The sequence below is a fragment of the Trachurus japonicus genome, chromosome 13, assembly GCF_045865225.1.
Source record: "Trachurus japonicus isolate A0001 chromosome 13, Traja_1.0".
In the NCBI taxonomy this organism is placed as follows: domain Eukaryota; kingdom Metazoa; phylum Chordata; class Actinopteri; order Carangiformes; family Carangidae; genus Trachurus; species Trachurus japonicus.
In genome coordinates, this window is record NC_140919.1 from 20,976,085 (window position 1) to 21,048,173 (window position 72,089).

Sequence of the window (72,089 nt, forward strand, 5' to 3'; positions counted from 1 at the left end):
CCCCCCCCATCCCCTTCCCTGAAATGAGTGATAACGACACAGATTGCTAATCTTTCTTGCGCACAGAAACTAAGACTGTAGCACAGTGCTGAGCAGCACAAATGACTGCAACTTTTCCCAAACTTGCAGTATTTTCAGACAAGAGAGGGAGAGGGCCACGTTCTCAGGGGACCCAGAATTCACTAGGCAAACGATACGAATGCAGAGCTTTACAGCGCATACGGCAGCAGAAGTAGCATAGGGGTTGAGAATCACCCACTCTCTCTTTCTCTCTCTTTCTCTTTCGTTTTCGCACAGTCTCACAAGAGTCTCACCCTCTTTTTTCTCTCCTTGTCTCTCTCTCACTCTGTCTCTCCCTCACACACTCTCTCTCGTTCAACATAGTGGGTCAGTTGAGCTCCTGCACTGCAGCACAGTTGAGTGATGTGTTAACAGGGTTTTTTTTCTATCATGATTTCGAGAAGAAGGAAATTGGGTTCCCTTTTCTTTCTTAACTCATCTCTTGTTGTAAACATTTCTAAACATATAATATACAACAACTTATTTGTAGTAACAGCGAGGTCATTGTCTGGGAAAGTCATCAAATTGGTGCAGTGGGCAGTAAAGCACCAGTAGTAAATGTAGTGCATACAATATGTAGAATCTCCTTTCACAACAGTATAGCCATGGCCATTGCACTCAGGTTAGACATTATGACACCAAAAAGAAAACTAGGAGTAAGTAGAGTCATCAGCATAATCAGAGAAAACTCAAATAGGCTACTTGACAAATACACACACACACAGGCAAGCAAGCTTTCTCTCCCTCTCCCGCAAGCTTTCTCTCCCTCTCCCACCACGGACAAACACACACACACGCATAAAAAGTAGAACATGCTTTTTTGTATGCAGCACCTGCAGTATACTGCAACTTCAGCACCATGGACAGAGACAGATTGGCTTTTTCAGCAAACTCGAGATAATTCCCCATTTCCCAAATGGAGAAAGCATACCACACACACACACACACACACACACACACACACACACACACACATACACATAAGGTGTATGCAGTTACAACCTTCTCCCAGTCCCTCCATAACATACTCTCTCGACATTGGACTCTCCGTTTGGTTAATTGAACAATTACAGCTTATTTCAGGGACAAAAGAGCAAAAAGAATTCCCACTTTCTCTAAGTGGCACGTTCATCCACAATCCTCTAATGACAACTCCCATGTTTTCTCATCCTTTCCTAAGCCACTTTTCTGTTCTTTTCTCTCCTTTCAATTTTTTCTTTTCCTTGCTGTTCATTCTCTGTCGCCATTCCACATCGTGTCTGGGCTAATTAAGACTCTGAAATATCCATCAACAAACAAACATGGAGAGCACAGAAAAACAAGAGCATAGAGAGGCATAGCAGATGTCTGCTAACCACAAATCTATCTGTCTGTCTTTCTTCTGTCTGTCTGTCTTGCACACACTGCACTGACAACTGCCAGCAAACTTCTTTCACTATGTGGTGCAGGCACTCAAATATATACTGAGCAAAAATGCCAGAGGAGAGGAGGGAAGTATAGCACACATGAAACCACGTCTCCAGGGACCACCTAAAGAAAAGTGTGCTTGCAAACCACACAGTCATATCCAGGTGACTACCTCCAATCAACACAAATAAATACCCACTTATTTGATAGCAAATGGCTCCTGTGAATTCTTAGCTGGTGTGAAAGCTTACAGAAGCTTCTCTAATTAACTTATGTTATCTCATATCTCCTAATAACTCTAATAACTCTAATCTAATCTAATTTGAAACAGCTATGTCATGGTTAAGGTTTAAATCAGCTGATTGATACAGAAATATGTGTCATTACGTGTGTCTCAATAAGCATGCATTTCTGCATTATATTCACCATTATGTTCTAATAAGAGTTTTAGATAAAACGCCTGAAGGAAAGTGTGCCCAGCATTCTTACAATTAAACTCAACCACACAGAGCAAAACCTAATCCAGAGAGGAGCCTGAGCATTTACAACACAAGAAGTTAATATCAGCATAGCTTGAGCAGTGTAACTGCCCCAATACTCAATCCACCAGTCATTCCAGCACAAGATATACCTTAACAAGGTATGGGAGATGCATGACAAAGCTATTTGAAGTGTGTCAGTTTCATTCAGTAATGTAAAGATAGTAAAGGGGTTTCTTTTTGTCTCCATGGAGGTTCTAGGACATCTGGATGATTAGAAATTGAGAAAAAAAAGTGGGAGCACAAAGACAGAAAATGTCTACAAGGAAATTGGTTAAAATGGTTAGAATCAAGGCCTCTGAAGCTGAACTGGCCTATGCATAAGATATTCTATAACACCAGCAAAAGACCTGTGCAACAATAGAGAAACATGAGTTGTCACAATGCAAAATCATCATTTGGCAACAGGGACAGTGAAACTGCAAGTAGACAACAGAAAGAGAGAAATGTAACAAAAAAACAAAGAAAACCTTGGAGGGACAGAGACAGAGAAAACCATGAGGACAGAAAGAAAGACACACGCTGCATTTACCGTGCTGAAGTCTTGCCAACGTACAAACCTCAAGAGAGATGTTGTAGGAAAGGTTAACTCCACTGTGAAATTCAAATATCACTGGCACAACAGAGACGGATTCAAACAAGCGATGCATGTTTACATATTCATACAAAAACAAAACATTTAGCCAACCTTCAGTCCCTTCAGTTGCCTGTATCTAACATTTCACCCAAAGTATGAAATCACTTGGAGATATTAGTGCAGGATAACAAGAGGATTTATTTGGATAAAACCACTCAGCATGGTAGAACGGGACAAAGCCCAGCACTCATTTGTGAAAATATTATCGTGGCTGGGTGACGGGGGGTAGAGGATAGAAAGTTGCCAAGATATGGCACTATAGCAAAATCATCAATGATCCCAAAACTTTATTTATTTGTTCATTTGGGGAGTTGGGGTTGATGGTGGGGGTTGGGGTTAACAGAGTAATGCATTATGGTTTTAATCAAACTGAGTGCACACTGAAAGTGCTGACCATATAGTCTAACCTTTTGGTCAGGGAAAGAGAAGCTTTATATATGTGAGTGTGTGTGTGCATGTCTGTGGGAGAAAGTGAGGAAGTTAAAGCAAAGTAGAGCAGACAAATGAGGCGGGACAGCAGAACATAGGGTTACAGCAGTGTGAAACTTTCTGTGAGTAGAAAACAAAGAGCCATGTTGTAATGCTACCATGCTTACAAAGGCTTTATATGAAGGTGAACTCCACTCATTTGAGAAACAGTAACCGTCAAGAAAAAAAAACAAAAAAACAATGAATACAACACAAGGTAATATGTTCTGTATTATAAGCTTATAGACCGGATCATTGATGATCTATACTGGAGATGACTTGCTCTAGACTAGCTAAGGGTCTTCCTATTTAAAAAGGGAAGTATGTGGTTTGCTACATATTGTTCACTTGGTGTACATTGACACATATGAGAAACTATAACACTCAATTTCAACTGAGGATCACCACTCCTAGTAAACCTATGGAGATCAAAGCAAATTTGCATATCATGCCCATTTTAAAAACAAAACAGAAATGCACCCTCCTTTCCATAGATAATCACAAATTTATAGACATCAAGATCCCATCATACTTTTCCCAAAAATTAAAAATTGCACCTTGTGAGGATGATGTTTAACTGTGAATACCACATTTACTCCACATCTGCTTCAACCTTGTTTTTTTCTTTTCTTTTTTCTTGTTTTTTTTTATTAGTTTTATTTATTTATTTTTTTTGTACTATTTGGTCCCAAAACAGAGTCAGGCTAGGATAGGGAAAGATGAAATATGAAAAATGCCACAGCAAAGAGATTAGCAAATGATTGTTGCTGTGGAGGAGACAATTGAGGATTAAGTTACCACTGGGAATTGCAATGCACAAACATGTCAATAATCAACAGTCCTGAACAAAAATAAGAAATACCAGTATGTAAAAGCTCTGATATGCTAAGATTGTTCTCTTTTTTCTACAATTAACTGCTTTATTCTGCCATTTTCAAGATGAGGAATGGAAATCAGGACAGAACGTATAAAATTGCACTGAAATGAATAAAATGATCTTATACCACTAGTAGTTTATATATATATATATATATATTTCTCAAAGTAATTCATACTGAATATGAGACTTGGTGACCTCTTAGCATAAACAATTTGTGCATTGTATCCAGTCTGCTACATGCCTAATGGATCTGAGAACCTTTTTTATCGCCCCCCAGTGGCGTGAGCTAACACTGCTGCATTACAGGGAGTCAGAAATTAGATGCGCAAATGCAAAGAGCTACTTCCAATCACGTTTTCACTCGCTGTGAATTAGCCTAAATCAGCAGTACGTTTAAATAATGAAAATCACAGCGTGCCTCACTGATTTGGTATATCCTCTCTTATCATCAGCTTCAGAACCAGCAGCATTCAATTGACTTGTGCTGGTATTGCATTTTCTTTGTCTTTTACCTTCAGATGACACCAATAATGTAGTGGTAGATACAAATTGCATGCTGACATCCAGCAGCTGGAGATCATAGGACAAACTACTAATAGACAGAAAAAAAAATCCTATTTTCCAGAAAAGAAAAGAAAAAAAACATTCTGTTTGCCCTATCATCACTCTGTTCTCTGTTTGATTTGGTGCTGATCTGAAAATAATGAGGAGCTGAAGTAAATTTCAATGTTATTGCCCTCCACTACTTTTCTGCCTAGCACTCTATTGGTTCATTAGCTATTCTTCCATCTCCAGGAACATTATCGCATCATGGTTGGCCACATCCTCAACAAGCCATTTTTAACAAGACAGCAAATACACAGCCTGTCAGCAGCGCTCCACACACAGGTTCCCGTGGCATCAACCCTTTCATCATTTGATTGAAGACTTTGTTTTTATTAAGAAGGCTATACCAGACGCATAATCACCATACATTGATTTAACATTACCTTTACAATTAAATTCTTCACTGAAATTACAGAATAAATATATGCACATTTTTCTTCAAATCTTTGTGAGAGAGAAAACATTAAAAGTGCCTCCTACAAAGCCGTTAGTGGGTGACAATGGGGAATCCAGAAGCAATGGAGGGGGGAGGGGTGGGAGGGGAGTGGGAAGGGGGGGCTTAACAAAGTGCGTGGAAATATCCAGAAAACTTGAGTATTGTCTTATAATAATATTCACAAATGTTTTACCATCCGTGCGTTGGCGCGTCCTTTTTACGAGAAGCACCCTGATATAGACAGAAGTCCTCATTAATAGTAATAACCATATTAATAAGATATAAAAATTAAATAGAACACTGAACTGTAAATGCGTTGCAGTATCTCTGTTCATAATGTGATGTGATAGTTCTGAGTAAATCCCCTCGCTTCCTGCACTGAAGCGAGTGCATGCAGCAAACTGCAGTTCATTTTAATATATGTTTTTTTTTTCCTCTCTCTCGATCATTTCCTGCAAAATTTATGTGCACGGCCTCCGGGTGTTTGTACATCCTAGTCAGGGGTAAAAGAGACAGAAAGAAAACCACCAAGTCAGGGAGACGTCCAGCTCCCGTGTATCTTGCACGTCATGGTAACTCCGTAAAAAGGGGTTTAAGTGACAGATGTATTTTAGGATGTTTTGTATGTTTTATTCCCCGGTGCCCCTCTTGTTCCTCTTTTGCTCTTGCTTGGGCATATAGAGATATTTATATATTATAAAAATAACGGCTGTTGACTTTGCTGGCTACTCTGAAAAAAAGGCACTTCATTGAAATATCTGAGAATGGCCTCTCCTCCAAAGTGATTTGGGGGGAAACGTTGTAACTGTAATATAATATTTTATTCTATATCATGCTCTTTTTCAAGTTTATTTTTCACTATTGATTTGGGGTGATTTTGTTTTGAAGGTGGCAAAGTGAATGTGTTGACTTTTTTTCTTTTTCTGTTGTTGTTGTGTTTTCTCCGTGGGCTAAAGATGTTAAAACCGGTAAGATTTTTCCAAGACTTCGAGGTAATCCGGCTTGGTTTGAAGTTTGGCCCTTAACTCGAGGTAATCGCTTTGGGACGGGTCGGGGTAGCAGCCTTTCCCCGCCGTGAAAAGCAATGTCTCCTTCAGCCGTGCATCTTGTTGTAAGTCGGGGTACTGCATGCCTGGTGGGTGCGCATGCGCTACATGCATGTCCTTTAGTTTGGGTACTGTCCCGTACAAACAGTCTACAAAGCCCACTGTCGGCGTGGGCCTCTGACTGTCAATCACTGTAGGGCAGAGCCCCCCATTCTCGTGAAATCCTGCCATGTCGGCTGTGGTGTGGTTGACCGTAACGATGGTGTTGAGTTGAGAGTTAGAGACGGCCAGAGTCCACTCTCTCTCTTTCTCTAACAAGGTTCTGTAGTTACTGTTGCTACTGCTGCCATTGTCTTTCTTCTCTGAAAACTGTGCTCTGTCTTCCTCCGCTATCTCCCCCTCTCTAGGCTTATAGATGGGGTTGTTACACATCTGAGTCACAGGGTGAGGGATGTAATCATAAACGTGACCATGGGCATGTGTGTGATTGGTGTGAGTGTGTGTGTGCATACTGGGTGTTGGTTTCTCTGGTGTGCCGGTGTTGCCAGCACTACTTTGCCTTGGTGGATCCTCAAAAATCCTGCACTGCATCTGGATCCCTGTCAGATCTACTTCAGAACGTTTCCGGAATGGCAGCTTCTTCCTGCGACGGAGAACAAAAGCGAAAAGCCCGGCAGCCACAAACACAGCAGCTATGAAGAGGATAAGTAGGCTCAAGATGAGAACAGATAGTGGAACAGCTCCTCTCCCACCTGCCTCTCCCATCTCAGAGCTGCCTGTGGTGAGATCATCCCCACCAGGCAGGGCTGGCGAGGGAGAATACTTAAGCTCAGGACAGATGACCTCAACCTCCAGAGAACGCAAGTCCTTCCCAAAAGCAAACTCAGGTGTCTTGCAGATGACGTCTCCAACCACGATGACCGAGGAGAGCTTTTCCAGCCACTGTTTGAGGGGGATGATATCACAGGAGCAGTCCCAGGGGTTCTGATGGAGGTCAATCTGGACAATGGAAGTCAGGTGCTCTAGAACACCGCGTACAGGCAGGGAAAAGAAGTAGTTGTTGCGGAGGTTGAGGCGTGCAAGGTTGGTGCCAGCAAAGGCGTCAGTGGGAAGGGAGCGTAAAAGATTGTCATTGAGGAAAACTAGCTGGAGATTTGGCATTAGGGAGAATGAGTTGGGTTGTATCTCACGTATGACATTGTACTCAAAGTAAAGATAACTCAACATCTGAAGCCCCCGGAACATCCCAGGTGTGAGCCTCTCAATGTCATTTCCATTGAGATATAAACTTTTTAAGTTTGGCAGGTTAATGAAGGCGCCCTCTTGGACGTAGGATATCCGATTGTTTCCTAAATGCAGTAAATCCAAACTTGAGAAATTCCAGAAATCAGAACGGTAGATTTTCTGTATTAGGTTCCCACTGAGATACAATTTCTTGGCATTGAGGGGCCGAGGCAGGAGATCAGAGATGTTGTGAAAGCCTTTTTCTTTACAGTTCACTGTTAGCCCCAAGTCATTGATGTGTAGGTTGCAAATACATCCAACTGGGCAAATTATGGGAATGGGAGGCCGTGTTTGGTAGCCAGCAATAGGGGGTTGGTTGATGCCTGGGTAGATGCTACGAGGGGTTGGGGGATTTTTTGTGGGCCGAGGTCGTTTGGTAGGCTTCACAACTCTTTCCTTGTATTCCACAGAAGATGCTGTGTTGTGAAAGGAGGAGAGCATTGAGGAAGGTTTAGTGGGCCATGTGTTCTCATTGCTAAATGGGATCCGGGGAATTCCCAGCTTGGTCTCAATCTCTGCATCGGAGAGTAGCGGACAGAGCTCACTGCGCTTGATTTCCCTTAAGTCTTTCCCATGTAAGTGGAATGGGTACTCACATGTGATCTCACCCACCAAAGCTGTGTAAGGGATTCTCTCCAGCCACGTTTTTAGCTGGACAATTTCACACACACAGTTCCAGGGGTTCTCCTCCAGCTGGATTTCCATTAAGCTCCTCCCAATATACTCCAGCATGCCCTTATAAGGCAATGTCTTTAGTCTGTTTCCTCTCAGGTCCAGATGTGTGAGTGACACAGACCGGAAAAGATAATTTGGGAGCACAGGGATCAGATTGTCATTCAGTATGAGCACTCTCAATTTGTGAAGGTGCCTGAATGCACCACTTTCAATCCTTTTGATAACATTGTAGTCCGCTTGGAGATACTCTAAACTCTCCAACCCCAGAAAAGTGTCATTCCGGAAAACCTCTAGTTTGTTTTCATGTAGGAAGAGCCGTTTGAGTATTCCTAAGCCATTGAACGCCCCTGCATGGATATCTTGCAAGGCGTTATTACCCAAATTAATGGATATGGCATTGTTGAGATGGAGGAAGCTGTTAAAGTAAAGCTTCCTCATGGAGTTTCTCTGCAGGTTGAGCTTGAAGGGCCGGCTCCATATCTGCAGGATCTGGCTGACATTTGTAAATCCTTTACTGTCACAGTGGACGTGGAAGATGCCCTCTTTGACTTCGCAGTAGCAGGGCTCGAAGCAGGGCTCGTCGATCTCCTCTGAGTCCTCTAGTAGTGGGATCGGGGTGGTCCATCCTAAGGCTATGGTGCTCAGCAAGGTAACCCACAGCATCCTCGCTGACACCAAGGGGATGAAGTCTTGGCTCCAGGGACAGAGCCACTTCACAGCACTGCAACAGAGAGGAGAGAGGGGGAGAATGGGAGAATGAGAAAGGAGGGAGGGGATGGGATGGGTGTAGTGATTACACACACATGTAGGTACACACACAAACACAAACACACACACACACACACACACCCTCACAAGGGGGAAGTATGAGGTGAGAGAGGCAAGCAGAGAGGGGAAAAGGGTGCATTAGTTCCATTATAATGGAGGAAAGCTTTGAAATAAATACCAATTAATGGTAAGATCATAATAGGAACTACTTTAGATATTGCAGTTTTGCTGGGTATTTCAAACAAAATCTAAAATTGACACTCTCAGATGGGTAATGATACCCAGCAACACAAACAAATCTCTGCTCTCAGACATGTTCTGTCACTATAAAGGTGGAAATGTAATTTATTATTCAGGAGAAGCGATGGTAAGGTCGCAATAAATCACCCCACAGAGGCTTATGGCCATGAATGAACGAAGGAAACAGCAGGTGGGTGAGGTTACTGGTAAGGAGACAGTCCTTCTGCTGTATTTATTACATAACAGGGACCTCAATCCCTCTGTCGGTAGAGTCCAGAAAAGTGCGGTGGGAATTAGAGTAGGTGCATGATGGTCTAAGGCAGGAAGAGGACAAGCACAGAATAGGTATCAGCTTGGCGACCATTAGTGGGACGAGAGGAGGACTGTTGGGGGACTTGCTGAACATCCATCTCGTTAAATTGAATCTCAGCACATTTTTTCCATTCTCAGCATCTCTCAGGAGTAATGGAAATCTGATTTTAAAAAAATAGGTAAATATTATGTAAACATCACCACTGAGACTGTAGAAAACGGAATGATTTAATTTAGTAGTGTGCGGGTGTCAGAAACATAAAGGGAAAAAAATCCAATAGTTCCACTGATTCTGACACGCAGAGTACGCTACCGCAGATCTTGCCCTCGGCGTTTTATGGGGTTAAATCCCAACAAATAAACAAAGAGGACAGGAGAACCTGTGGACGTATTTATTGTAACTGAACCCGTAATTTCCCCCCGAAGAAAAACAACAACAACAGAAAAAACGTTCAGCACAATTTATGCTGGCTTTCCCAGTTGTTGAAGCCATTTGAGGATTAAACGAGCAACGGCGCAAGAAAAAGCGCAGTGAGCGAACCTCAGTCTTAAAAATTCATAATTATAAAGGGCGGATTTCAAAAAGTAGAGACCATAATTATCACAATAATAGAGTTTAAAATGTGTAAAAAAAAAAAAAAAAAGATAGGCCGAAAAGGTTCCTTTCAGTATCTCCATGGTGTTAAGTGGGCAAAAGTCAGACTCATGCACACACGCACACGCGTGCACGCAGCTTCTGAATCTGTTCTGTAGGCTGTGACTTTTCACACACGCGCTCAAAAACACACCACACACACAGCATTTCAAACTGGGTGCTGGAAATCCAGAGGAGACGCGCTGGGACAGTCTGCCGAAGCAGAGTCGCTGTCCACGGTGCTGAAACCAAAAGCCAGGCGGTAGGGAAAAAAACAGGAGGAAAAAATTGAAACGAATTGTAATTCCCCCAAAAAAGACGTGACAGGAAAAACGCACCAGGGGAAAAAAGATCCTTGAACACGATCTCCTCGCTCCGAAATTGATTGTTTTCATTTCGCTCTCCACGCGTAATCCTTCAGGGTTTATTGATTCCGCTTCCACTTTAGAGATCAAAAAGGCGCAGATGCAAGGTAAAAAAAAAAAAAAAAAAAGGGAAAAAGTAATAACGACATTTAAATCAATTTTAAAAAGCAATTCGTGCCTTATTGTATTCCCTTGGGATGTATCAGATCTGGCGGTATACGTACTTAGTTTAGTGGGATTCCAACTTCACATATCCTCCTGCGGCGTGTCCTGTTGTTGCCCGGTGCGTCCCGCTCACCGTCCGATCCCGGGCTGCGAGGAAGAGAACGAGAGATGAGGAGGTGGGAAGAGGGAGGGGGGATGACCGAGCCGTTAGAGAGAAACAGGAGCAAACGGAGAGAGAGAGGGGTTGGAAAAAAGAGAGAGCAGGGCACTGAGGAGGGAGAGAGGCGAGAGATGCGCATGTGAATGAGCCACGGATTAAAAAAAACGGAGCTGGGGAGTAGATTCTCCACAGCCCTATATACTTACATTAATTAAAAGTGAATATCTTTTTGAATATCTCAAGCCTGAATTTATATCAAAGTTAAGTTAGGATGACATGTAACAAGCTCCAATTTGACCAAAACGGTGAGGATCCTGCTGTTATCTACTGAAATGCCCACCAAAATAACATCGCTGTCAATACAGCATAGAGCAGAGCGTTTATTGAAATACATGCCAAGCATAATGCAGTAGCCTCTCGTCGTGACATTGGCAGGAAAACGGTGGATTTAAAACAAAAACAACAAACGACTATTGATCAGTCGACTGCATGCCTACGATCCCTCGTCCTCGATACATGAAGAGAGCTTGTTGTTCCCTTTTGAAGTCCATGGCTATGCAGACAGCAGTAAGCGTATTATCACACACACACGCACACACTCATGCGCCCATCTGCATACATCCCCCTTAAGATCTACTCAGGCGCAGGCAAACAGCCACTCACCTTAGTTTCGTTCTGCGATTGGAAAGCATCGGAGAAAAAAAGGACCACTAGTTTGAATCTTGTTAGATCTCTCTCTTGCTCGTTCTCTCTTTCTTCTCCCCCTCTCTCTCTATCCCTCCCTCTCTCCCCCTCTCTCTCAGTGGTTGAAGCAAAAGAGAGGAGAGGGGAGAAATGAAGACGTGATAGGAATGCAATCTCTCCCACTCTCGCTCTCCGATGACTCTGACTCTCTCTCTATCCCCCCTCTCTCTCTCCTTCTTTCTCGTCTCCCCCCTTTTCTAAGCAGTTTGCTTAAAATGCAAGTCCTCGACTTGTGCCCGTCCGCTTCCTCTGCCTCCGCTCTTCTCCTCCTCCTCCTCCTCCTCCGCCCCCGCCGCCTCCCAGGCGAGCGCTCAGCAGCAGTGTAGCCGGGTGAGAGTGTTCTCCTCTCGGCTTCAGGACCGTGCCTCTGGCCGGTGCAGCGATAGCAAGAATCTGTGGATCATATCAGCGCCCGGGTCAGCTGCTGATTCTCTTTTCTTTTTCTTTTCTTTCGCTCTTTCTCTCTTTGGGTCCGTTTCTCTTCCGTGCGTCAGAGGAGTGAGGGACTGAGCCGGAGAGAGAGAGATGGAGTGGGGGTGAGGCGAGGGGGGGGGGCGAAGGGGTGAGAGACGCAGAGGAGAGAGATCTGGCGGTGAGAAAAGAGGAGGAGGAGGGGAGGAAAAAAGAGTGATGGGGTCGGTTGCGCTATAGTTCTGGATGCTGTCGAGAGGAGGAGAGGAAACGAAGTGAGGAGAGGAGAGAGCGAGGTGCGCTCTGGCTCTTGCACAGGGGGCGCGCATCACGGGGAAATAAATAAATAAGAGTCAGGGAGCGCGCCGCGCCGTGTGGGTGAGACTTCCAGACCTGTGGATGACAGTCAGGACGTAAGACGACTCTCTCTCACACACACGCACACACTCAACATGATACACATGATTTTTTATATTTCTACTGAACCATGCAATAACGACCATAATGATGCTCAAGCCTTTTATTGCGGGCTATTTACTGCAGTTGGGCTAGCAAAACGTGGGTTTGTCACCCCCCCTCTCAGCCTGCCGATACCTCCTCTCTCTGCTGAGACGAAGAGGGTGGCCGCGACTATCTACAGCGAGCGGGGGAGAGACAGGAAAATAGGGAGCGCTTCATCTTTCCCTTCCGTTTTGCGTGCCTTCCCCCGCCTCGCCTCCAGCGGGCAACACAAGCCCGTGTTGTGAACAGAGAGCCGAGCCATGAGCTCACTAGCAACTGAGAGACACCATCACGATTTCCAGTTCACGCAGCTCTGCAAGGAGGGGGGCTGATTGCAGTGGGAAGTTGAAATCTGCCTGATTAGAACACACAACCTGTGATGTTGCCATTTTCAGCCACCATTACAATAAAGCTCTGATATTAAGCTGCTGGAATACTTGTTGTACAGTCGGGGGAAGTTTATAGGAAGGACTGAACATTGTGGAAAGTGTGGAAAGGAGCTGTTGTCTAACTGCCTGAGGCTTGTTTCACATTTCTCAGGAGGTTCTACAACACTTGAGCATCAAGGAGCAACTGAAACCAATGACGGTTAACTAAAGTCAGGCATTATTAGACCATTTACCTAGAATTTAAGATATTTGGTAGCATACGGGTGTGTAATGTTGTCTCTGTGACAGTTTGTGGGAAATAAATCTTTCTGTAGTGGCACCCATGCATGGGAGCAGCTCAAGGCCTTTGGTGGTCCTCTAATCTCCCCCCTCACACATACACACACACACACACACACACACACACACACACACACACACACACCAACAGGATTATTTCTAAAATGTTCCTCTTGTAACATTACACTGATAAAGTTTTATCGCCTCATGATGGATGAAAATAGGCCAGGCCTAAGTGATGAGCTCAGGGGAGGCTCTCATCATCTGGGCATATAGAAAATAAATGAATCTGTCATTGTTGCCGTCCTACATGTTGTTTTATGAGGGTCAGGAGACCTTTCTATTAATATTTTAAATTCATTTCAGTGCAGAATCAGAGACTGCATGTGTCCCAGATCTCCTACAGTCAAATTGGATGTTTGCATTTCTACAGTAATAATTCATACAATCATGATTACTGTTGAGGTTTTTTTTTTGTGTGTAATTTGATGGTAACACAGACAGCCAAGTCTATGTTCATACACCCAAGAATAAAGTGCACATGCCACACATAAGCAGCGGATAGGAGGTTAGAGAAGAGTGTTTAGGAGCAGCTGGTGGCCTGTAAAGCTGCCATTCTTCTGCATGAAAAGCCATCATTCACCCCTTCAGCCTGTCAGCTAATGTCAGGCAGAGTGACACAAGGCCGCGACAAACCCTTCATTCAACTCACAGGACACAGATTGGCCAGAGTTTGTCACAATGAAGCAGTAGAAACCCGAACATTGTGAAATCTGAGATAATGCAAAAACAAAAGGCCTCAGAGGGAGTGACACAAAAAAAAATATTAGTATAAAACCAATGGATCAAGTCCTGAGGCGTTCAGTTGCACAGTCGCAGGGCTTTGAATCACTGTCGCTGTTGAATAATTATTGTGGTAAAAATCAGAACATAATGCAGCCAGTTACCTATCAAAGGTCAACTTCTTTGTTTAACCACAATCTTATCACAACCATAACAATTTTCTCATCAGCCAAAGGGGGGCCCAGCAGAAAAAGTTTGGGAACAACTGGTCTAGACGATAATCACTGGACAAGTATCTACATTTCATTAGTTAGATTCAAGAAGCTACTGTAAAGATAAAGATGAAAATGTGAAATTCAGTGGAACAAGATAAACATAAAAAAACTGATCCAAAGGACTGAAAGGCCAGATGGAATATGTTCTCCTCTGAGATTGGATGTTCAGATTTATCACTTGATTGTTGTATTGATAAGATTAAAAAATAACAAGAAAAGTACAGTAAAAATAGCAAATATATATAAAAAAAAGTTGAACTGAGATGTCTGGACCTGTGCAACTTGCATTAAAGCCAACTCAGTCATCAGTGACATTTTAAGGTCATCACTGAATGATGAAGGGACACCAGTGACAACTCTGACATCATGGACAGCAAATAGCACATCAGGCCAACAAGGGAGGAAGTGGCTGTCAATACTGCTCAACCACAGCTGCACTCTGACGTGAAAAGACGCAGGAGGTGCTCATATATTCAGCAGAGAACAGACAGATGTCCACAGTTCATATGATCCCACAGTAAAAGGGACAAACTACCACAGTTTAGGCTGTTTCACATGTTAGTTCATAGAGTGACATGTCACACCTTCCAGTGGAGAGGTTAATGTGCAGAATAACTGAGGACGGTGCTATAAAAATAAATAACACAAGCCCATAGGTGCAAGCAAGCTCATTACAACCCACAGTTATGTCTTATTGTTCGTCGACCTTTAGCGGCTGTAGTAATTATGACTTGACAGTCGTTGAACAGAAATGGCCAGGAGAGAGGAACATCACTACTTTTAATTAAAAGGTCCAATCTTTTACCACATAAATTACAGGAACAGTCACAAGTTTTTTTTTATTTATTTATTTATTTATTCAAAGTTTAAGATGCAAGTGAAAAGTAACAATTTTTCAGTCAAATATGAGGGGATGGCTTACGCCTAATGGAAAAATTTAAGGGTAAAAAGAAAAAGGAAGGGAAGTCTCGATAAAAAACTTTTTTTTTTTAAATGTCACCTTTTGAAACATCTCATTACCTCTTCCCTGTTTGTCATCAGGGTTTGCAGTGGCACACCTCATGCCACCTGCCTTGGTCCCTTCTTGACCAGGAAGGTCCAGTCAAATAATTTCCCGTCTATCTGTCTGTCTATCTATCTGTCTCCCCCGCCTGTCAGTCTGCTTGACTTCCTGGGAGTCAATATGTCTGAATGCTGGTCTGCCTTACCTGCCGTCCACTTACATCCCCAGCCTGGCTGCCTGCCGACTGCCAGTCTCCCCTCGCTGATGGCCTGCCTTGTTGGCTGCCTGGTTGCCTGCTTTCATGTCTGTCTGTCTCTGCGGTGACAGACCTACCTGCCTGCATGTGACAGCCTGTCTGACAGAGCCCCGTTATTTAGGCATGAGAATTTTACTTGGTGACAAAGGTCTTATATTCCACACAGTCCTGACGGATGGAAAGTTTCTCCTACTGTATTCCTAAAAACACAGGAGATGCTGTGAATGACGTACATCTTCTTCGTGGAAATAATTTGTACTGTAATGAACATATCCTATCACTGAAGGAGATGCTACTTTTAGCTTGACATCTAGTTTTTTTTGTTTTTTTTGTTTATTGAAAAAGCACATCTTAAAGGGATAGTTCAACATTTTGGCAAATTGGCCCATTGCCATAATCCCTATAGTTTTAGGAGTAGGTTTGTTACCTTTAATTGTCGGTGCAAGTTATTTTTAGAACAGCGGAGCGGAGCCACCAGCTGCTCAGAGCTACGCTACAGAGGCTCATGGGATTTCTTGGTTTCCCTCATCAAACTCATCAATACACAGTCCAACAACTCCAAAATGCTCTGGTGGACAAGTTGTGACCAGCACATTCACCACGCTATGAGATAATAATGGAACGTTACGAGACCGAGTTGTTTTCAAGGTGAAAATTCATGCAAAACCGCTGATGCACATTCCCGTTGGGGGCGGTTTTTCGGCAAGCAGTCTCTGCATTTAAATATTAGAACCCGTGATCTCAAACTAATGACAAAATATGCTTGATAACAACAACGGCAAAAAAACTAAATGCAAAAATTATCTGCTAATGCTAAATGCTAGCAAAAATCATTATTTCATGAGGCTTAAATTTTTAATTAGAGTAGCAAAATTGCAAAGGAAAGTGGTCTAATCACTGCATTGTGGATTCCAGTTTAATTGAGATGAATGTATAATGTTAACTGACAGCCAAGAAGCTATAGACAACGAGTATTGTGTGAGTATATGGAATCTGCAACTGCATTCACTTTGAAAGTTTTCTTTGTAGTTCAGGGCCTGGCCTTGAAAATTCAATGTGTTTCCAGAGTGAGAATAGAGTCTGGCCTGGGCTTTACGAATCAGCAGCTGGGGAAAACTTTGACTTGGAAAACAGAACAATTTGAACAATGCTCTCATTTTTTAGAACCACTGAAGATATTTATTTATTTAATTTCCCCATTGATGTCTAGAGAAAATTCTTAGCCGAAATTAAGCTAAAGCCCAGTGTGCTCCTTTTAATATGAATTCAGGCATTATAAGATTCTATTGTGGAAGCAGATTCTCACAGGATCAGTTGCTGCAAATACACTGGGCCACAGAATAAGTTAAATGTCACACTGGGGTTTGCCTCTGTGAATTTTTCCCAAGTTTATGAACTCGGTGTGTGTGCATGTCTGTGTGTGTTGGCCGCTGAGCAGCACTTTAATGTGGTCACATCTGAGTGATTGGCCCAGCAGTGCGAATGAAGTTCAGGACAAAAGAGCATCCAAATATAAAATGCAGGCAAGCTCTCTCTCTCTCTCTCTCTCTCTCTCTCTCTCTCTCTCTCTCTCTCTCTCTCTCTCTCTCTCTCTCTCTCTCTCTCTCTCTCTCTCTCTCACACACACACAAAGTAAGTGTCGTCATTGTCTCATAATATTGCAGCGTACAGACGGCCTCATAGTGTCTATTCTGACCTGAGACACCGTCATCAACCTTCTCATTGAAAAATCAAGAAACTATCTTCCTTTTGTCATGGGGTTGGGAGGGGGGTGGGGTGGGGGGTTATTGCTCTGTAGAATGCAGCACTGATTTGGACCTGTGTTCCTGTAACAATGAATCCCATTGTTCTCATCAAGTGAAAGCATGTGCCAATTATTCCTAACAAGTGTAGATAAATACCCACGAATCCCCATAGGAGGGCGTGGGACTGCAAGATTGTGCACAGCAGATAGAAGTCAAAAATGCCCAAATGAAAATGAGAAGATGGTGGAGCATCAAACTTCGAACATAAGAAAAACTTCAAAGAGAAGGTACTGCTGCAGGGTGGTAGTAGTAGTAGTAGTAGTTGCACCAGTATAGAATGTCAAAAAGAGAGTCACTCATTCATTGATTGTTGTATCCAGAAGAATAGTACACAACCAGTTATTTTTGTGCATCAGAGTTCTTTTGTACAACATGTCTGTGGGTTTTAAATTTTGCCTCGGTAATTAGGTTTAAATTCAAAATTTAAACATTTGCTTTTGCAGTATAGACATAACCTTGAATAATTTAAACCCTTAAAAAGGTCACTATGCTGGACTGGTTTGATTTTTATTATTTATTTATAGATTAACTCCCGCTCATGCAGAACTTGGCACCTCGCAGCTGGTAACTTCCAGCAGCAGTACCTCCATGCCTAGCCAAGTTACGATTCATGATTGATGAATTATGAATTATGAATTTGGCTGTTACAGCCTCTGCGATCTTTTTTGCAAGAATAAAACATTATTTCTACGCGGCTTGCCACCAACTGTGTCCAAACACATTCACTGTCCTTTTAAGGTTTGCAAGTGTTGCTCACTGAAGGACACCTCCTGTTGAGTCCGAGCTTGGCTGATTGGTGTCACTAACCAGGGGGCCAGTGCATATCTTCTACTCCCCTGATAAAACAAGTCATTATAAGGATAGAAGCCCACAGTGGAATTTATAATTGCTTAAAGGCGCACAGCAGTGAGCCAAGAATCTCCAGCAGCTCCTTGGGTGAAGCACATACACTTACAATTTTCTTGTAAAATGTAGCCTGACTCTCAGAGTCACAGGTTAGTTGTACAATGATAAAGTAGTATGAGAATGTATTTGCAAAGGGACCTCAATGCTCATATGGATGCAGTATATTGAGCTGGTGGTGTTGGATAGATCAGCAATAGAATGAACTGCTCTCTTGGCTGAAACCTGTTTCTCTGCTGTGTATGGGAATTTTTATACATTCAGACCAGTTGATCTGCTACATCTATGACTCGTGGAAGGATGCCTCCCAAAGATGCATGTCGCCATCTCCCTCTGAAACGTTACAGTGTCCAAGGTGGGAATTAACTGCAAGTATGATGGGGCCAGACAGTCATGGCTCCGCATTGCTGGCTCTGAAGCTATTGCAAAGCTCAATGAGAATGGCTCTTGGCAGACTCAAGTGCCCCAAGAGGTACTCGTCACTCTCTGCAAATAGATCCACATGGTCTTGGAAGATGCATCCCCCTGGGGGCACGATCCGTAATATCTTGAAGCAGCAGTAAATATGCCAGTGTGAGAGTTGGCCTATGGTGCAGAAATAGGTGTATTTTTTGCATGTTAATGACCTGATCAATCACTGATTATTAGATGGCATGGCTCCCAGTTGACATATTTGATGCGAACTGAGGCATTCGTGTAGTGACTGTGACTGGTAAATGAGGCCTTGCACTGTCACTGTAAAGTGAAGTTTGTGACACTGTTACAAGACAAGGAGAAACAAGAGCAGTGTACCTGTGGCGATCCAGTCTTTTTTTTTTGGGTGGCTTCTTGCCTAAATAGAAAATTAAATATAGGAGGTCTAATTTAATGGGACACACTCAGTCCTGCCTGCCCCTGTCAATGCATTTCATCTGTTTCTTCCACCGCATCTTCCATCACACACACACACACAGACACACACACACTCTTACAACCTATTTAGGTAGTTCTTTAACACAGGTCACACAGAAGGCTCAAATGAGGACAAGTCGTTATTAGGGCAAGTTACATAAGGAAATTCAAAAGGAGATCACTGTGGTTTTGTACTCCTAGCACCTATTGTTGTATGGTGTTTTAACTTGGCAATATAACATAAAAATAAAATGGCAACATGTGTGACGAATAAGCTCAGTTAAAGGGATAGTTCAACATTTTGGCAAATTGGCCCATTGCCATAATCGCTATAGTCATAGCAGTAGGTTTGTCACCTTTAATTGTCGGTGTAAGCTATTTTTAGAACAGCGGAGCGGAGCAGCAGGCTGCTCAGGGCTACGCTATGGAGGCTAAGGGAATTTCTTGGTTTTCCTCATCAAATACACAACCCAACAACTCCAAAAAGCTGTCGTGGACAAGTTGTGAGCTGCACAATCACCACGCTATGAAATAATAATGAAACGTTACGAGACGGAGCTGTTTTAGAGGGAAATTCATGCAAAACCGCTGATGCGCGTTGCGTTCAGGGACAGTTTTTCAGCAAGCAGACTCTGTATTTACCCTGTATTTACCTCGAAAACGGCTCCGTTTCGTAACGTTCCATTATTATCTCATAGCATGGTGATTGTGCAGGTCACAACTTGTCCACGAAAGCGTTTTGGAGTTTTGGGATTTTGGGATTTTGTATTTGATGAGTTTGATGAGGGAAACCAAGAAATTCCTTTAGCCTCCATAGCATAGCCCTGAGCAGCCTGCCGCTCCGCTCCTCATAGCTTACACCGACAATTAAAGGTAACGAACCTACTGCTATGACTATAGCGATTATGGCAATGGACCAATTTGCCAAAATGTTGAACTATCCCTTTAAAAAGTGAATACATTTACTTATATGCTGAATTTGGGAACTTTGGGTACACATCCTGTTATAAGTTCTCAAAAAGAGAGAAGTGTACAGAAAACATATTATATGGTGATTAGTCTGGCCTGACGGAAGTCCGTTGCTGCAATTAGCCTCTGATTGGTCGGAACAAGCCACCTGGCGGAAGTCCCGCCTCCGTGCTGCAGCTTTCACAGTCCGCCCGGCAAAGGGAAACATCAACAAACAACAACAGGAACCGAACCATGGATCTATTATACATCCGTGTCATGAACCAAACAGAAGAAGAAATGTCCGTCAGCGGTTGCCAACCGCCGTTAAACCGAACAAAAAAAGCGCACCGTTGCTACGGCACCGACCACAGCGATTGTGACTGGTTGAAAGAATTCCAAACGGCCGGAGCGTTTTTTTCTCTGATTGCAGAATCATAGGCGGACCAGCCAGACCCTTCTTCTCTGGAGGAGGGTCTGGCGAGCGAGACTATATGGTGATCAACTTCCTGGCAGGGTTGTGTGCCCATAGCTAAAAGCATTAGAAATTATGAATGGTAATATTAGTAAAACAACTGATCTCCTGTTTAAAAACAACGTACAAATAGAGAGAAGAAGAGAAATGTGGCACTGAGCAGTTTGTGTATAGGATTTTGCAGGTCAGTGGCGACTTGTTTTATATCCACTGCCAACATTCAGAGAAAGGTTGTATGTGTTGGAAAACCAACATTGTGGGTATTACAAACGTGAATTGCACGTCTTTGACAGGAGGTGAACTTTGATCTCCTGCATGAATGTTCGAGTTGCTCTGTGCCAATTTGCCAGAATGAACTCACACCCTGTTTTCCCCCCTCGTGACATGAAGGGCTCACTACTTCCCTCTCTAGCATGGAACATAGACACGGGCCATAAATCATGAAGTGCAGAATGGTTCAATTCAATTACCAAGCATACTGAGCTGCTGTACTAGGGATCAATCCATTTTATAATGTGCCTTAAATCGTGCCTTTTCACTTGCTTCAAAGTATTGAGGGAATTTTGTTTTGCAGATACTTGAATTGAATAATATTTCATGTTTAACAATCCTAGACTAACTAGACACATTGGTTTTAAAAGTTTATTTTATTATTTTATGTTTCTATAAAGACCTCATGAACTGGTCTTTCACATCAGAGCATTTTCCACCAACCTAAAATCACCCCAATCAGATCACTGACCTCAGAGACAAGAACCACTGATTATCGCATGAGTGTGTATGTGTGTTTGTGTGCATGCGTGTCTGTGTATGCACCTTCCATGCTTGCATGTTTTGTTTATCTTGGAGCAGTCATGCTGGATGAGTTTTTGAGCCCGTGGCCAGATGGTGTCCTCGCCAAAAGCCTGCTTTCTCTCTCTCTCTCCATCTCTCTATCTCTCTCCCTGTCTTCCACACACAAACACACACATGCATGCATAGCATCTACAAGCCAACCATCCCATCTACTATTTCTCTGTGCTCGCTGTAGCCCCAAACTGTCGGAGCAAAAATACCCACAACACGTCTGCTGAGACCTAATTCTCACACACTGCTCTCCCTGGAGAGCTACGGAGGGGGAGAGAAAGGCTGCGAACATTAGTTGCTGCCTCAATGAGTTTTTTGGGGGTAAATTGCAATGGCAAAAGGAGAAAGAGAATGATGGAGAGAGGTCTAGTAAGGATGGGGTGAAATCAGAAAAAAAATCAAATCTCTCTCAAATACGCACACGCGCACACACACACAGCAAGGAAGGGAGAGACTAATGGTTTAAAATGTAGTCTTGTAAGTGTAAATGCCAACCACCTCATCAATGTAGGATACCAACTCGGCTTTGAATCTGTGAAAAAGAAAGCAGAGGGAAATGAGACGATCAGGAAAAAAAACATGGAGAGAGGGCAAAAACTTGTCAGAGCCCCATGGGAGCTGGCATTGGAATTCATAAGAGCTACTGTTTTGACTTAATCTTACTCTTGTCTTTCTTCTTTCATTAATTTTCTATTAGCCTTGAGTATCTCTCCCTAGAGTTATGCATCTCCATCTGATAGAAGGCAAAGCAGTATGAATCAGGTGGCGCAAACAGGCTGCAGACACAAAGTTTCAAAACTATACGTGCTTCTAAGTGTCAGCTATACATAAATCTTCAATGCAGATCTAAAGGCAGTTGTGACTTTTCCCCTTGTGTCTGCTGTGCATCAAGGAAAACACTCCATTTTGCTTTGATTTTAATAATTAAGTAAATTATTTTTGCCCGCAGTGATTACAAGAAATCTTTTAACCCATTGTTTTGCTGCTTCACATGAGAGAAAAGAGGTAGCCAATCTAATGGCAGTTGGGACTTTTTCCCCTTCTGTCTGCTGTGCATCAAGGAAAACTGCATAAAATGTGATGTAATGTGAGGCTCACAGGACGGGTTATTGTAGGCTGGTATAGTGACACAGCCTCTAAGATGTAGTTTGCAAGTGCTTGGGTGGTCCCTGCATAAATATGGATTAAACTGGCCTTAATCCAGATGAATCAGAGCTCCGGCAGCCATGTTTGGGTGTCATGAAATCAAAGAGGGAGATGGTAATTCTCTTTTGTGCTTAATTTGGTGACACATTTTCACAGTGATCAGATTGTTGATGTCAGAATCCAATGTAAGGCAGCGGCACTGCTCGTTGTTTCTCTGACATATTTACCTGCACCCTGCATCACATGCAGTTTTCAATGGAGGGAATGAACCCAGAAACGGAAAGAACTGGGTCATCTCTCTCTGACATCTCTGCGACAAGATTAGCTCTGGATTTTGGCCATCTTTTTTTGTCATTTTAACTGAGACAGAGAGTCACCACCGATAGAGATGTAAGCAGTGACAGCTATGGTAATCATAAACCAAATGTCTGGGGAGCCATTTGCAACTCATGACAGATAACAGTTCAGACTCTTTTTAAATATCCCTGAAATACACACCATGATGGCCCCCAAAGCTCAGCGGCATCTGATTGTTTATTTTCTCAAATGTCTCTCTTGTGCTTAAAAAACTGATATACAACCCTTTATCCCATTTTTTTTAGCACACTTTCATTGATTTCTTTTTCTCCCCTTTTGCACTGTTTGGAGCATGAACAGAGTTGTATGCGTCACCCTTCTTGGCTTTGCCCTGAATACTCTGCTTGGTCACCATGCCGCAGGCAAAAACTCTATCTGCCATTATTAAAGTTACAAGGTGATGAAGTGAGTCATACATTATTTTTAGCTCAATGTTTTTATGACCACAGGCACAATATGTAAAAAATCTGAATAATGATTTGAATCTGAAGAGTTGGTTTTAAACTTATTGTTTATTCCTTGCTGATTTGGTGTAATTAGTATGAAGTTTTAAACATGCATTTATTAAAATGTACCAAGTGACTTAGCAATAATAGACACCACTAGAGTTGCGTAAATTGTGTATTTGCCACTGTATCACAAAAAAAAGGGGACATACTATACAAGTTACAAAATTTTACATTTAAGCTATTATGTCACTTGCATTGTATAGAAAATATATGTTCTGGCTGGCATCAACCACATTTATTTATTTAGCTAGAAGATCTATTGCTCACTTTTGTGCAGACATTTTTGCCCTTAGTGTCATATGAAGTTGTAAGGAGCTGATGTAAGGAAACTGCTTTTTTTTCTCTCTCCCTCTCTCTCTCTCCCTCTCTCAGCCCCTCTGACATGCTCTCCCCTGCATCCCAGTTTCTGACAGAGGGAATGAACCCATATACAGGAAGAACTGGGTCATCTCTTTGACCTCTATGTGGCAAGAGGAGCTCTGGGCTTTGGCCAGTTTTTCAATGTTTGACCGAGATAAAGAGGATATGCTGAAGCGGGAGCTATATAAACACTGGTGTAATGTCTACATCAGGATTAGTTCAAACAAGATTCAACAATACGGGAATCTTATCATTAGTTATTTTCTAGAAGGTTTCATATGGTGGCATTTTACCTCTTGGATCATTGTGGTCCGAGTTAGAGCTACAAAATGAGAGCAAAACTTAGCCTCTTGTATCACCTTTTATTCTATGTCAGAGCTATCACATTAGCAGACTGACATACTGTATAGTTACAAAATGCGTATTCTGGAAATAAAGCTATCACCATTTTCCAGCAGCTATTAATAGTCAAAAACCTTGCACTGACTTTGGACTTCTCTGATTAGTATATATTTGTATATTTCATAAAAATGTAAATGAAAAGTTTCATCCAGTAACTTTAGGACCAATCACAAGATAAACCATGAAATGGACGTAATAAAAATGAGCTACTCTATAAACTAGGCCCTGGATTGGTAGGGCAGTCACATCCTCTTTGGGGCCAATAAGTGACTCCACTGATAAACTGGGATGGGACACAAGTGGAGACCATAACCAGGGCATGCACATGGCAGCACAGGTGCTTTATCCATCCACACCATTAGAAACCAGAACCTCTACCACACCTGTTCATATTCTATTTGAAGATTCATGGCCAGGTGTAGGGCCGAGGCTAGAAAGCTCCCGTTTCCATATCTGGCCTTTGCCGCCACCAATCTGTCCCACCATCTGGACAATGGATGTTGCAGTTGAAAAGGCTATCATGTGCATCAACCAGTTGGTGCCATTGATGCTTCAGTGCCCACCCGTGCACTTTGTGCGAATGGCCCTGGCCGTGAAGCCAGTGGAGAGCAGAGGGATGTATCAGCTGACAGATGTCTGCTTGTCATTCTGTGTGAGTGGTATGGCGTCCCGTGAAGAGGACCAGCAACCATGTCCCTGTGGCTGCACTCTCACCTCACCAGTGGGGCAGATGGGGGTTGGCTTGAGGAGTAGCTAGCAGCATCTAGCCACAGTTCCCTGACTGTATCAGAAAGGCATGATCTGCTCTCCTCAGAGCTGGAAGCACAGGGGCCACATTTGGTTTGGAGCAATTGAATAGTTGTATGACAAAGTCTTCAGTGTGTGGGCATGTAATTGTGTCCTGTAAGAAAGTGAGGCCTGTGGAAAATATAACCAAACCAAGCCCATTGACACTTAGAGGACCAAACTACATATGTGTATAGCAGGGATTACAGTGTATGTGTGGATTTTATCTCAGACAAACTACTCAACTACCTTGAGCTGAATGGATGCAAGCTGTCTATTTCACTTGGGAGTGACACATTTAAAATGTTTACAGGTGCTTAGCTTTAGGATTAAATTTGAGTCACAGAATGTGCCTTTAAGGGAAAAGAAGGACACAATAACTGTAATTCACCTTCTTAATTTAACGCAAAAGGTCAAACATGCGAAATCAAAGACATCAGCTTGGATTGTTGTTGTGTTTTTGACACTGTCACTCTCTTGTAGCATATCGAATTACAGAGACTTTCTGCCATGCCACACTCAGAGATTAAGTGGTTTAAGTGACATACAAGGGCAAATGTGTGTCAGTGATTTCACGGTAATGTGTGTCTGTGTGAAAATCCCAGTGTGTTGGACAAACATTGAATTCCTGCCTATAAAATCTGCAGGGTTTCCACAGTGTGGGTCCCTGAGAAAGATGGTGTGTTTGTTTATATCTACGTGCCAGGATTTGTATGTGTGCACTTATGCACGATTTCCCTGCTCCATAACAAAGCAGACCAAAACATTACATTGCAAATAATGAAAAGCGAACTGCCATAATGCATGTAAGAGATGGCCTTCTGCTCTGACAGAATATAAATAGGCTTTGGCAGCAAACACTTTGAATGGTTGTGAGGACCATTTTTGTGTTATTTTTATTCTAATCAACATCTAAAAGATATATTGGAAATACATTTTGGCAGCAAATATAAATTCTTTAGTTTCTTTGAAGATGTCTCAGTTTGTGTAGTAGTTAGGGCTCCCTTCAGGGTGTACACCAATGCATGTGCACCAAATTTCTACAGATTTTTTTCACATGTAAATATCCTGTTTGATGAATATGAACAGAAGATGTTACAGTAGATGGCTCTAATGAAGAATATTTAGTTGATTAAAAAACCCCACTGTGTAATGAATTTTGCAGCCATTGCAAACATTTTAAATCGGAATTCACACATATTGTGGTTCTCATGAGGTTTAATTCAGTATGATTAAATACGTGCTAAAGTATATTTAATAACATATCAAAATGTACAATATTTTTCACTGTCATTGTATTTGGGATTATGTGTGTTCTTTCTGCATGAGTGACACCAAAGTTTTAGATTTGCAAAATCGGATAAGAGAAAAAAAGGAAAGTGCATGCTTTTGGTATGATGATAGGTAAAAGTGGTGAAAGGCCTCAGCTATGATGCTCGGCTAGAATCTAAATCATGATAACACCGTGATAGTATTATTCACACAAATGGAACATCAAGCTTGCTCAATTCACAGCCTTGTGTGATACCTAACATTAAAGCCTTGGCACCCTTAAAAAATCCCAACTACATGCAAAGTATCTCAGACCTGTTACTAATTCCTGTTAATTAGGAGCTCAGCAGGCAAAGGCTCGGCCGGGCCACAGTCAGTGCACAGTTCATTCTGTAAATACAAAACAATTGGCCAGCAGGGTGGTTAATATAATTATGGCTGAATTCCATTTAGTGGCTTCAGTGTGACAGTCAGCATGCAGGTCCCTCTATCAGCCATATAATGCTGAGAGTTTTTACATGGTGCTTGGATGCAAACGTACTAATACTCCCCTGTTTAAACTGCCACAAATATCATAACCCTAACCCTGACACTCTACTATAGGGAAAAAGAGACACTCGACACTCTACAGAGGAAATTCCTTGAAGAAGATTGCAGATATTTTCTTCCTATTTGACAGGTTTGGCAGCACCATTCCCACTGCACTGTGATTGCATTATGGTGCCACAAGATGTAATGCTACAATTTACCATTACAACTAGTAGAAATCCACTGAGAAAATAATGTTTTCCATGAAGACCTCCATCCTGTCAGTTAGCTGAGAGCTGGAAACGACGCAGTGTGGCAGCCTCATAATTCTCTATGCATGAAAAGTCTTGTTCTGAAAATATGACTGTTTATGGTGTGAGAATGGTGTAATTTATGGAAGTGATGCTGGTGATGCGAGTTCCCACTGTGACTAAATAATCCTGCATCAATCCTCCTGAATCCTTTAGATTAGGCTGGTGAAATATGTTACCAACCTGAAGCAGTTCAGAGTTGTGTGACATTATAATCACTGAAGTTCTCACCCTAGTTTTTGATGGATTGCATCCTGAATCCCTGCTCTGGTATTGTTGACATTGCAGGGTCAAGGGTCAACCAGAAACATGGTCCATAGAGACAGAAGTGGTTGATCCTCCTCTCATAATATACAAATTACTGATAGAATAATTTCAAGAACAAGAACAGAGAGAGCTGCAGAGCTGCAGTCCAAGATGGTGATGTCAGTGTCCACACATTGGACTACAGATCTCTCTTCGGGCAGGAAACGGGGGGTGACCCTCATGGCACCTCATGGATAATTTAGGTCACATGATCAATCAAGTAATAGGTAGCACGTCTTGAGTGCACCATATTCCAGAAAACATAATAATAATAATACATTCAACAAGAAATACATGTAGAAAAAATATATTTGTGCACAAGCATGCTATAGCAAAAACAACATGACACTATCATCAGGTATAAAGCACCATCATACAGTCATGTGATCAGTACCAGAGGCATCTTGGTTCGTTCATATCAGGTGATACAGAAAAATAGAAAAATAGAAAGTTAGAAAAAATCCATCCGATGTCACCAGAGTAACAGGAAACAGAGATCTCGAAGTAATGATATGTTATAAAACCATAAGCTTGGAGAAAAATGTTACCATACACTAACACATCCCATTACAGTCACATATACATATATAACACACAAACCATATGAGGGTAGTATCGCCCCACATACGCCTCCACAAACCTAAGGACATCAGATGAGTTACAGTAACTGTAAATATACACACACACTCGTATTGTGTCAGATCTAGGCAACCATAAACACATTTGAAACACATTTGAAAGAATCACAGGTGTGTCGATCCCACACATTATACAATAATGATCACAATAATAATCACACACATCTCTCAAAGAAAAGGTCTCAGATCAAAATCTTCATTTAAACCTCTAGGGGACAGTGTGTCTAAAGTGTAGATCCAGAAAGCCTCTCTTTTAAGTAGAAGCGCATTTAAGTCACCTCCACGGCTGGGTTGTTTAACCAGTTCGATACCACAGTAACTCAAGGTTGACACACTATGGGAAAAGGTGGTGAAATGAACAGCTACTGGACTTCTACTATCATGGGTCCGAATATTGGATCTATGCTCAGATATTCTAGTTTTCAGTGACCTACTAGTTTTACCAATATAGGCCAAGCCGCAAGAGCACTTTAGCATATAGATCACATTTTTAGAGTTGCAAGAAATGACGCCCTTTATGTTAAAGGGTTTGCCAGTGCGTGGGTGACTAAAGGTAGAAGTTTTGTGTGTGAAGTTGCACTGTGAACAGTGACCACACCTGTAGTTACCAAAAGGGACAGAATTTAAGAAATTAGGTTGTGTAAGAGTGGGTAGGTGAGCTCTAACCAATAGGGTTCTAAGGTTAGGCGGTCTCTTAAACACAATGCGTGGTGGTGTAGAAAAACATTTAAGTTGTGGATCAGACTCAATAATGTACCAGTGTTTTTTTAAAATGGACTGAAAACCACTACCGAGGAGTGAGTATTGAACTACACAATTTGAAGTAGGCCCCACAGCCCGAGGCCTAGTGTTGTTAAGGCTTTCTGACTGGGTGACATTTTCGAAACGTCTGCAGGCATGTGTGATCCATTCATTTTTGTATCTCCTCTGTTGAAAACGTTTCACAAGTTCTGTTGACTGAGACTCAAAGTCTGCATCTGAGCTGCAAATGCGGCGAATGCGACTGAATTGGGAAATGGGCAAGCTTTTTTTGAGGGGGATGGGGTGAAAAGATGTGCCATCCAGAATGGAATTTCTATCTGTACTTTTGCGGTACAGATTCATTCAACAATAATACATTCAACAAGAAATACATGTAGAAAAAATATTCTACATGTATTTCTTGTTGAATGTATTATTATTATTATGTTTTCTGGAATATGGTGCACTCAAGACGTGCTACCTATTACTTGATTGATCATGTGACCTAGACTATATTAGAGGCTCACTACTTTCACCTGTGTTAGTCTGAGGAAGGGTCTGCGAGACCGAAACGTTACTCCTTTTCGGTGATAATAAATTTTTAGTGCTTTGGAGCTCCTTGTTGGTGTGCGGATTTTTCCTTTTTTCATTATTGACTTTTTTGTCCAGCACCCAGCGTCAGTTTTTTGGATGTGCGTGCTTTGTTTATACTTTCAATACCTCATGGATAATTAACAGCACTGTCCAAATTGTACTAAGCAGAAAGTTAAGACTGATTGTGGCACACTTAACAGATGACAGCCTTGTGGACAAAGCGTAGCAGCAGATGGACAAACATTTGAGAGAAACTGCAAAATGGTTTAAAGATACGAAATCGGTTAAGAATCAGATATGTGTTCTTTTTATCAAGCAGCTACAGTAGCTAACTGTGTTAGCCAATGCTACCAGTCAGCTTATAGCAGCTCTGAGGAAAAGCTAAGCTAACGGCGAGAATGTATTTGGACTGGGGGTGTAGCAGCAGTAGGATGCCACTGGGGAGCGGATGAAGAGCTGCTGGTGCAGCCTTGGGCTTTCCTGCCTCAATTTTTAAGGCTGAACCCACGGCAGGATGATGGCGGCATGCGGCAGCCTGGCGTACTGCTGCTCCTCCATTATAGGGGCTTGCGTGGGCGACAGAAGTGCTGCACTGACTGTATGGCATCGCAGATGTTGAAATGAGTCAAGTGAACCTCACAAGATCCAGAGAGAACAGTCAGTCTTTACTTTGCTCCTACTCCTGATAGATTGGTCTCACAGCTGTGGGGAGAATCCCCCCCCCCCCCAGAAAGAAGAAATCTAACACACTCCATTTTGCTTTGATTGTAATAATTAAGTAAATTATTTTTAAAGGGTCACATCCCATGCTGTGTCACCCCTGCGTCACCCGCAGTGATTACAAGAAATCTTTTAACCCATCGTTTTACTGCTTCACATGAGAGAAAAGAGATATGTAGCCAACTAGTGTAAAGTGTAAAGATGATGCCATGGGTTTGTTTTCCTCCTGTTCTTCCCAGTTTTCTGGCCTGGACACATAGTATAGGGCAAAGAAAAACTGATCAGTGCCTGAAATCATTTGCCCCGATGAATCTATTGCAACGTTTGTTTCCCTGTTATTATTATACTTTCCACAGTCATGAGACTTTTCCATTCCAAGCACTCTTCCAACTCTTGCACTCTTGAACACAAGGCTAAGAACCCAATCTCCAGGGACTACGAAAGTAAATGGCAATTTGAGCCCCACCACTTTGCCGGTAGTGTGTGTGGATTATGGTGTTCTCTCTGCTTTGATGCAGCTCTGTATGTGCTGGAGACAGACGACAGACAGAAATATGGACAGATTGACTGACAGGCAAGATGATGAAATGACATACTCACTGACAAGCTACATATACAGGGTGAGTAGCTCAGTATCAGCAGGGATTATTGTTAAATGCTACTCTTCTGGTGAGTCAACTGACTAATGACAGTAACTAACCCACAGGCTGATAATAAGATGGAGTGTTGTATAAGTGATATTTCTGAAGAAAAAAAAAAACAGGAAAGTGAAGAAATGAGAACATAAACCCTTTGTGTCTCTGGCAGATTGGCTGAGCTGTTTCATGCTCCTCTACTTCAGTGTCACCTACGTGTACCTGCCCCAACACATTTTGCAGCCCCTCTGTCTTTCTGTCTCACTTTCCTTCTCTGTTACACACACACACACACACACACACACACACACACACAATTCTCATAGATAAATATGAAAATTGAGGACACATATTTTAGGAAGGAAAGAAGAAGACATCAGCACTTTTGACTTTGTGTAATTGCCCCCATTGAGTCAATCTATTTTTCTCCCTCTTTCTCATAAACATTTTGCATTGCACTTTTCCAACTAAATGTCACAATCCCCCACTTAAACCACCTCCTAATGTGGCCTGAGTGATGGGAGGTGAAACACATGCTATTGCCAGGTCTGAACAGGGGGAATTGTGGCCTGCAGAATGTCCTGCAGAATTCACATGTAGCACTTTCTAAGTATCCTTACTTTAAGATACAGCACTAAGGGTTCTTTACTTTGTCATGTCTGATGCTATTAACTATAAGGTTGCTTTAACTGTTATGACCTGTAACCCAGCTTACTGTAGTGTTATAGGAAAGATTATCCATCACTCGGTGATCATCTTTAGGTCCACTTTATTGACTCACGGTAAAACATAACACAGGGATGACGGACTGCTATTTTCGCGGGCTGGTGTTACCACCTAAAAGGTCCTGCTCTGGACCACCACTATCTGGTTCCTACGCTCTGAGTTAACCGATATAACACTATTACAACACTTACCTGCCAAACTCCTCGGATACCATGAACTTAGAATGACACAGGAGTTTACGCTTGGCACCTCTGATTTTACACACCTTTTTAAAGCTTTTAAACACTATTTATTAATTTTTAACCATTCTTTATTAACTTGACACAAAGGGAATCATGAATTAAAATGAATGAATGATTTATTCACACAATCGAAATATTTCGAATACGACTAATTAATAAACACAAACTCTCTTTCTTTTAGAGTATTAATAACCCAAGTTAAAGTATCTCAAGAACATCATCTCAGAATTAAGTAAAAAACCAAAACCTAGGCAAGTGTCCTTTAAAATTCACCAAGGCAATGTTATCACACTGTAAAATGCACAGAATCTCTCAATCCTTCATGTAAATTTGTAAACTCTGTTCAATCAGCAAAATATAAACGAGTAATACTCAACCCTGAATCTCTGGAACACAGGATATTACGTTTCAAATTTAGTGTGGGCCCACATAAAAATAATAATACAACAGCCGGCAAAGAAAATAACTAACCCTCTGTTGCAGGCCTGTTTGTGGATGAGTTGTGAGGTGTTGTGAAACTTTGGCGACACTGTGTCCGATGCCGTGCTCACTCACCCACGGTGAACCACTAGTCTCTCAGTCTCTGTACCTGCAGCCGATGATGCAGGAAAAAGTCCCGACTATGGTGAGAAAGAACACAGCGGCCATGCTTAGGAGTACACACCTCAATTCTCCCTCCTCTCTTTTCCTTTTTTCCCCCATCTCTCTTGTCCCGCCCATTGGCCAATCCCCACAGAGAAAACCTGACGTCTCTACTCACTGACCAATGGCAGCAGGGCAAATACCAAAAGACCAAAAGACCAAAACCAAACACCAAAACCAAAACAATCAAGATAGTCTGATATCCCTCGTGTTGTGGGAACTACTTTTCACACAAACTATAACATGGTTTCAGTTTAAAAGGGACATTACAAACTATTTTAATGCTGGTATTTATTCCCTGGCTACACACACATCTCACGAATGATGTTAGTCGAGTTCTCCGTCTCATCACTCTTTTGTTTCAGTGCAGCACATCATACCGATTGGATCTGCTTGCATTGCTTTTTTTTTCTCTCTCTCATTCATCACTTTGTTCTTGTATTTACCACCCACTTTGTGACACCTCCTGTACCTCTTCTCTTGTCCTTTCATTGACCCTTCCTGTGCTTTCTGTTGTTGTCTCTGTGACTCCCACATTGTGTCTCCACAAGAAAACATGGGTGTGTGACAGGGAGATATAGGCTACTCATTGTGTCAGTACTGTTTCTACTTTGTCTATATCATTAAGCTTCCTAAACCCAGTAGAAGTTTGTCACTTGTATGAGCTGTACCTGTTTTAAAACTTTAAAAGTGTTGTGTGTGTTTTTGTCTGTCTCATAGTGTGGGTGTGTACATAAAGTTACAAAGTATGTGTGTTAGCTGTAAAAAAAAAAAAGCACATGCAGAATTCAATGTGATACTTTAAATATTTAGCACTTACCTTCCTCTGCTAGTGAGTTCATTTGTTTCCCTACTTCATGTATCTTTTTTTTATAACAATGTTTTTGCAGGCAACGTCCCATTTGATTTAAAACACTGAATGCAAAACTGCTTTTTTGTTCCGAGCTGACACGTGCTGATTGTTGTGCTGCAGTACGTTCATGTGCTGTGGGAATCTCCGGTTTCCAAGTTTCCCAAGTCATTATGGTTTATCTTCTGTCTATGATTGTTGACATGTTGAAATGCAGAGGGATCAAGCAGATGTAAATGTCCAATGCATCAGACAGCCAAATATGCTGATTTTATTTGTTTGGGTATTTATTCATTTATTTTCTCCAAAATGTTCATGGGATGTGCACAACGCTAAATGCCATAAAAAGAAAGAGAATTTAAATGCTTTCTTAGAAGATATGAATAGGAGAGAAATATTCGTAAGTGCAACCTTTTGACACATGCACACACACTCTCACACACATAAACCACAGTGCTGAGACTGAAATAGCAAGGACAATATGACTCAGAGTAATATGGGAGTCTTGAAGTGTGGGTGTCTTCTTATATTAGCTGAGAGAGCTAGCATAATCTCTCTGGACACAATCGCACAGAGTACACTAATGAACATAACTATCCAGGTTTAGTATTGATGCCTGAAAGCCAAAGTGTATTACACACTGATTATATGCTTAATATTTAATAATTGATTGCAGCTCTTCAGGTAACCTTTGTCTTTGTTTTTGATCCTGATTTTAATTAGCACAGTGTGTCAGAAAACAGAAACTTTGATCAAAATATACCTATGAACCATCATCAGTTTTAGTGAATGAAAAAAAAAAATCAAGGTGAAGGTATCACATCTTGGACACTGAATCCCACTACACTAAATCCATTTGTGAAAGCTTTATTCTGTTTTTTGTTGATACTTTTTGAGGCTACAGTGCCATGTTGCTCACTTAGCTGATCCTTTCCATGGAAACTGACAATGATTGTTTTGCCACATCCTACCACAATTAAAATAAACAGAGATTACCCTGAGTGATCAGAGGCAGCCACAGCTGGGGGTAAAACAACAGTCACACTGAGATTTTAATCCACACAGATTGGAAGACAACATGGCCCCGCAGCAGTTACTGGCTCTACATGCATTGCCTATTGTTTCTTGCAAAATTGTCAGGAGAAGCAGAAACAGAGCCATAAGGAGCTTAGTCTAATAGTCAGATATCCACGCCCACTCCTAAAGCTGGGCTGGTTGGAGTGTTCACTGTTAACAGCCGCCGACACGGTGCATAGTGATGCATGCATGCAGGAGGAGCTGAGGAGGACTCTCTTCTAAGGAGATTTCTGACAGTGTCACCAGTGTTAGTGTGTTTCAGACTGGTTCATATAATTGACACTCAAAAGGTGCAAGGTCTCTTTATATACTTGAGATGTTAAGGGTGACTATTTTTATTTATTTATTTATTTATTTATTTTTAAAGATTTATTGATGATTTCTCACATCCCAAGTTGTGGACCTCTTTTGAAAAAGTGCAATGTTTGGTTCTCTCCCAGAGCTGGACAGCCTGTTCCACTGACGTAAATAAACAAGGAGAGTGTTTCTTTTTTCTTGTTACACACCTGTGATTAGAAAAACATATTCCATATAAAGTAGGTTTATAACTGAGCTCTTTATAAAGTCAGATGAGCCAGTTGGCTGTGTGGCCTAACCAGCCTTAATACTCGGAGTCAATCTCCTCCCTTACGAAAGAAAAATATATTTACCAATATATTACTTGCAATATATTGTAATATATTGTAATATATTATTCTTCCATTACATTTTCCAATATATTATATATTGTAAATATATGGAAAAATATATTTATGGCACATATATTATACAATATATTATATATTGCAATATATGGAAAAATATATTGATGACACATATATTATACAACATATTATATATTGATGTAATATATTGTAATATATTGCAATATATTGCAAAATATACAAAAAACTGCCCCTTTCAATATATTGAAATATATTAAACCTGAATATATAATATATGGGTTTATATATCCCAAAATATATGCAATTTTATATTTATAAATATCCACCATAATGTATTCAGATTTATATGATAAAATGTATTGATAATATATGAAAAGATATAGTGTCACATGTATGTTCAATATATGGTAGAATATATTTTAAATATATGTAAAATTATACATGAAATATATGTATGGCTATGTGTTCAATATATTGTGGAATATATTTAATATATGGAAAATTATATGGAAACAAAAACATGACATATGTGTTCAATATATTGTGGATGAATACTTAAATATGCAAACTGCAATATGTGCACAAACCTTTATACCACATATTAACACAGACTGGGTAATTTATCAAAAGCAACCTTTATTTTCTTTTAATCAGGCACAGATACTGAACCCAGTTTGAGGTAGGGAGCTATACAGGCCTATTAAAACCCCAACCAGGGTTCCTACAGCTTAAGCCAAGTTAAATTTAAGACTTTTTTTAAAACCACTTGAAATTAAATTTAAGACCAACTTCATAATAAACACAAATGCAGAAAAAAAAGAAACACCTCACATCAATTACATAGGGTTAGGGACAATTTTACCCACTTTCCTATGTGATCCAAGGTAAAGTGACTGCTACATGAACATTGGATTGTGTCTCTTTCCAGCTGTCCTTTCAAAATAAATGCATAAAAAGTCCGAAAAAAAAAAAAAAACCACCACTGACTCGGAATCTGGTGGCTGTGAGAAATTTAGCGTTGACGGCCACCATAAAATACCACTTACCAAGTGTTAACATTTTTAAGACTTTTGAAAAATTGATTTAAGACATTTTAATGCCAATTAAGGCCTTGTTTTTAGATTAATGAATTCAATGCCTTTTAAGACTTTTTAAGGATCCGTAAGAACCCTGCCAACAGGCCTGGCATATGGTCAGACAAAGGAAATGTGACTGACTCTACATTTCTGAACAGTGCAACATTTTTAAAGAATGCCATTGAACAGACAATACATATACTTTTGGAACTGTGGAAAAGAAATAAATAGCCAAAAGAAAATTGATGTAGCAGATAAAGCAGATGTATGTATGTAGCAGATGAAGAGATGTCCACCCTCCAATTGGTAGTAATCAGCTGGCTCCTTGGTGCATCTAGGGAAAAAGAGAGAGAAAAAAAGAGATTTTTTAAATATTATTTAAATTATCTGTATAAAATGCTCTGACGTCCTTTGCTTCATTCTAATGTTCAACCTAACATCAAACATCAGATCATTCACAGGGGGTTTGGAGGGGGGTGTCAAAGAGTCAATCGATTAGTACTCCGCGATTATCAAATACTTTCGCTTGAAATGCCTATCCCTACTGGAGTCCAGACTCCACACCAGTAAAAACAAGATAATAGACCACTAGTTTAATGTTAGTATTCAGTCGGTATTCAGCTGTATAGTCAATGATTTCCCTCAACTCTATCACTCAGTCAGCCAGCATCTAGTCTGGGGCCGTTGACCCGCTGTTTTGGTAGGAAACGGATCCAGGGCGAGAGAGACAGACCTTTCCTTCAAAATAAAAGCACCAAGCTAATAAAATGCGGTAAAACTCTTTAATTTAAGGAATATAATTTACAAGAAAGTCCCTGAGCCATTAAATTGACATTTTGCTTTTATTGTATTACAAGTTAATGTTTATTCAGGGTACCCCCAGAATTTTGCAACTCAAATTTAAGACTTTTTAAGACCTTTTTAAGACCACATCTAATGAAATTTAAGACCAACCTCGCAACAGTCATTTTACGTTTGCCAACGCAGCATTCCATGATTTTTTGCAAGTAGATACAGTTATGTTGTTGCAATGTATCATGCAGATAGATAAAAAATAAGACCTTTGTAGGGGTGTAACGATACACATAAATCACGGTTCGGTACGCACCTCGGTTTTGAGGTCTCGGTTCGGTTCATTTTCGGTAAGAGAACAAAATGCAAAACATAAATTTGCTTGTTGTTTATTAGGAATTTTTCTAAACCAAATTTACATGTTTTAGTCAAATGTAATTATTTTACTCACCTACTAATGCTATGTTGTAGGTACATTCTGTCCCTGATACAAATAAACTTATTAAACTAAACCAAGCCATTATACAAAATATGAAAAAAATATAAAAGGCTACTGTTGTAAAGTGCTGCCTAATAAGTTCAATAAATTATTCTCAAAATAACAAAACATACAGCCTTACAATGATTTTTTTTTTTTTTTTTTTTTTACATGTAAAGTGCAGCACTAACAGTTCGAGCCAGTGACGGACTGACCATAGGGCAATGTGGGCAAATGCCACAACGGCTGCCTGACGATGCAACCGTTCGGCCGCAAATAAATAAATAAATGAATGAATAACGCGGGTCATCACGACGGCACAGTGCGTAGTGTCAACACAGCAGCGACGTGCGCCTGCTCTGGGCGCATCTGCAGCAGATCCACATGTACTGGAGCTTGTGCGCAACACAGACACAGAGAGAGAGACAGACAGACAGACAGACGGACAGGCAGACAGACAGAGAGGAGATAGGAGCCACAGCCCCCCCACCTCCACCTCCACCTCCATTCCTCCCAAAAGCAGGAGGGTCTTCAAGCCTCTGTTTTCTCGCTAGCGGTAGCATTAGCAGTAGCATTAGCGATAGCCACGACGTAAACGGGCTGCACGTGTAGCTGCAGGCGGACTGTAAACACACACAACTTCTGTACCGAAACTCACTCGTTCACAGCGCTGTGCCGAACCGAACGCCCCGTACCGAATCGGTTCAATACAAATACATGTACCGTTACACCCCTAGACCTTTGAGAATGAAATTTAAGACTTGTAAACTAAATTTAAGACCTTTTCAAGGCCTTAATTTATAGTTATCAAATTTAAGACTTTTTCAAGTTTTTAAGACCCCGCGGGTACCCTGTTATTTTATAAGTTTTATGTTGGTGAATACTTTTATTTTGGTGAATTTGGTGATTTCGGTATCAGCTACAGACAGGAACCAGAATGCAGACTAATTGGGAGGTAACTGACACCAGGCTCTTCGCTTGTCTGAAGAGCCTGGTGATGCGAGGCTAGCCAGCATCAGTCCTGTGGAAATTTCAATTACTTCTGTATGGGATGGTGCTATACATTTAAAGCGATAGTTCACCCAAGATTGAAATTTCACTCATTATCTACTCACCCTCATGTCGACTAAGGGCTGGGAGAAGTTTCAGAGTCCTCCGTGGCTTCTCTGAGTTACAGGGGGTCTCGACGTAGCAGTGCATGTCAATATAACGGTTGCAAATGGATACCAACTGTCTTGGTAACAAAAAGACACACCAAAAAACATCCAAATACCTCCATGCTGCTCGTATGTAATGTCCGTCTTGTATTGAAGCCCCGAAATGCGAAATTGTCCCGGAAAAAATTGAATAAGTCAATTTTTCAAGCTTGTTTTGTAGCGGAAGCTTCTCAAAGCTCCTCTTCCCGGTTCGTCATATTTGGACGAACTGGGAAGAGAACAGACCCTGGTTCGTCCAAATATGACGAACCGGGAAGAAGAGCTTCGAGAAGCTCGAAAAATTGACTTATTTCATTGATTTTTGGGACAATTTCGCATTTCGGGGCTTCAATACAAGACGAACATTACATACGAGCAGCATGGAGGTATTTGGATGTTTTTTGGTGTGTCTTTTTGTTATGAAGACAGTTGGTATCCATTTGCAACCGTTATATGGACATGCACTGCTACGTCGAGACCCCCTGTAAGAGAGAAGCCACTGAGGACTCTGAAACTCCTCCCAGCCCTTAGTCGACATGAGGGTGAGTAGATAATGAGTGCAATTTCAATTTTGGGTGAACTATCACTTTAAAAACTTGAACTGAAATTAATCTGAACTAGGTTTAATGAAAAAATTTAAGAAGCAAAATGCATTTGCCATAATTCTTGGTCTGTTTGCCTACCTGTTTGCATGTTGAAGTCTGTACCCCATCATCTTTTGCTCTATTGTCACTTCGGGTTCTCCAGCACGATGATCTCATGGGTAGAGCACTGCTGTGGGTCCTTGGCTGTGTAAAATACAGATTGACATAACAAAGAGTATTCAGTCAATTAGAAACAGAGTAAAACATTAATTAATCAAGGACAAAAATATCTTTAGCTGTGTCACAGTATTAAGGATAGAATGATTTTTTTTTATTTTATTTTGCGGCTGATCCTGATTATTATTACTCAAATAACACTATATTTAGAACTAATATCCTAATGAAAATGACTGCCACATATCTTTGACTTTAAAGTTTCTATTATTTTGTCCAACCTATGAAGGGTGAATTGAACTTATTACACCTGTGTGTATAAACTGGATTCACTAATGATGGCTTATTTGCAGGCTATATCATTTTCAGCTGGATGACTAATACTTCATCAACCGAGTATACACTAATATCAGTGATACTTTACTTTTATTAACAGGAGTGAGTATTAGTAACCATGCTAAGAGGCCACAGTCAGTGAAGTGTCTCATCTCCAGTAGTTTCTGTTACTAGCAGAGTTCATGTTGTTTTCTTCTGCAGCAGAGTGCGTTTTCTAAAGCAGTGGTTCTCACACACACACACACACACGCGCGCGCGCCGCGAGTAGCCGCGAAGCAGCGAGAAGCGGAGCCCTTTGATGTTAACGACTGTGTCACACCGGAGCCACGTCGCTCCGGTTCACAGCAGCAGCGGCGCGGCGCGCGAGCCGCGAGCTACGGCCGCGAGCGAGCCTGTCAAGCCGGGCAGGAAGTCGCACAAAGAAACAGCGGAAGAATCCGGTTAATTTTCAAAATAAAACACATTCCGAAGCCGGTTTACCGCCCCCCCCCCCCCCCCGTTTGGGAACCACTGTTCTAAAGGAACTTTCACTTATGTTTACACAGTGTTCAAAACAGTGTCTTAAATAACTCAATAAACAGCCCATGAAAAAAATATTTTTTCCAGCAGATATCTTTGTTACAACATGACTGAGCTAATTGGAGTAGTTTCATGTTGTGTCCGACAACGGGAGGGTTTTAACAGCTGACGTCCTGGTGTTAGCTTAGCTGCTGCTGTTAGCTGTCAGCAGCAGCTAAGCTAACGGCTACGATAGCCATGACTAGTTGCAGAGGCGTGCACACAGAAGTGGTGGTGTTTGTTCGGTAATTCGTTTTGTAGATTTAACAAACATCAGATTAGTCAGGGCGGTTTTGGCAGCCCGGAGCCTCCACATTTGGTGCCTACACCGGTGGCTAATGCTACCAGTTAGCCGCTAACGCTACCAGTTAGCCGCTCGCTAGAATGCTACTACGGGGTTGAAAGCCGTATAGCTCATGTGCTAATGGCGATTAGCTTTTCTCTCTTTTCTTTCTAACCCTTTTCTCTGTAACACGTTAATGAAGCCATGTACCGGCTGAAACATCCTCCTCACCGTTGGTTAGAACAAGGAGAATAAGAAAAAAAAACCCTCCATGGTGACATGTCGAGACATGTCCAGGACTTCACATCCGTTAACGTTACACAGCCCCCCTCCCTCTCACCAGAGCCTGCCTCGTTTGAATCCCTGACACCAACAACGCCACAATAATAACAGAGAAATATCTTACCTGGTATTTTTTGCAGGATTTAAATTCACTCAAGCTCTCGCTAGGACCAGGTTCCAGCCGACTGTTTGTCCATTTATCCGTATCGTAAAAATAATCCACATGACTGGTCATTCTTGAACGACTGAAGTGCGTCGCGGCGGTTCCCGTTTCACAGCAGCAGTAACGGTTATTTTCAAATTTGGCGCCGGAAAGGCGCGCACAGCTGTCATTGGCCAAGAGCCATTATGTCAGTCAGATCAACCAATCATGTTCAAATGCTCACGATGAGACAGCCAATGGATTTTGTTTCATTGTGGTAACATTTTATTTTTATTTGATCAGAGGACACAGAGGAGGAGAACTATGCAGGATATTTACTTTAATTGAATTTTTACCTTCAGCTTCGGACTAATTGTGATGTTAGATAAATTACTTAACTTGTTACAGGGGGGGGGGTTATAAATATACACATATACTATACTATATACTATATTTTTTAAATGTTTTACACACACACATATATATATGTATATATATATATATATGTGTGTGTGTGTGTGTGTGTGTGTGTGTGTGTGTGTGTGTGTGTGTGTGTGTGTGTGTGTATGTTGTATAAAATATAAACATTTAAAAAATATAGTGCCTTTTTGGCCTTGATCTCAATATATTTTTCAATATATACACATATATGATCCATGCATATATATGAAAATATATAAAACATTTAAAAAAAATATAGTGCCTTTTTGGCCTTGATTTCAATATATTTTTCAATATATACACATATATGATCCATGCATATATATATAAATATATAAAATATTTAAAAATATAGTGCCTTTTTGGTCTTTATTTCAATATATTTCTCAATATATACACATATATGATCCATGCATATATTGCAATATATTGGAAAATATAAAAATTAAATCCCATATATGGGAATATATTGCCTAATATATCACATGATATTTTCTAATATATTGCAATATATTTTTCTTTCGTAAGGGCTAACTAGCTACAAAGTTCATGCAAATGGGTTTTATTTTGTGTTTTCAGCTGATGTATTGCAAAAGTGAGCGAGAATGAATATTGAGATGAAGGATGAGTAGTATTGTAAGACTGGATGGGAATTGGATAGAAGAAGTCCACTCCCACAGGCTGAATGTCTATCAACTAGAAATCTACTGTATGCAGGTGTTTTTTCTCTACTCTCTAGTATATCCACTCTGTCTGTGCCCACTTACCATCCAGTTCGATCTCATTATCTCCATCACAACACATGGTTTGAGTTTGTTTTTTTGTGTGTGTGTGTGTGTGGGTGTCTGTGTGTGTGTCTGTGTGTGTGCTCACTGCTATATCACAGTGGCAAACCTTTTGAAAATTAAGTCTTTATAGTAGACCAGCCAACCTGAGCATAAGGAGACACAGCAGGCAGTCCAGTATGGAATCAGCCAGAGTAAGAGACCGAGCGAGAGACGAAGAAAGTGTTTGTGAGGGAGGTCACATCTCATTTAACAACACAGTGGTCTGTTGCGTCTGCAATCAAGTTATATTCAGTGTAGGTCATGAAATAAGTGACAAAGCGTTTTTTGGCAAGAAGGAAGTGTTCACTTTCTCTGCATGGATACTTGTAATGTGACAAGCACTCGCACTGTACACTAGCTAGACAAATGATAAAAATTCCCCATCCATACACTTAGAGCAAGGTGAAGCTGCAGCGGGGTAGCCTCACTCATACCTGAGCAGGTGTAGAGGTGAGTCATAGTGGTTCCTGTGATCCCCTCCCAGGAGAGGTGACTCAGGATGAAAGGTAAGAATCATTTACATGATTATCCTTCAGTGAGCAGTCAGAAACACGGAGGAGAGACAAGAGGGAGGTGGAAGATCAGTGAACAACTGAGGTCAATGTGAACCGATGGTATATTTAGAGACATGGAAAAAAAGAGGTTGTCGTACAAAGGAATCAACAGCCTGACTCATCCTGCTACGCTTTGCCTGCAGCAAGTGATCTTTTTTTTCCTTTTACGTTATTCTGATTATTACAGAGGACAGAACATGTTACTGTTTTGATTCATTGCATTTCCTGCCAGGGGCGCCGGAAGTGGGGGTGCGGCAGGGGCTGCAGCACCCCCTGGTGGCGAAAGTTGAAAAATTGCGATGACAATAAAATGATAGATTATAAATATTTGTGGTTGCTGTTTCTGTTCCACAACATTGTAAGCCATACTTGAGATGAACCACTTTTTGTTAACAATTGTGTCCCCACCACAAAATTAACTTAACATTATCCTAATGAAGAATGACGAAAAAACGTTGATAAACTATAGGCAGCCGAAGCAGTGTGCACTGCGCGGAGCTTCTGCCGGAGCCAACTCGCAACAATATAGCTTTGATTAGGCTACAGTAGTTCTAAGACTCTATCTGTCATCTCCCCCTTTGGAGAAAGAGGAGTTTTCAAGCTGCACCGTGGGGAGGGGGGCGAGAGGGGTCTCTTGAGGGGGGCTGGTGGGGAGGGAGGAGGTCGATTGTACCAGATAAGACGATATGTTTGGGTGCAACAAAGTCACTGTTAACAAAATCAACATCTAATCTAATCTGTCCCTTCAAAATAAAGTTTGTAACGAGTGTTTGGAGCAGCTGCTGACAGATGTGCAGCTGACAGTGACAGTTTCCTCATCTGGGTCCTCCCTCCCTCACGGCTTAACGACGGAACAAAGTCTCTTGGACATATAAGCCTATATTCTGTGTTTTTCCTCTCTTTAACCGTCTCATTTCAGTTTTTGCCGGTTGGAAATCATCTGGTGCGCACCCGCTGTTTCTCTGGCGCTTGCTCACTCACTCACTCTCGATGCGCATATGTTATAAAAAATAAAAATAAAAAGGAAAAAACACAGATGCGCAAATTGAAATGACCTACTGTAGTGAATGTAGTCTAACAATTCAGTGACCACAGCTGATCACCAGCTTGTCGTGCCCCACCTGTCACGTCTGAACACAACTACGGGCTTCTTTTTTTTTTTTGCCGTGGTCCGGCGCAGAATTAATAAAAACAAATAATGCTCGTCAGTCCGACCGCATGGGGTCCAGGGTCTAGGCTTCAACACTGGTCGGACCTGGTCGGGTATTTGGAGCCAGAACCGGTCCACTAAAGACCAGAGTCTGTTTGAGAACGGCAGCCTGCTGTCTGGGAGACGTTGTCAGGTGCGGTGTTACGGTGCCCCCCCCCCCCGCCGCACCCGCACCCCCTGGTGAAAACTTCTTCCTGCGCGTCTGTTTCCTGCAAGACCAAAAGTAGGAAAGATATGCTGAAGATGTGCTTTGGTTGATGTCACTGGATAACTACACGTGTCTCGAAATTATTTTTTGAAATATATCCCACACTTCTACGATATTCAAAGAAACTATAACGCAAAGTTCCGTGAACTTCACCACATTCAGGAATAGACTGCATTATAACTTCTTTTATGAGGATCTCGGGGTTTGTAATATCATAAAATAAATTGGAAATATTGCTTCTCTACAGCTCATCTCCCACACCACCATAATACAAACATTGGGTCATTTTCAAGTATTTTTTTTATGACTTCGAGAGAGAGAGCCCTCACACCCTCCCAGAGCCCCTCCTCCCCACAGGAGCTCCGCCCCAGCGGCATCACCAGGAGCCACGCCCTGGCTCACTGAGCTACTGTACAGGTGGTGAGGAGAGCAGCAGACACCAGAAAGCAATTGGGTATCCAACAATCCAAATTAAGTTCAAACAAATTTCAGCATCATCACAGTTCAAACCAATCAGCTAATGAAAAGTGGTTTGACTCTGATTGCAATGAAATTATCCAAATAATTTTGGCCAAAAAGCCATTCATTCACCAAATCAGATAAGGAAGAGGTGGCTATTCAAAATGATAAAATTTGAAAAGAAACAAAACACTTTGAATATCTATACAGTGCAATCACTCTGGATTCAGCCCAAAATAATCAGCTCAACAAACTATAAATCCTTTAATCAGTCGTTAAAGAAAACCAAAATTCTTTAAATCACGATATTATTGAAGAGGAACTGCTGATCCAAGCCCTGCAGTCAAGGAAGGTAAGAGGCCCTGATCACATCTTAAATGAGATGTTCCAGTTTAGCAGCCATAGAATCAAGACTGCCATATTGAAATTATCTCATTTTGAACATTGGATCTACAACATTATTAAGACAAAGTATATTAATAAAAAATGTGCTGTAAAAATTTGAATCATGGAAACATACTTCTTCTCCCAAAGTAGAGGGGTGAAGCAGGGCTGCAGTCTCAGCCCCAATATTTATGTTAATGATGTAGCCAAATCCCTGGTAGAGTCAAACATCCCATCTGACACAGAAGTCAAATGCTTAGTTTTTGCAGATGATCTAATACTGCTCGCTCCATCTAAGGAGGCTCTACAAAAGCAATTACATCACCTGCAAAAGTTCTGTCAGACCTGGGCCCTTCGATCTGAAATTGAACCAATTGTATTGTATGGTAGTGAAGTGTGGGGCCCTCTTGCACACCAAGACTTTAAGAAATGGGACAAACACCGAATCGAAAGCCTGCACACAGAGATCTGCGAAAGCATCCTCAAAGTCCATAGGAACACCCCCAATAACGGATGCAGAGCTGAAGTAGGCCAATTTCCCCTTTTAATTCGGATCCAAAAAAGAACGATAAGATTCTTCCAACACCTCAAAGCCAGTGAGCCCAGCTCCTACCACCACAAAGCCCTGCAGTGCCAAGAGGAGAGAAAATAAAGGATTCCCCTCAGCCAGTTGGTCCGCAGGCTCAGCTCCAACAGCACAGGGCACCAAGACCGCCCTCACACAATCCGGCCCCACCAAATTATAGAAATGGCACACACACCTACCTTCCTTTTGTGTTTTCCTATGTACTGTTATTCTGTTGTCCTAATGCTTGAGAGAGAGAGAGAGAGAGAGAGAGAGAGAGATAAGTGCATCTGAAGTTTCTAGAGACTCTGACTGAAACAGAGACTGAAAGATTTTTTGGCAATACAATAAACACTGATATTCAGCCACAGGGCTTCAGCGAAGTGACAACAACCAGGGTATGGAACAAGAGAGGGGAAGTGTGTGTGTGTAAGAGAGAGATGTGGAAGGTTCTGGCTCAAGAATCAGTCTGAGTCTAGTTGGAAACTGACGAACACAATTGATGTTTTGGTGAACAAGTGACAGAAAGGGAGTCAGGAAGTGATGCAAGCAAAAGAAAGACAGAACAAAAGCAAACAATCAGTGTGTGAAATCATTCTGCAGGAGATTAAACCTGTGAGTGTGTACAAACTTGGTACACGTGAGCGCATCTTCACCACAAAGGTGTGAAAGTATTAATCCGAGTCGCTAAGAGCTTATGTGTGCGTTTGTGAGGATGCTAAAGAATATCACCTGAACACAGTGTGTATGTCTCACTCAGTTATTTCACATCATCCCATTAAATATTGCTTCCTTATGTTCTTACCACACCCACATTTACCCTCTTAAATAATGCTAATGGTAACGTGATCAAAGTGAAAATAGTAAGGGTAGTATTTCGTAACTGTTACATCAATAGAAAGCTGCACTCTAGTGCTAATGTTGCATCAACAACTCCACATTGACTGATCACAACACATCTAGTGTTCATTCTGTGCAGCACAGACCAGTCTCCCTTTGGCAATTGAGAAGGGCATCCTAAGCTTTTGGGCCCAGTGGTACATTGATTCTCTGTTTAGTCCAGTATGAGAAAGCAGATGGAAACACACACACGTACACAGTCACAGACACACACACAAAGTGAGCAAATACCTGCGCTACCTCGCTGGTGTAATAGGTATACCTATCCAAAGGTAATGCAGCTTATGTGACAAAATCACAGCTGAAATATCCTCTTACTGGCTTTCTCTAACTTCTTTTTCAGAGCAGCTCACTGTCATCTCGAATAGAAACGGTCATCTTGACTTATCTTCAGCTGTCCCTCAAAGTACTGTGAGCTGTAGGTTGAGTGGTTGAAATCTTGTGAGCTTCAAGGAAAAGACAATAACCAGGACATCAAATGTCTGATGTAGAAGTATGTATTGAAAGCTTGATGTGCACAAAGGAGGTAAAGATAGGGACTGGATGACTCAGAATAGTGTCACACCAATTTCAAGATGTCTGGTCATACAAAGCTGTATATGGGTGTTGCATAGACTACAGTCTAATACAAATAGGGTTTAACTGTGTTTAACCCTGTATGTTTAAATATTCTGTAGGTCACGTAAGCCTTGCCATTGACATATGTTCTTAACTAATTAATATCTACTCTTTGCCTACGTAAGTAATCCTTTACTGGATGAAATTAGGTGCTTCCCAGTTAATGCTGTGATCAATATTGGTGCAAAGTCAGTGTAAGGCTGGTTGGATGGATGGGTTAAACGAACACTGTGAGACTTCAAGTCACTTTGACTTTCAAGTCAATAGTATCGTTTTCCCTTAACCATAGCCATGCTTTTACTTTTGTAACCATGATGAAGAGGTCCTCTCTATATTGAGGCACTACTTGAGCTTAATCCTCAATCTTTTTCTAAACCTAATCAATTAGATCTGAGTCTGAACCAAACCAACCTTTACCAGAGCATTGTTGCATCGTAAAGGGTTTAGGGGTCAGTGATCAAGTTTATCTTAGGGGTGTGCAATATTGCTAAATTTGGTATTGATCCTGGGGCGTCGTTTAGCTCGGTTGGTAGAGCAGGCGCCCCATGTGCAGAGGCCATAGTCATCGCTGCAGCCGGCCGCATATTGAATCTTGACTCGGGTGGCCCTTTGCTGCATGTCATCCCCCTTCTCTCTGCCTCCCCATTTCCTGTCTCTCTCTACTACTACACTACCGATTAAAGGCAAAACCCCAAAAATATACTTTTGAAAAAAGAAAGAAATTGGTATTGATCCAATACCAAGTAAATACAGGGGCAGTATTGCAAATACCAATACTGAAACTTTTTACTTTTTACTTTAAAAAGCTCCAAACAGCACTTCACTCCACTGCACAGTGTAGCAGTGGAGGAGGGGGATCGGCAAATTGGAAGTGAGAGAGGAGCGGTGTTTGCACAGCCACTCTCTAATGGAAGTTCTGTACTGAACGTAGAGAAGAGAAATTGAAACTTAGGTATCAATGTCATCACGCAAGTACTGATCATTACCAATACCAACATTGGTATCGATACTATCAATATTTTAGATCGATCCACCCTCCACTAGTTTATCTACAGCATGTCTGGCTGGATGTTCCAAATGTCAAGCAATGTGATGGGCCATTGTTGGGATTCTTCCATCGACAAAAAACATAGTAGTACATTGGTTACTCTAACAAAGAAGCTGTTATGTATACTAGTGCATAGTTTTGACCTTTTAAGTCTATTCCACTGCCCCAAGCCCATTGCAAGTGGGTGAGTTTGTGCCAGAAATCCCTAATTGGGGGGCCCCCATTGAGTTAGCATTGTCCTCCCTGGTATTAGGTCATGGCAGAATTCCTACTTTTTCTCTTAGATTGAACCTGTTGCTCCTCCCTCTGTTTGTCCTCCCCCAAACTGATATTTTCGGTCATTACCATTTTTTTGGCATGTCCAACCAATTTGAATAAATAACAGAAGACTAAATTTCAGAAATAGTTCTCTATAAACAATAATGCAATTCAACAACACAACTTTAATTACAGCCAAATTAATATTTCTCTATGACAGTCTCAGAACTGTACATTCTAACTTTCATGAAAGCAGGATAATATCGATTGGCTTAAGCTGTTTGAGTTTGATCCAGAACACATAATAAATTGTGTATTCAGTACAAAAATGTGCATACTTGTTCATAAACATAGGCATACAGGCCCAGGCAGCCTCCCCAAAATCCACAAAAAAGCCTACACGCCCAAACATTTTTAACAGATTATATTGGACTTCCTTCCCACTCTTTTGCCCGCTCTCTGCTCTTCTCTGTAGCAGTATTAGTGCTGGTAGGAGTGTAATTGGACACTGGGGTGACCAGAGTAGGAAGCCCATAAGAGCTTCAGGCTGGATTTAGACATGAGCAACCAGACAAATCTGATTTTAACACCCATCGTGACACAGACATAGTTCTCACATCATCAGCTCAACATGGCAAAACACCATCGGAATCGGGGTCAAACAAGGTTAAAATCAGATTTCAGGGGTAAATCCAGCTTCAGAATCACAGATTTAGTTGTGTGTTTGGAAACACACATCCTCTGCAACCTTTGACTACAACACAACGGCTCACAATCCATTAGTCGATATCCACTGCAGGATGCTGGGATTGTTGGGTGTGGGAGGAATTGATATAGATCAATCTCACAGGGTGAAGGAAACAAAGATAAGGGCTTATCGTCACAGTTACACATCACTGATCTAATGGTCATCTCATACTTACACAGACAGAAATAAAAATTTGTTTTTTTTATTTCCCAAAAAGCTGTTTGGATTCTACATTTTCCAAATAAAGCAAAGCCATATTTCTGGTTCTGGCGTAGGACACATACATACATACATACATACATACATACATACATACTGTACTGTATACATCAGTGTGTGGGCACACACATACAGAAAGACACATGCTTACACATCATCAAGCAAACCATGTTAGCTCAAGGGTCATTTGATGGCTATTCACTAAACAATCTAATGTATGCAAAAAGTCCTCATTACATCAAAACTGTTTCAGCATTGTATGCTATCTTTGTACAAACAAACACATTGAACGACATCACCTATGGTAAATATGTTGGTTTTTAGGGTTGAGCAGTGGCGGCTGGTGGTCAAATTAGTTGGGTGGGCGAATAAATAAATTATACCCATTAAATGGTTAACACAGCTAAAAGTTAGGTTATCCCATCTCACAAAAGTATAGCAACTAACTAGGCCTACACACTGCATTAAGTAAGGGTCTAGTCCAAAAAAAAAAAAAAAAAAAACTTCACCTGGTTATCTCACACATACAGTACACACACAGTCTCTCTCTCTCTCTCGCACACACACACACACGTACGCACGCACGCACGCACACACACACACACACACACAAACACCTACACACACACACACGCACTCACAGTACGCACGCACACACACCCGACGATATTGCTCAATGTAAAAAAAAAGACGATATGTGCAGCTCATATCGACGGCCTTCCTGGTCTGTTATCGCCATGTCATTTAAGTCTGGTGCTCCCAGTGAGTTTAGAAACTAGATTCTCTGCTTCGTTCATGTTAGCAAAGACAGTTTAGAGCAGTAAAGTATGCTGCTACCTGTGATGCTAGCGCCTAGCGCCGCTGTTTCTGTCTTCTCCCTCCCACAACAACACAACTTTTCCTCCGGTTCCTGTCATTGGTCTGAAAACAGCGCTGTTGGGCTAAATGAAATTAGCCCCAATGACAAGTAAACCAAGGGGGCGGGACATGGCGCCTGTCAATCATTGACCCTGCGTCAGCCCGCTGCTGATTGGTCAGAACCGATCGGCCTGTGGGCTGAATGAAATTAGCCCCAACAGTCGGTCAATGGCGAGGGCGGGACATGGCACCTGTCAATCATCCACAGTCGGAAAATGAATGAGAGCAGACTCGGTGAGCTGGGGCTGATTAAAATTAGCCCATTTAGAGATATCCGGTGTTTTTCTTGAAACTATTTAATATTGTTGCCAGATTCCGATTTTACTAAGACTTAGAACAATCTTTTGTATGTTATTTAGAGTATATAATATAGGCTAATATGTTTTCCTCATCTTTTGTTGTGTAATGCAGGGAGGGCTTAGCCCCACTAGCCCATTGATACCAGCCGTCACTGGGGTTGAGTGAATGCTGGACATCTTTTTTTTACTGCAGGATCTCATAATCTCGTTGGGTATGTTAACGTCACACTGTTGAGATGACGGAACCTCAGATGAACTAGTCCGCCGTCCTTAAGCTGCCTTCATGCACCGCAGAGATCAGGATCTGTGCAGTCCTTTGAGATTGTGTAGGAGCATGTACAGTAAGGTGTTTGTCTGTGTGCAGATTTTTTAGTTATTCATTTTTTACATGTACACCTGGAAACACAGCGACCTTTAGTCTTTCAGATGTGATAGTTCAAATTTACATAGGTGTCATCTTGGCAAATGTAAGTTTCCAACCTTGACTTGTGTCACAGTCTTTGTCTTTCTCCAGTTCTATTTTTGGGCTGTCATTTGATTTTTTTTTTCTTTTTACTTGATAAAATGTTGTGATGTATTATGAATCAGCAGGCTACTAAAATATGAAATGTGTTACTATTGGCACTAAGCTTATGTCACTGATGGACTGTCATCCCTTTTTGGTGATTTATCTCATGACGCTTTAAAGCAATTCTTACCGATCTGGCATTTCACTCAGCACAGCACAAACATTTGAAAATCAACAGCTCCACCTCCCTCACAAGTCCCACCCACCTCTCCCTCCTGCTGCACCTCCACGAGCCCCCTCCCTCCCCACTGCATGCGTTGGCATGGCAACGGTAAACAGAACAGGAACGCGAGTGAAACGGGAACAACACAAACAAACACAACACCAGAGTTTTAAACCGTATAAACGGACTCAGTGATGATGACTGATGAGTTTTATAATAAACTGTTGTTAGCCTACTGCTACTGGAGACGCAGGGGAAGCGATTGTTACAAGCCGGGCTGGCGGCCGGACCAGCGCCACCTGAAGCGCTGGTTCAGGGCCAAAATAAATCCAGACCGAGCCGAGTCGAGCCGCGGCGGTCCGGAGTTCAACCAGGTCCGGACCGCTGAGAACTCACAGAGCTAACAGTAGCCTAGCCGTTAGCACTGGATGCTTTATAGACACATGTGACTTCCTGTGTTTACGTATCACTCGGGGCTGCTCACTATCAACGTTACAATATCAGACATGAAACTCCGTGACCAGCTGCGGCTGCAGTTATTGGTCTTTTAAAAAACTATTTATTTCCAAAAACCTTCTTTCTAGTGTGTTGTGACTCTAGTCTCCTCTGCTCATGTCCTGCTACTGCTCTGTCAATAAGCGTTCTTCCTGGTCGGGAGGGGGGAGAGGAGGAGAGGGGTGCACAAAGTGATTACATAGGCTATTAATTAGGTTCGGTAGCTCGTCAAATCTTATTAATCGGACCGAATAATATTATTGGTCAGACTTTTCTCAGAATTATATGAGAATGAAAAAATGATGAGTTTTTAACCCTGTTGGGTTTCTCTTACATTTTAATGTATCATCAGATTATTAATAGCATTTTAACTTAGACAAAGAAATGTGCAAAAGTTCCAGAAAGGTAAGTATTGCTTTAAAGGGCATTTCAGGATTTTGGAAGATTTGGTGGATCTGATTGTGTTCAGCTGGATCTACTCTAGCTAGATGTTACAAAAAATATTTGCATGCAGTTGAGTGTGTGCATCTTTGTGAATATATCTGTATACAATATGACTATATTTGTAAACTCTGCTAGTAACCTTCAGAAATAGGAATGCCCGCATAAAACTAGACTGAGACATGGCATGCACAATGTATCTAAGTTACATCATCTCTGTGATTTTGCAAAGCATTGAGATCTAATGGCAATGTAGAACTATGCATTATACATAAGTGATATAAACCTTAGATTTAGCCTTGGTGAAGTGATGTCCTTTTAAAGTGTAACATAGATAGCACAAAATACATCTGTGCCACATGTACACCATGCAATACTTTGATCAATAACAATTTTCCCTAGTTTCAGGTGTGGTATGGTTTTGTATCGAAAACATAAGAGCTGTGATGATATTGGTATTTATTGTGTAAGAAACATATGGTGTTTGATATGCACTGTAAAATGAATAACCAAAGTTGATTTCCTGGCACGTTTAAAGTGAGTGACTTAGCAAAAGGTATTCATACACACTTTCTTTTTTTTTTTTTTTTTTTACAGTAAATTTGTTTGTTTCAAAGGAATATGTTGAGAACACTTGCAGATATTTGCCTCACATCCGTGGGTTCGGGTGAACCATAGAAATTTGTACAGACATGAAGGACAATTAAATAACAGTAAAAATCTTTGTGGGTCTTAAATTCTCATCTCAGTTGATGCAATCACCACATGTTTGGTTAATTCTGCACACAGCTACACTGACAGCACCATCAAGCTAACAATAGTAAATGTTGTGTGCTCATTCAAGTTTTTCAGCGTTCTACGTAGTTATGAATATTTTCACTTGAATGAGGAGCGAAGATGTTTATACAGCTCAAGGGTGGAGGGCACCATATTAGTGATACACATGGTAACACAGCTTTGTTGTTGTCTGCATGAATGGCGTTTGTGGTGTAAAATTTAAAAGTGTAAAAAAATCAGGCTGCGGGTGCCTGTGCTCACACAAGTCTGTATGTCAACACTCATGAAAGCAGCCAACTATCTCTTTATGTTTGTTTCTCATGTCTTGCTAACACATTTTGACAAGACATGTCAAACATGTGCATGATCATCATGTTGATTTTTTTTTCTACCTGCTCAGGCACATGATGCTGTCAAAGATTGTTTCTCTTTGACTAATTTCTTGAGATGAGCTTCCCCTCTGTTCTCTGTGTTTCGCTAAATGCTTTTAGTGTTATGTTGATCAGAATGAAGAATCCATCCCATTATGTGTGCTGCTTATGATAAAATAAATTTATTTATTTGTTACAACCCACTGAGGGAAGCAACCACTACAGAACCGAACCCTGTCTGGATCAGGAACTGAGATTTATTGACAGGACATATAAACCCCAAATAAGCATAAATGGAGGCAAGTGACACACAAACCTCACAGAGGGAGGGCAGCGGGTGGTGCCAAATCAATAAACCAAATAAAACAAAAACTCCCTACCAGTCCCTAAGGAAAGGGAAACGCTAGTTCCCCAACTGATGGGTTAACGCTTTTGCATGACCAAAAAGGACGCTACCCATAACCTAAAAGAAAATGCACAGAGAAATAAAAACGGGGGGAACAGTTCCAAAGAAACAAACATAAGCCAAACCTTGTGCCCAGTTTCCTTGGTGGGGTACAGCAAAATCTATGACTATGACATTGACGTCTGACCGCCCACAGGGAGAGGACACACAAGAAAAAACAACACAACACAAAGCTGGTTGCTTCGAGTTCAGTGGGCGGGTTCTCGGCCGGCTGACCCGTAGAGTTACCGCCTCTCCTCCAAATATGGAAAGTAGTCTCCCACTAAAATCCAAGAAAGCACAGTTCAGTTCAAATGCCCGTAGTAGGATAACAAAACAGACTCCCCCAAACCAACGGGTGATGTCACGGGTGCTACGTCCATGCTTTATACAGTCTATGGCGAAATCCCTAAGACGAGTTTGTTCAAATATGAGGTGTAGACATAGACAAAATCACGCCATCAGCAAAATTTCAAATCAAAATGGCCAACTTCCTGTTGGATTGTTTTGGTTCATAATAATGAACACTATGATTATAATAGGGCCTTTGCCGACGCTTGTCGTCACATAGGCCCTTATGAAACACAGCATTAGTACTATGCTTTTGCACACAGTAATTCTGGGATATGTATAAAATAAAGAATTGATACAATAATACAAAACATTTATCTCAGGCCTTTCAATGGTTATTGTGTGTGTTTGTCATAGTTCATTTGTAGTACATAAGGTTTTTTAAATTGGTACAAAAGCTCTGTTTTCAGCTGGCATTCCCCAGTTTGTGGGTGGATATTCAGTACATTGAGTGTGTGGTAGCATTATGCATGCAGGCTCATGGGGTATGCTAGCGTCAGGACTCGTCATATGCGTGTCAGTGCTTACTCAGGAATATATGTTTTGGTATCTACGTGTGTTTCTTTATTTACCCGGAGAACTGCTGACGGTAGGAACTGAGCATCCCTGAATGAGTCACAGGGAACGATGTGACATGTGAGAAAAAAGGAAGGAGGCTAGAGGTAGAAGTAGATGGAAATAAAGAAGGAAAATAAAAAAGATGATGGGAATAAGGCACACAGAGTAAAATGGTACAAATCATTAAAATAAGGTAATGAAAGCCGGAGGAATCCCCACGTTTCAAGATCACAGAGTGAACAAATGTACATGTGCATGCATGTGCATCTTTATTATTGTATCTCTAATGTTACACTCAGATTCCAAGACCCTGTTATCAGATACCTAGGATAACAACATTAGTAGCATTCAAAAAGTGCTGGTGAAAATATAGCTTCTATGGAAGCCGATGAGAACTTTATTCAAATGATATTGTAATTCAACAAAAACATTATCATTTCCCTGGTATATGTATTCTTACGGTAAAGGTCAAAATTTAAAATGAAAGACCAATAAACCATTTACATTTTCATTTTCCGATACAATATGCATTCTATGACAATATTGCTGTTTGAGATTTAATTTTCAAAGTCATACATCCTGCACTGTTTTAAAGTCAAAATGAAAATGAAGTTTCAAAAAATTTGAAAATTATAATTAAAATAGCAAAAAGTCTCAACTCGCTATATAGTGACAATATTTAAAGGTTCATGAGGCAAGAAATGCACATGCGTTTTAAGTTTTTTACTGCTAATGGGCGATGAAGCGTTAAAAACCAAAAAGGCAAGGCAAGGCAAGGCAAGGCAATTTTATTTGTATAGCCCGTTTTTACAAACAGTTTGTCTCAAAGGGCTTTACATGGCATCGTAGCAACATCCTCTGTCCTTAGACCCTCACATCGACTGAGGAAAAACTCCGTGGAAAACCCTTCTAACAGGGAAAAATCGGAGAAACCTCAGGGTGAGCAACAGAGGAGGGATCCCTCACCCAGGACGGACAGACGTGCAATAGATGTTGTTACAGATAAGAAGACAGTTTACAGTTTGTCACAGAATGTGTGGAATATGGAAGTGTTAGCAGGAGTTGATGAAGGCAGCCTCTGGTGTGGTGAGGGGGGGGGGGGGGGGGCCGGGAGAGCTGGCCAGCTCGATGGGAGGACTGGGTGGTAGACTGGTCCATGGGAAGGGAGGGGAGGCCGGTCTAGCAGCAGGGGAAAGGGTGGGAGGGGGTCGATGCAGGCGGCGGCTGGTGCAGAGAGATGGAGCTCCGGTGGATCTGCGGAAACACAGAGAGAGTGCGAGACACCAAGGCCAAACTACAAAGTACAGCAGAAAATGACAGTTCAAAAATATACTGAGGAGTGGAGAGGAGAGGAGAGGAGAAGAGGAGAAAGGAGAGAGGGAAAATGGTTCAGAGCTACCTGAACCAGCCCTAACTAAAAGCCCTGTCATAAAGGAAGGTCTTAAGTCTAGACTTAAATGTAGTTAGAGTGTCTGCCTCTTTGACCCATGGAGAGAGCTGGTTCCACAGTAAAGGAGCCCGGTAACTGAAGGCTCTACCTCCCAGTCTGTTTTTAGAGATACTGGGAGTCACTAACAGACCTGCGTTCTGGGAGCGGAGTGCTCTGGTAGGACAGTAAGGAATGATTAGTTCTTTCAGATAGGTTGGAGCTTTATCATTAAGAGCCTTATAAGTCAGAAAAAGGATTTTGAAGTCTATTCTAAATCCTACAGGAAGCCAGTGGAGGGAAGCTAAGGTGGGAGAGATGTGCTCTCTCTTCCTAACTCCTGTCAAAACCCTTGCTGCGGCATTCTGGACCAGCTGGAGACTCTTTAGAGAGTTTTTCGGACATCCTGACAGGAGAGAGTTGCAGTAGTCTAGCCTAGAAGTGATAATTGCATGTACTAGTTTCTCAGCATCACTCTGGGAGAGGATATTCCTAATCTTAGTGATACTACGCAGATGGAAGAAGGCGGTCCTAGTCACGTGTTTTATGTGGAAGCTAAAGGAAAGGTCCTGGTCAAAAATGACTCCAAGGTTCCTCGCGGTTGTACTCGGGGTCAGAGTGATGCCATCTAGTGTAGGGATCTGATTAGAGAAAGTGTCCCTGAGATGTTTAGGTCCAAACACAATGACCTCAGTTTTATCTGAATTCAGTAGCAAGAAGTTAGAGGACATCCAGGATCTAATGTCTTTCAGACAGTCTTGCAGATTGATGAGGCGGCTTCTGTCATCTGGCTCCATGGACAAGTAGAGTTGCGTATCATCCGCATAACAGTGAAAATTGATTGAATGCTTCCGGATGATGCCACCTAATGGGAGCATGTAAAGAATGAAGAGGATTGGCCCTAAGACTGAACCCTGCGGTACACCATACGTAACTCTGCTATACTCTGAATGGTCGTTAACATTAACAAATTGAAACCTGTCAGATAAGTATGACTTAAACCATTTTAGGGCAGTTCCTTTAATCCCTATTTCATGATCTAGTCTCTGCAGCAGGATGCTGTGGTCGATGGTGTCGAATGCAGCACTGAGGTCCAAAAGTACAAGAACAGAGACGAGACCTCTGTCAGAAGCTATAAGAAGATCATTAGAGACTTTGACAAGTGCTGTTTCAGTGCTATGGTGTTCTCTGAATCCAGATTGGAAAGCTTCAAAGAGCTCGTTGCTGTGCAGATGTTCATGTAGCTGCTCCAGGACAATCTTCTCAAGGATCTTAGAGATGTAAGGAAGGTTGGATATAGGCCGATAGTTGGCTAGGACATCTGGGTCAAGAGAAGGTTTTTTAAGTAAAGGGTTAATGACAGCCACCTTGAAGGCCTGTGGCACGTAGCCTGTGGCTAAGGAAAGATTGATTTGGTTCAGAAAAGAAATGTTAATTAAGGGGAAGACATCCTTAAGTAGTCTTGTCGGAACTGGATCCAGCAGACATGTGGCTGACTTGGAAGAAGTAATTGCAGAAGTTAAGTCTGACAGGTCGATGGGAGAGAAGCTGTCCAAGTGTGTACCAAGTCTGGGAGGTGCTTCTATGGGTACCGTAATCTGTGGTCCATTACTAGCAATTTTTGTTCTAATATTAACTATCTTTTCGGTAAAGAAAGTTAGGAGAATGAGCCCACTCGCGTATCTCTCCGTTGCCTTGAACAGGCTGTGTGCTGCATAATGCGCTGCAATTCTGGGTCCGAATTTCCCGCGCTGTCCGCGGATGTGACGTCAAATGACGCTGCATGCGCGTCCTCGACAGCTTCGGCTTTCCTCCGCTTGCGAGTGTGACCAGCGGTCGGCGGATGTCTTGCAGCCTGAACAGTTACGCGAGCAGCGAGTAGAGAAATAACGTCACTTTCTTACATTTTAATATTTTTTCATGCGAGAAAGTGACGGTTTAGTGTCCCAATCTGTTGTCAGTTTATCCAAATAACGTCTGTAAGTAGATTTGCTCCAACATTTTTCGGAGGAGTGCAGAGCCACACACACGCAGCAGCAGCAGCGGCTCGTCACAGAGGCTGCAGCCGGGGAGCTGAGCTCATCGGCCGGGCAACCTCTGTCCTCTGTTCTCCTCCTCCCAGGGAAGAAAACGAGCCGAGTAACTTCCCCACAGGTTTTTAGAGGTTTTCTGCCGGCTGGTTTAATTGTTTTGAGGAGATAAATGCTGGTCTCATTGATGATATCTAACAGTGGCACTGTGGCAGTCGCATTAGTTCATTTGAATGAAAAGTGAAGCTTCAGGTGTGTGTGAGCAGCGCAGCCTTGGGGCTCTGTACGTACAAAAATCACCATATTTAGGCTACTTCAATAAATAAATAAATAGTTTTACAATGAGCCGGTTGATTCATCCGTGGTCAGTTTATCCAAACAACGCCTGTAAGGAAATTCTCCGACGTGTTCGGAGGAGCAGAGCCACTAGAGCAGCCGAGCGGCACCAGAGGCTCACAGAGGCGGCGGCGGCGGCCGGTGCTGACCTGATGCCTGGCCGGTCAACCTCCGGGTGTCGCGGTAAATTGAGCACTGTACAATGAGCGCGGCATGGCACATTTACTGTTTATTAACAGCCAAGCGCTGTGTGTGTGTGTGTGTGTGTCTGTGTCTGTGTGTGTGTGTGTGTGTCTGTGTGTCTGTGTCTGTGTCGTGAGACAGCAGGTAGAGGGGCTGACTGGCAGAGATGAGGGATAGTGAAAAATGTTCTTTTTTTCTGTGAGAGACTGCTGCGGCGGACACAAACCAAACTGTGGCGGCTGATTAGTGGAAAACACTGGTATAGTAACGTTACGCCGTTTCCAATTCAGCCACAGTGTCACTGTCACAGCATCAGCTGCAGCTGTGGAGAGTTGATGCGCGCTCCCTCACCAGCTTGGCTGATGGCTGCAGTAACCCTGACGGCCGCTACGGCCGTTGTATCGCTAGTGAGTTTTATTCCTTGATCTTGCCTCAAGCACCTTTAAATGAAATTTGCAAAATGTCTATTACATTTTCATCTGTATTGCATTTTTACTCTATTGGCGTAAATATGAAAATGCAATTCTATAACAATCTGAAAACGAAAATTGCATTTGCTATGTCATTTTCAAAGTCTTAACCTGCTCTACACTGAACATTATTCCGATGCAATAAGCAAAACAGTGGCCCCGCATTTTTATTTCCATGTCACCAACCACTTCAGGGTCACCAAGAAAATGCTATCTGTATGATATAAGAGAGAGAAAAGACTCACTCTGGACCTTAAAACAAACAAAGACTAGCATGAATTTGCCTCCTTCCTGTTTTTTGTCCTGAGAATAAAGTGGGCACACAGTAGAGTGAAAACAGACATACTTAGTCCCTCTGGACCTAGTATGTGCCTGACTTGCTGGCATGAGGGCCAGAAGTTCACCAACTAGCCCTGTGAGTACTCCCTACCAAGCCTCTAGCACCTGATTATTTTGCAAAGTCATGTGGATCAGGTGTGCTGAGGTGACCAGGTCTTAAATGTGAAGTTCAGCCAAGTTGAAAATAGTTAAAGCTGCTGAATAGAACATATACATTGCTTTGCAAACAGGAAATCATAGTATTTGCAGTGTTTAATCCTGGACTGTGTGACTCTTTGCTCTGGACTGTCTCCCCGCCCAGTAACACCCCTCTGACCCACAACTCTCCTTCCTTTTCTCATGTGTTCATTCCTCTCCTCCCATCTTTCACTTTTTCATTGAGACGGAAAGACTCAATTTCTGGATGCTTTCATGCCCTCATTCCTTCAGTCTCCCACATAAGTATTTCTTAATGTAACTATGAATCTACTATATCTGTCTGCTCGTCCTCTCTTTTCCTATAGTTACCATTAAAAGTGATGCTCCATCTGTACTCGGCAACACATTACACCCCCCACCCCAACTTCAGCCCCCTTCTTCTGGGAAGCAGCAAAGTGGTGCTCACAACGCATACCATTACTTAACAATTACCCTTTCAGATAGAGCTGCATAACTATTTATGGTCTTCCTCATTTATTTCAGCCAGGCAGCAAAATGCTGATCGCTTCTAAAATTTCCATTTGTGGCTCCGCTGAAAGTGGATTTATTATAAGTGTTGGACTGGAGTGTGACTGTGCATCTTTGGCTGCATGCCAATGTGCGCCCTTGTACTTGTGTGTCCACATGAAAAAAGTAACTCTCAACATTATACTATTTAATGAATTTATTGCGCACACACACACACACTGGGAGACATAGAACATGGTTTGTTGTTTGTTTTTGTAAAATCAATAAAATATATTACAAAAAAAAAAGATACCTACCAGTGAATAAGTAAAAATCTTGTAATTTTGTTGTCAAATTTTTTTCCATCATCTCATATATCACAAAATACTGAGTAACCATCCAAAAATTGCTATTAGAAGTAAAACCTCATATAAATCAGGATATTAAATGATCAAACGCTACTCTTGCAGCCTTTGAAGATGCGTATCATAAAATTCCATAGATTTTTATTGGAAACCATTTTTACTTGTCTGTAAAATAGAAATGACCAAGTTTAAATCAGGTAAGAGATGGGCAGGAGAGAGACAATTATACCGGGGGAGACATGGTGGAGGCATCAACTGCAGTGCAGAATGTTGTGTTAAAGTACCAACTTTTGGTCAATTCAAGGAAATCGCTCAAATGCACCAAGTGTGGTGAAATATTCACCTACTGTAAGTGTGTGTAGTGGACATTTCATTTCTAGTAATCTGAAAGCAAAATAGCACAAAAGAGTTATATCTCACACAGGCTTCGCCCTCTACTGGACTCTATGGGTATATCTCTCCTCCAATCGCGTACGCGCGATGGCCCACTGAAATTTGCATGTACGTAGCCGGCCAGTATGGCGTGCCTACCTTTCCCGCCCTTTAGCGGGCTATATAAGCAGATGCACCGCCAGCTGCCCTCATCAAGGATGGAGTCGCCGCTTCAGGAACAACGCCTCTGCCGGCCTGCCCTAACGGCATCATCGCCCCGGCAGACCTACATCTTCTTTGCTTCGAGCGTCTCGGGAGGAAGCGCGCCACCGCCGGGCTGGAGCAGTGACGGCAGGAGGAGGACGCCGCTCCGGCGTACACCACCTCCACGCCGCCTGATGAAGCTTCGCCGCCCAGACCCGCCTCAGCCTCTGCTGCAGACTCGCCGCCGCTACGAGATGAGGAGGATGAACTCTCCCTCTCTGACGGCTCGACGGTGTTTGGTGCCGCTTCTATCAAGCTCAACTTCCCGTAAGTCATGACGACTGCAGCGGAGTGTGTCGGGCTTCCCCTGCCCCCCCCCCCCTGCCCCCGAAGCCGGGTAGCCGCCTCCGCGCGTGCAGGGCGAGACGGAGACTGTGTTCCCCGGTGTGCCCCCGCTCGAAGACGCTCTGGCTGTGCTCATTATCCCGCACTCAGCCGGCTGGTCAGGACACAGAAAGCCACTACCACCGCTGCTGCAGGATAAGGACACGCTGGAATATTTTGACAAGATATTCCAGCTGGGCGCGCAACTAGCAGCAGCAGCAAACAACCTCGGTGTGTTGGGCGTAGCAGCGGCGGCTTCACTCCCGCGCGACGCCCCCCCCTTCCCCTGACACTATGGAGTATCTCGGCCGGACCATCGGTCAGATGAATAAGACAGGGAGTTGCTACTGCTGCCGGACGAGTGATGTCACTGTCGGTCGTCGGCTCTCGCCACGTCTGGCTAGGTCTCACCGCCCTCCCCAGAAGGGACCGAGAGGATCTACTGGCTGCACCGGTCTCTATGGCTCCTCACTACGGTGACGCAGCGGCTAAAGAGGCTGGAGGAGGAAAAGGCGCAGCTGAGCCGTCATCTACCGCTCGCTGTCGCCGCCAAGCAGAAGGGAGAGGTCAAGCTGCCCCGCCGCACGCTACGGCGAGGCGGAGAGATCGCCGCCAGCGAAGAGGCTTCTCCGCGGCGGATCCCCCAGCTGACCCACAGCCGGCCCCAGCGGGCCCGCCGCAGCAACGCCCCGCACGGGACCCCAGCACGTCCCGTCCCGCGGCGGCTCGCAGCACACCCAGGCCGAAGCTGTCCTGGGGCACACAGCGACCAAAGTGACAGTTAACGGGAGGGACGACACCGGCAGGCTGCCTCGCCGCCCTCCCTCATTGTTCATATGGTTCTGTATGTTCTGCTTGTGTTCACTGTTCTGTGGATGTGAAAAATGTTTTTATTAAAACATGTTACTCCACTAACAGAGCAAAAATTCCCCCTCCCACCTCCACCATGCTCCCCGCTTGCCGCGCAGCCCCGGCCGGTGTAGTCACCGCTACACCGTCGGTCAGGCTGCCGGTGGCTTGTGTTACACCGTCACATCCCCGAAGCGGGCCCGGCAAGCAAGGCCCCCCGGTCACGGTTTCACAAGCACACTCACACAACACACCCTCTACCGTCCCCGTTGTGGGAGACGCGGTAGAGCGGAGCACCGTTGTCAACCGGGTAAAAGCTACCGTTGTCCCTCTATATGAGCGCTACAACCGGCGAGGCTGCACAAGAAAACATCGCTCCCCACTGGTTGTAGCGACCACACAGTTAGCCCCGCGCGCTGCTAGCCGACACCGTGTCACTTCCACGGTGCGTCCGGCTCAGCGTGTTGACCGGCTGACGAGCGATGATTGTCACCGCCGAGCTAACGGCTACAGCGGTGAAAAGCATCGTTCGCAGCAGCAGGGCAGGGCTGTGTTTCCGGACAATGAGACGGCTGCCTCACGCTCGTTTAACCCATGCCGCTCCAGTGAAGCGGCCGGGCTAACACGAACTGTCTCCCCGGTAAACAGCAGTGGAGCGGCCAACGTGTCTGACCGCTCTGGTCCTGTGACTGTTATTTCCACGGGCGGATCTAACAGCGGCAGGGACGTCATGACGGTGAGGTGCCGGACGGCGGTGGTGCGTTCAGGTGACACCACGCCGGCTCGGACAACAGAGATGCGTTCACGGACGGCCCCGCGAGCTCAGACAACGGGCCTGGTGCGTTCAGGGACGACTCAGCCCTTTCACAGAGGGCCCCCCATGGGCCAAACTCCCGTTTATGGCGGGTTTGGCGGCGGAGAGGGCCGAAATTGTGTACCACAGCTTTCTAGAAGCTGCTCCACAGCTGTCTGCGCGTCCTCTCACGTGTTTTTACGAAGCATGGCAGAGCAGCTGCGTACTGACAGACTGGCTGGACAGGACCCTCAGACTAGGATATTCTCTCCAGTTCTGCGGGCTCCCCCCAGCGTTCAGGGGCATACAAGAGATGAATCTATCCTCTCAACAAGAGATAGAGTTCCTCGAGGGGGAAATTCAGGACCTGCTATCAAAACAGGCCGTGTCAATTGTCCCTCTTCACGACAAGGAACGAGGTTTTTACTCCCCATACTTTTTGGTTCCCAAAAAGACAGGGGGCTACAGACCCATCCTGGACCTCCATGCCCTGAACACACGTATCGGTCGCAAAACGTTCTGCATGCTAACCACAAGGAGGCTGCTGGAACTCGTCCAACCAGGCGATTGGTTCTCAACCATCGACTTGAAGGACGCTTATTTTCACGTCGAGGTGGCACCAAAACACAGGAAGTTCCTGCGTTTTGCATTCCAGGGAACAGCCTACGAATACAACAGGCTGCCATTTGGCTATCCCTGGCCCCTCGTACGTTCAGCAAATGTGTGGACGCAGCGCTACAACCGCTGCGCAGCCAGGGGATGAGGGTCTTCTTTTATCTGGACGACCTCATCGTGATGGCCAGGTCCAAACAATGGGCCATTTTTCACACAGTTCAGTTGATACTTCACCTGACCAAGTTGGGTTTTGCCATCAACTGGAAGAAGAGCAACCCCCAACCAAACCAGCGGGCCGAATACTTGGGGATTGTGCTCGACTCTGTCAGCCTGAGAGCCACTCTGTCGGAGTCCAGACGGACAGCCCTACAGCAGGTGGTTCTCAAGCTGCAACAGGGTCCACGTGTCACAGCCTTGACCGTCATGCAAGCACTGGGGCACATGGCAGCAGCTCACCCGGTGGTTCCACTAGGACTGCTGCACATGCGTCGCCTGCAGAGATGGTTCGCCAGCCTACGCTTAGACCTCAAGAGGCAGAAGTTTCGGCTGCTGACGGTCCCCCCAACAGTGCGGGGCAACCTGCAGTACTGGGGGTCCCCACGACATTTGTTGACCGGGACACCACTAGGACGAGTGACCTCGTACACGTCGGTGTTCATGGACGCCTCCCTGATGGGGTGGGGAGGCACCTGCCTGGGGAGGGCGATAGGTGGTGTGTGGCCTCCGGGGGAGGACCGCCACATCAACCTCCTCGAGTTACAGGCAGTGTTCCTGGTTCTCCAACACTTCAGTCACCTGTTAAGGAGGAGACACGTGTTGGTGAGGACCGACAATCGCACCACAGTCGCTTACATCAACAGACAGGGCGGTGTACATTCCGCTGCCCTGTTAGCGATGGCGGAGAACCTGTGGTCATGGGCTTCAGAGCACCTACAATCTCTGAGAGCCCTCCACGTTCCAGGAATCGAGAACAGAAGACGAGTGGAGACTGCAACCAGAAGCGGTACAGCAGATCTGGACACGATTCGGGAGGGCAACGGTGGACCTGTTTGCCAAAAGGTCGAACACCCACTGCCCCCATTGGTTCTCCCTGAGCCCGCAAGACCATCCACCCTTGGGGGTGGATGCGTTTGCACACGCTCCATGGCCAAGAGGGCTACTTTATGCCCCCCCCCCCCCCCTCCGTCTCATCCCCCAGCTACTGGAGAGAGTGAGAGTGGAGCGGCTGAGGGTCATTCTGGTGGCTCCCGACCGGCGGTCGGTTCCGTGGTACGCAGAGCTGACCACAATGATGGCGGCCCCACCATGGCCCATTCCCCAAATCCGGGGGGGTGCTGTCACAGGAGGCAGGCGCGATACAGGCGCTGCCGATCCTGGGCCAGTCGCTTAAAGCCTGGGCCCTGAAAGGGACAGGTTAATGCGGACTGGGCTGACTGCGCAGGTGGTGAAAACCATCCAAGCGGCTAGGGCTGGATCCACCATTGCCTGTTACAGGGCTAAGTGGTTAGGTTTCCAGCATTGGTGCGAAGAGAGGGAAGTGGACCCACTGACATGCTCAGTGGGAGAGACTCTTTCCTTTCTACAGCTTTTGGTTGATAGAGGGCTGTCTCACGCGACTGTTGAGGTTTACGCTGCAGCCATCTCATCATGCCATGAAGGGTTGGGCGGAGGTCCAGTCGCCCACCCTCTGGTAAAACGGTTCCTGCAGGGGGTCAGAAGGCTACGACCAGTGGCACGCACTTCTGTACCACAGTGGGAATTGCCACTGGTACTCGAGGCCCTCACAAGGGATCCCTATGAGCCTTTGGAACGCTCCTCCTTAAAGGTGTTGTCGTTCAAGACAGCGTTGCTTCTTGATCTGACGTCAACCAAGAGAGTGAGCGAATTGTGTGCCCTGTCAGTCCACCCGAGTTGTTTACTCCTTCGCGGGGACCGCAGTGGTGCCATCTTTAAACCGAACCCCTCCTTTCTTCCTAAGAACATAAGGAGCTCATTTCGGTCCAGAATCATCCAGTTGGAGGCTTTTCACCCTCCCCCTCATGAGGATTCGAGGGAGGCGAAACTGCATCTCCTATGCCCTGTGCGTGCGTTGACATACTATGTCAACCGAACAGCCACTGTCAGGAACACCGACCAGTTGTTTGTGTGTTATGGTGACGGGACGGCTGGCAGAGCCCTGTCCAAGAAACGCTTGGCAAGGTGGATGTGTGAATGCATCCTCTCAGCCTACAGTCAAGCGGGTCGAGAACCGCCCACTGTGGTCCGGGCGCACTCCACAAGAAGTGTGGCGACGTCTACGGCCCTGTTCAGTGGTGCGAGTGTTGAGGACATATGTACGGCGGCATCGTGGTCTTCACCCTGCCCGTTCATAAGGTTCTATCTCTTGGATGTATCAGGCTCCTTCTCTAGGTCTGTGCTCACTGTAGGGTCACAGGACATGTGAGAGGAAGGATGTGTCAAGTGTTTTAAATACTTGATCCCCACAGGGTGTCATGCACCTGCATTGGACTGTGCTCTGCTAGGACACTGTCAATGAGGTGCGCAGGAGGTCTAGGGTTGAGACCCCTGCGAGGTTAGACCACAACTTCACCCAGCCTAGTCAGGTGCTGCTAACTGGGATGAAGTTGGACCCGTTATCACTCCATACGGTGGTTAAGATTAATAAAGTGGTGACTGGGTCTTGGTACCTAACCGGTAGCTGGTGTGGTCAGTGGGCGGAGCCTCTCCCGCGGCAGGGAGTACATAAATCGGGGCTTCGCCTACTGTACCCATAGAGTCCAGTAGAGGGCGAAGCCTGTGTGATATATAACGAAGGTTACGATATTGTAACCCTAGTTATATTAACACAGGCGGAGCCCTCTACTTAGGGCCCTGCCGCTCTTTCGCCTTACGCTGATGTTTGGTGGAATGAGGGCAGCTGGCGGTGCATCTGCTTATATAGCCCGCTAAAGGGCGGGAAAGGTAGGCACGCCATACTGGCCGGCTACGTACATGCAAATTTCAGTGGGCCATCGCGCGTACGCGATTGGAGGAGAGATATACCCATAGAGTCCAGTAGAGGGCTCCGCCTGTGTTAATATAACTAGGGTTACAATATCGTAACCTTCGTTCTGTTGCCATGCCAGATCACTCATTGTCACTGATTTTGAAAATAAAAAAAAACTGTTTTCCATCATCCTGGTTGAGAAACTGATCTGTTTAATTTGGAGTAATCTGACCTGCTCATTTCTATCTGATTTCCTGTGTTGTTCCAGTGCTGCCTGATTTATCATTTGGCTAAGACATTTTAAAGTTTGAGATTCTTACTAATTATCTTGAGGAGTTTCTTCTAACTTGGTCATTCAGGGGCTACATTGACCCTTGAGATGTTTTGTGGTACAACCCCTGAAGGCTTGTGGGGTGAAGTTGTGCTTCTCTCCAAATGGGACAGTCCAGCCTCACAGACAAAAACTAATTATGTGTTTGAGTGTCCCTTGTCTACTTGTAACTTGTAACTGAACATTTACAAAGTTGGTGTACTTCTCTGTTGCACAGATAAAAAACTTCTACTCAAGCTTAATTTTCCCCCTGATATGATTATATTTGAGGGACTGAAGGTAAATATATGAGTCGATCAATAGCAGCCAACATACAAGTGGTTAAATTCTGTATGCTGTGCATGCATGTGTGTGTGTATGTGTTGTTTATCAGTAATATGTAATTATATATGTGTCATAGTAGAAGTTTCTAAATACTAACAGGATTAACATACTGTATATATGAACAGACACACACAGTGGTACAATGAGGGGGGATGGGTTGCTGTGTCACATGATAATCAGCATCTCTCATGTTCTTCAAAAGAACCATATGTCTCCCTTGGGGGACTGTAGATGCAGAGCAATACATCAGTGGGTTCAAGGACAGACTGGCTTATTAGGGAAATCCTACTGTTAGATTTCTGTGTTTGAGTAACGTTCTCCACCGCACTGGCCTCAATCTCCTGACGTAGGCAGTGATGGGAATCCTAAGTGTGACCTTGCACAGCTACAGTACATTGTTATTTATACCGTTGCCTGTGTGAATACTAATTGGATGGAGGGGATTTTTATTTAATTATTTATGCATTCATGCCATTTCATCTTTTTCTGCTAACTTTGCACCTTGAGTCTTTTGGCTTTTTAGGTCCGTAACTACACCAATAATAGTTTTTAAGATAATAATAGTGGACTGTACACTGTGGCTATACACTACAACAGTTTGACACAAGTCGCCATGGTAATGAGTTGTATGTGAATATTCATCATTTTTTATGCATCATTATAATCTTATAAGGTGAAAAAACAGACATCCATCTTTTCCATGATGTATTTCAAAAACGTAAGCCAGGCCTTCTAGCGAAATAATAATTTAGTTTTTTCATCATTTTTATCTGTCTATAGACTAGATTTAACGTGTTTTTTCTCCATTAAACGTGCGTGTGTGTGTGTGTATATAAATTCATGGCGCTTTTCCACTACACTTTCACAGCACGGAACGGCACGGCATGGCTCGGCTCGGTAAAGGTGCTTTTCCACTACAGCTGAGTTCTTTAGTACCTCCTCAGCAGGGGCAGGGTCGGCACGGGGGTGATCGCGGGACCGCATTGTCCGCTTCTCTTTTTTCGATCCGCTCGTCAGCTCCAAACTCACTCGTTTGCACCTCGTTAACAGACCACAGCGTGGTTTTACACACAGCAACATTTAACTCAGGTGAAGGAATAACAACAGTCTTGAAACAGATCAGCTGGCGCTGTTGCCACTCTGTTTTTGAAATTTCCGGGTTTGATTTTCATGTCCGACGTCGCGCTCGCGCTGACGCTCTGCCCAATCAGCGGAAGGCAGTCGGCTGACGTCACGTTATAGTATCGCTTCGGCTCGCTTGGAACCAGGGCCGAGGAGGTACTAAAAATGGTACCTGGTACCAGGTACTAGGGCTATTGGAAAGCAAAAAATGCGGGCCGTGCCGTGCCAGTGGAAAAGCACCATTAGTAATGTTTGATTACTAAATATGTGATTTCTAGTATTAGTGTGTGCAAGCTGAGAAAAACAAATCCTGCATAAAAAGTACAAGAGCAGGTTTAAGCTGGTGCCTAAGATATGCATATTGGAGAAACATCATGCAAGATGCTTTTTAAAAGATATGCACATGCCCAGACACAAACACCCCAAAAGTAACAAGGTCTTGTTCCAGACGAAGATAGGAGAGGAGTGAAGAGAAGAGAAGAGGAGACAGACAGGAGGGAGAGAGAAGCAGATGTAGTCTCTCAGTGGCTCAACAAAAAGTATTTTACAGGTTTTTCTTCAATTGCTAACAAGCAGTGGTCGAAAGTTGAAGTCACATTTTCAAAACTCTTAACACAGTCTGCAAAACACAAGTCCATGTGGACCAAACTGTGAATAATTTTTCATTGCTTTTGAGGCACCCTGATCATTTTAATCAGTTTATTTATTTGTGTAGACAGACACACCTGATTTAGGCTGGACTAAAATAACCACCTTACGCCATTGTCGTGGCAACAAGTGTAAGCTGAGAGGAAGTCCAGCCGCAACAGTTGTAGCCTCGTAGTTTCCGATTGAGCTGCAACTGAGTGAATGTGTTTATCTGTTTGTATTTTCAGGTGAGTCTAACGTTAGTCTACACAAGCACCCATATGTTTAGATGTTTTTCTGTGTATTCGTTATTTCCTGTTTAATCGCGGTGGTGTTAGTTACTGTGTTTACTCGTTAAATGTGTTAGGCTAAATATAACTGTTAGTGAGAGTTCGGTAGCGGCGGTTAGCGACCGTTGTCATATTTGTTAGTATGTTGTCAATATGTCAACACTGTAAATGTATAGTCTTAACGTGCTAACATATATTGTTGTTTATATTGTTTACATAGTTGTTTTGTAGTGTTTATATCGTGTTAACCCTTTAACAGGCATTGTAACCGCGCGGTTGAGCTATATTCGCGGTCGAATTGCCATTATAAAACCTCGTCAAAATCATTCTTTGGTCATTTGCCCTCATTCCCCTCCTTGACTAGAGTGTGTAACAGAGGTGGGAGAAAGTCCCTATGTTGCAAGTCCAAGTAGAGTCTCAAGTCTTTGCTCTCAAGTCTCGAGTAGAGTCTCAAGTCTTTGCTCTCAAGTCCCAAGTCAAGTCCAAGTCCTAAGATTTTTGTTTCGAGTCCCAACCAAGTCCTAAGATTTTTTTTCAAGTCCCAACCAAGTCCTAAAATTTTCTTTCAAGTCCCAACCAAGTCCTAAGATTTTTGTTTCGAGTCCCAAACAAATCGATTATAATTAATGATAAGTAAAGATCATGACCACGCCTCAATTGTTAAGTTGTTTATATTTTATTGTTAATGTTCTGCCACTTATTGATCTATTTATTTTTATTAATAGCCAGATTATCTTTATATGTGTGGTAGGAATTAGTGTGTTGGCATTAATTATAGCCTACACAGCCAAGACTGATAACAGGAGTGGGTTCTATATAGAACATCTCTGGCTGGCTGCTACAGTAACATTGATGTGACACTTTTTTAAATATTTTAATATTTGTGCTTGCTGCTTGTGACTTGACTTGAATTCAAGTCAAGAGGGTTAAGTCCAAGTAGAGTCTCAAGTCTTTGCTCTCAAGTCCAAGTAGAGTCTCAAGTCTTTGGCATCAAGTCCCAAGCGAGTCCAAGTCTTTTTTTGATTTGATCAAGCAAGTCTTAAGTCATCAAAATCGGGACTCGAGTCCAAGTCAAGTCTCAAGTCTCAAGTCCAAGTCCACACCTCTGGTGTGTAATGCCAATTACATCCAGTGGGTGGCAATGTAGTAAAAAGACAGCCTTGTCAGAAAGTGCCGTCAAAACTGGAAGTTGATCGGTGACCGCGGCAACCAAAGGTTTTGTCCTCCCATGAGAAGGAAAGTTGAGGTAAGAAAAAATCTTATCGTATTTCATGTTCCTAACACCCTAACGATTATATTTTTGTTGAATGGCAGAAATCTGACCATTAAATTAATCTTTGTGGTCTCCTTGAAAAAGTGTGTGACCGCTCGGTTGAGTTGCCCGTTTAGGGTAAATTGAAGCTAATGCTAACCCAGCAAAAGTGTAATCACTATTCCCCATGCTAGATCGCAGTGTTTTTGTTTTACCTTCAGATTGGCATTATGTATAAAGCCATTTACTCTTTACATAATACAATCATAATAATATCTTTACATAGTAAGAGAAATAATGAGCTAGTGCTCATTATTCCTGTCATATAGATAATCCTTATTGAATAACACTGTGCATTGAATAGGCCTAGTCATTTACAGTTATCTAGAAACTACAAACATTACATTTTACAGTAGCAAATATGAGGCTGCAACTGGGGGTGGACTTACTTTATTCAGCACAGCAAATTATGATTTCACTTTCTTGTTTTCTGAGTAGGTTTGAATTGAGGATGTATCTAGAAAACCATTTGCTTATCTAGTAGCGCAGTCGTGACAATGATTTTTTTTCATTTTTATGACTGGATAAATATATAGCACTAAAGTTGATTATTATATCCTTCTTTTTCAGATCTCTACTCATATCTCTGCTGCGTGGACACCATGAATGTCTACACGAACCCCCCCCCCCCCCCCCCCCCCCCCCGATGCAGATATAGGCTACTGTACAGCTTGTGTTTGTGTTTTTATGGGAAACGTTATGGAATAATATGTTGTTGTTGTTGTTTTCAATAAATTGATGAATTATATTAGCAAATTCTGCTGTCTATAATCATTTTATATGAAAAATCTTCAACTTCAGTTGCACAAATGAAAAAATTCCATTGATTCCTAATACTTGTTACATTGAGCCTAAAGTTACCCTTACTGGGCAAGTCAACCGGCTGGTCGGAAGTCCAGCCGCAACAGTTGTAGCCTCGTAGTTTCCGATTGAGCTGCAACTGAGTGAATGTGTTTATCTGTTTGTATTTTCAGGTGAGTCTAACGTTAGTCTACACAAGCACCCATATGTTTAGATGTTTTTCTGTGTATTCGTTATTTCCTGTTTAATCGCGGTGGTGTTAGTTACTGTGTTTACTCGTTAAATGTGTTAGGCTAAATATAACTGTTAGTGAGAGTTCGGTAGCGGCGGTTAGCGACCGTTGTCATATTTGTTAGTATGTTGTCAATATGTCAACACTGTAAATGTATAGTCTTAACGTGCTAAGTGTGTGCAACATAATTTGGCGAGCCTGGCCAGGAGGGACTATTACGACAGCTGAGAGTACCTTCCCACGAGACGAACCTAGAAGAATAAAGACCAAGTAAAGACCAAGATGGAAGAGATACAAGATGAGATCAGTGCAGTGCTGTGGACGCTTGAGAAACCAGAGCTCATCAGGGTGTGTCAGCATCTCAAGTGCAGCGAATCATCAGGAGAGGGATTCAGAGGACAGCCCCGTCGGACCCTGATTTGCCTGGCAGAGGGAACTTTGGATGAGATCGAAGAGAGTGAAGAATCTCAGGTGTTCCAGCAGTTCCTGCATGACTTTCAGTCATTCCTCCAGTCATTACAAGAACATGCTTCAGAAACACCACATCGCACCACCACCACACCGAGTGAAATTGAGAGACTAAAAGAAGAATACCTACAACTCCAGCAGGCTCAGGCAGAGGCAAGGCG

The 72,089-nt window shown here is 42.9% G+C and overlaps 1 protein-coding gene and 1 long non-coding RNA gene across 4 annotated transcripts; both read right to left on the reverse strand.

Moving 5' to 3' along the window:
- Window positions 1–3,725: 3,725 nt before the first annotated feature.
- slitrk3a (SLIT and NTRK-like family, member 3a) lies at window positions 3,726–12,156 on the reverse strand. 3 transcript variants are annotated; one of them, XR_015037465.1, is made up of 4 exons: window positions 11,346–12,154; window positions 10,582–10,669; window positions 4,453–8,759; window positions 3,726–4,355 (listed from the first exon to the last, which is right to left on the reverse strand). XR_015037465.1 is itself a non-coding variant. In XM_085795330.1 (4 exons), the coding sequence occupies exon 4, from the start codon at window positions 8,699–8,701 to the stop codon at window positions 5,993–5,995; it is 2,709 nt and encodes a 902-aa protein (XP_085651456.1). In that variant the 5' UTR covers window positions 8,702–8,759; window positions 10,331–10,434; window positions 10,582–10,669; window positions 11,346–12,156; the 3' UTR covers window positions 3,726–5,992. The 3 variants fall into 3 exon arrangements, 2 of the variants coding, with proteins under 2 accessions (XP_085651456.1, XP_085651455.1); XM_085795330.1 differs by adding an exon at window positions 10,331–10,434 and having other exon boundaries at window positions 3,726–8,759; window positions 11,346–12,156; XM_085795329.1 differs by having other exon boundaries at window positions 3,726–8,759.
- Window positions 12,157–35,179: 23,023 nt separating this feature from the next.
- On the reverse strand, window positions 35,180–40,520 carry LOC146975913 (uncharacterized). The gene is made up of 3 exons (XR_015037365.1): window positions 40,407–40,520; window positions 38,924–39,028; window positions 35,180–36,108 (listed from the first exon to the last, which is right to left on the reverse strand). It is a non-coding gene; the product is annotated as an uncharacterized LOC146975913 (long non-coding RNA).
- Between the last annotated feature and the right edge of the window lie 31,569 nt (window positions 40,521–72,089).

Bases quoted from the DNA above. Each gene is read 5' to 3' on its own strand.
- slitrk3a (XM_085795330.1), bottom strand. From the start codon at position 8,701: ATGCTGTGGGTTACCTTGCTGAGCACCATAGCCTTAGGATGGACCACC.